Below are 65,974 nucleotides of genomic sequence, written 5' to 3'. Positions count from 1 at the left end.
AGTAACAATTCAAAAAAAGAATATTATAAAAATGGTACTATGCCTCAACCCTCCACATCTCTATTCTACACGTCTGAAGCTTCCTTTTGAAATTTAACATTTTTTACCTTCTTATGCAAGTATTGTATTGTTAACCTTATCCTCCCTTTCTTATCCCCTTTCCCCTTATCACTCTTTGTCCTCCTAAGCAGTCACTTCTGCCTTCATATACATGACTGTATGTATCTACAGCCAGTCTAAGAACCACAAACAAGAGAAAACTTACGTCTTATTTTTAAAATATTTTAATTGATATTATAATATAAGTACATCTTTCTCCTTTCCCTTTCTTCCCCCAATCCCTCCCAAGTACTCTTCCCTTGCTTTCTTTCAATTAAATGGCCTCATTTTTAAAATTGTGATTAAGTATATGTGTATGTGTATATACACACATATCCCTAAATACATAAATATAACCCAATTAGTCATATTTATATCTTTTTGGGAATGACAGTTGGTATGGAATAACAAATCAGTGTGATCTTCCTTGGGCAAGACTATTTCCCCCACTCTCACATTCCTCAGCTGCCTTTAGTTCTTTGTCTAAGTGTAAGGCCTCATAACGTTTCCATCTTTAATGTTAGCATTTCTATTGAGACCTTCCTTGCTCAGATCATGTTTTCAGCAGCCATGTTGTTGAGAGACTTTATAGGTATAGCTTCTCTGACATTTCTAGGAGACACAATTTCACACCAAACTACCTGTTCCTCTAGTTCTTACAATCATTCTGGTTCCTCTTCTGCAATGACCCTTGAGCCTTAGGTGGAGGAGCTGTGTTAAAGGTGTGCTGGAGAGGGAGAGAGAGGGAGAGGGAGGACAGGGAGAGAGGGAAACTGGGAGACAGGGGAAGAGGGAGGAGAAGGAGATGGAGGAGAGGGAGAGGGAGGGAGAAGGAGAGGGAGAGAGAAGGAGAAGAAGAGAGATGGAGAGGGAGAGGGAGGACGAAGGAGGATTAGATTTCACATCTCTGCATTTTGATCAGTTGTGATTTTCTGTAATGATCTTTTTCTCTGTTACAAGAAGTTTCCTTGGGGAGGGGTGGGAACTACACTTGTCTGTGAGTATAAGTACCAGAAGGCACAATGCAAACTTCAAAAGGAGAGAAAGAACCAATAGTACTACACAGCCATGATGTCTATGAACACAACATGTTCAGTTAACATGATGCATTAGCCCTGAGGGTGCATGAATACTTTGGCAGTAACCAACAGCTCTCTGGGGAAATCATGCCTGGTACTAGAAACCTAACCAACTATCAGGGTCTACTGGAGTTATGGATCTTGGAGGAGAAGCTACAACTACAACTTTACTAAGCCAGCATTATCCCTAACTGCCTACTTTAAAAAAACAAAGACATTAGCCACACACTACCCATCAATGCCCTACATTATCTCTTTGATCTTTCCTTTTACATTATACATATTACTGACATTTACATTCTGTTCTGAAGTATTTACGAGGTCTTCCTCTCTTTGTCTTTCCAAGGTAGCTCTTAAACCTAAAAACCAATAAATAGTATTTACATTGTCTTGACTATGTAAATATTTTTTCCAAAATCCAGCTAAGTAATGTGCCAAGAATATACTTCCTTCTTTACCAGTCCAATGTCACAAACCTTAGTCCTCTTAAAGAAGATTTAAAAAGAAAAAAACAAAGGTCTTGTATTGTTTTATGTTTGAGCCACAAATTGCTTACATATATAAAGACTTTATAACAGGCTTTATTTTTCCATAAGTTATATGCCTTTATTATATTCACCCTTTCAATAAATATTTATTGAGAGTCTGCTAGGTACTGGATGCTGTTCTGGGAGCTGAAGACACAACAGTGGAGAAGACAGAGATCAATGCCTGTTTCTCATGGAACTTATTCTAGTAAGGGGAAGAGAGGAAACAATCTGAATCAAGAAGTAAAGTCTGTAACAACTTAAATCAAGTGCTATGGAGAAAACAAATGCCAGGTGGAATGGTGCACTCCTTAATTCCAGCATTCAGGGGCCTAGGGAAGGAAGATCTGGAGTTGGAGGCTAGTCTGAGTTACATAGTAAAACTGTTGCATAGAAACGAGGGGCAGGGGAATGGGGAGGAATTAAAAACAAACAAAACAAACAAACAAACAGGGTAAAAGAATTAGAGAATGCCCATGAAGGAAGGAGATTATTTCCGTTTTAAATAGGTTGGTCAAGAAGTAACTCACTGAAATGGCCAAATTTGAATGAATACTTGCAAAGGCAAGGGAGTTAGGTAGATATCTGGGAACAATCTTCCAAGCAAAAAAGGTCAATACAAAGACCTACCCATGGCATCTTTTTCCATCCCTGGCATTTTGGAAGAGCATAAAGACCAGGGTTGCTAGAGTAGTAGCAGGAGAAGAGGAGAGAATGAACGGGCTGTGTGGTAAGAATGGTAATGAGGGCTTGCCTCACTAGCTCCTCTCTGAAGTGGACCATGGAGGGCTCCATTTTTAGCAGAGAATAGGAAGAATGTGGCTTGAATTTTAAAGGGACCTGGTAGTATACTGATGGAGGACAGATGGGAGGATGATAACATGGAAGAGAGCTAGTGACTAAGTGTAGTCAGTTGTCTGCATTCACCATTCTGGCGCCTGCTCTAGAGATCTTTAGCTGTAAGAAACTGACTTCTGATACATTTTTAGCTTGGTTTTGGGAGACAAGGTCTCACTATGTAACTCTAGCTAGCTTGATCCTCACTGTGTAGACCAGGCTGGCTTCTGAGTTGCAGCAATCCTCCTGGCCAAGCCTTTCCAGGACTGGGATGACAGGTATGCACCATTATGCCCGGCTCCTGATACACTGAAAAGTTTTTTCATACAATATATTCTGATCATATGCCTTCCCTTCCTCAAACTCCTCCCAGATGCCCCACCCCACTACCCACCCAACTTCATGCTCACTCTCTTGTGCTATCTCTCTTCCCTCTCTCCTCACAAAACTAGTAAAAACAACAAAAATTTTAAAAATCAAAGCAAACTAATTTTAAAAAGGAAAAATCAATAATGACAAATATGCCAAAGCAAAACACAAAACCGCTTCATTATCTTTATTTTAGTAACTCTTTTTTCTAAGTATTAAGTCTGCTGCATTGGTGTATAGCTTTTACATTTTTCTTTTCTATTGCCTATTTGTCTTGTTTCCCCTCACATTCTGAGAGATTTTTCTCTATGTCCTGATCTGTGTTGATATGTTTATTTCCAGCAACTTCTTTTCCATTTCTGAGTGTCTTCCTTTCCCTTGGTTGTCCCCACTGTGTCGCATCTCAGTTTGTCTCACACATGTCTTTTTCTTGAAGTGCTGACAAGCACCATTTTTCTCCTAAAGTGAAATTATCTTTTGTTACTCAAATCCCCAACTTGCTCTGGGTTCATTTGTTCTATTTGTGTGTTTAGACTTCTTGTTTTCATGATACTGGCTTTCTTAATTTGCCTGAGGCTCCTTGGTTATCTATTTGTCCTAAAGAGAGAGTGTGGGTACTGGATGGAGTTTTCTCTGGTGTTGTATAACCAAAGCTTCTCTAGAGAAAGGACTGTACCCTGTGAGGAAATCCCTTCTTCTTCTTCTTCTTCTTCTTCTTCTTCTTCTTCTTCTTCTTCTTCTTCTTCTTCTTCTTCTTCTTCTTCTTCTTCTTCTTCTTCTTCCTCTTCCTCTTCCCCTTCCCCTTCTCCTTCTTCTTCCTCTTCTCCTCCTACTCCTCCTCCTCCCCCTCTTCCCCCTCCTCCTCTTCTTCCCCTCTCCTCTCCTCTCCCCTCCCCCTCCCCTCCCTCTCCTCCTTCTCCTTCTCCTCCTCCTCCTTCTCTTGAGTGCCAAGAGTACACACAAGCTACACCATGTCTCATTTACACAGTGCTTGCTGAAGACCCAACCCAAGACTTTGTGAATGTTAAACTGGCATTCTACCAACTGAGTTACATCCCTATCCCCTGTACTTCTACTGTGGATGCTTCAATGGGAAGCTTTGAGTGGACTTGGGGTAGCTGGCAACTAATAGGATTTGAGACACCACCACCCCCAATAGCCAGAATGAGACTTTGTTGTGCAGTAATGAATACCAGAGGGCAAATTCAGGTATCTTTGTTTTCTTTATGCCAATTTATAAAAAGTCCTCAGAGGAGTTGAGATAAAGGTTCTGATAAGCACTAATGGCCTCTGTGCAGGCATACTCTTCAATCCACCCTCCACAGATCCTTCAGACACTGGGATCAGAGCACCTCAATTCTGCATCTTTCTGTCCCTTTCATGTCTACAGTGGAAAAGAGGACTCCCCATGCTCTTTTGCTGTTGTTTTTGAGGCAGGATCTCTCTGCAAAGGCCAACTTGGCATGGAGCTCACCATGCAACATAGGGTGGCATCAGATTCATAGTCCTTCTGCACCAGTCTCCCAAGAACAGGATTATAAATACTGGCATGTATTTATTGAATATTTACCAGATGTCAAGAATTCCAAAAGTACAAGTTTAGTGTTACTATTTTTATGAAATTCTAGTTCTCTTCATTTCACATGAAGAACTGAGGCTGCAGAGTTGTTAGTCTCCTCGCTGAATATCATGCATTCAGTAAGCTACAGAACTACAATTCAAACCCAGATGTTCTCAGTCCCGAGACTATATTTTAAATGACTAAATTGTACTCTTTTTCATCCCTACCACAGCCCACCTTGACCTCTGATTATTCTTTAGGTTGGAAATCTCATGTCTGTGGGATCTCTGCGTCATTATAGTCCCCCTGTGTCAAGACTGAAGTCAGCAACAGAAAAGATCAACAATGAGTACTTGCCTCTCTAACCCTCTTTCAAAGTCTGCTACCTTTTTAAGATGATCAGTGCTGAGTGACCTTTCCCTGGCTCCAGTTATTGAGCTTCAGTGGATGTTTATAGGAAAGAAAAACCCCACCCTGAGCCAACATAGCAAACAGACAGACCCAGCACTCTGCTATGTTTAGTTTCCATTCATCTTACAGCTGGATGAAAGGGAAAAAGGAGGCACAGAACTGGCCCGTCTCCAGGCAAGATGCCAGCCTTAGCTCTTGGACAATCCTGGTTTGTGTGGGCCTCAATGCCACATTCAGAGACTTCCACACCCTTCAGCATGGTCCCTCCCTCCCAGGAGAAGGAATACCTGGAAGTTTAAAAGAGGGAAGACTTGCAGATCAGGTTCAGACATTCTGGATGAGAGCAGCAGGCCCAGCCAGAAGTGGTACCATGTCTGAATGGAGGTTCCTCAGCTGGGTCAGCATTCTGCTGACCATCCTCCTAGATCTAACACACCAGGGACCTCATGGCTCTGCCTCATCAAGCAGCAAGGTCAGTTCTAGCATAAGAGGACAAATTTCTGGAGTTTGTGAGAAAAGTAGCTCCTTGGGGTGGGAGGAGTAGAAGTTTCTCAGTGTCTTTCTGCAGGGCTGAGAAGCTGGAGCTAGAAAAACCAAGTTACTGTTTGCTGAGTGCATGGTAAGTGCTATCCCAGTGGTTTTCATTATTGTTTCAGTTGGTTCTTTCAGCATCCCTGTAAGCCATGCTCTCTCATTCCCATTAATGAGAGAAGGAAACAAAGGCTCATAGGTTAAGACAGCAGAGACAGAACTTGAACCCATGCCCATTTGACTCTAGATTTGCTGTGTCCCACTTCCCTACACTGAGCAAACATGATGTGTGTGATGTGTGAGTAGATGGAAGGATAATAAATTCAGGGAAGATAGGGAAGAAGATAGTTATCTTCCTGCTGGCTGACCTTCGTGTCTAAGCCTCATTTAACACATCTGTAAGATATGGGGAATACTGGAATTTAATACATTAGACACTTTCAATAATTGCAGTACATTACTATACATATGAGGCTCAATCCTTATAGCTGAAATCATAAAGAGGAAAAAAATCTAAATATCACATTACCTTGTAAGAATGTAGAACCCAATGAATGCATCCATTCTATTATATTCTAAAATGTTACATTTGTTCTGAAGTGATGCATGGACCACCACTACCACCACCAGCAGCAGCAGCTTTAGGGAACTTGGGAGCAAGGAGAACATCAGCCTCTCCCTGCCCCAAGGTTGCTAAATCAGAACACACATTTAGCAAGATCTGAGTTCCACTTGCTGCACTCTCAGGCAGGTCCACAGATGACAAAGGTCACTTTTCCTAGAGTCACCTCAGTTTCTTCTCCTGTGGCCTGAAACCAGTTCCAGAACCTTGAGATCCCAAGTACCTGTCCATCTGGGCCCAAAATGGACTCTCTCCAACTCACCTCTCTTGTATTCTCTCTCAGTTGTTGATGATGAGCTACTCCATACGTTCCACCGTGGTGTCTCGTTATGCACACACTTTGGTCACCTCTGTCCTCTTCAATCCACATGATGAAGCTCATGAAGCCACTTTTGACCTGAATCTACCCCGCATTGCCTTTATCTCTAATTTCACAATGTAAGTCTGCTTTAAAACTTACTATTTCATTCATTTGTGCATACATTCATTCAATCTTGTTCTTTCACTAGTGCAGAGCAGTTAAGAGGATGAATTATAAAAGCAGGCATCTTGACTTTGAATCCTGCCTTTGCCAGCTGTGCAACTCTGGATAAGCTACCTAACTTCTGAGCCTTATTTTACACATCTGTAAAATACAGATAAAATTAGAAACTACTTGCAAGAATTAAATGAATTAAAATGTATGGAAATCTATGCTAACACTTGTGTGTGGCATATGATAAATACTTGATAAAAATTGGGTGTTTGGGGGGGGGGGAAGCAAACCTTTCCCTGATACTAAAGGCATGATTCATACAGTGCTGGCTAGATGTGGTGGAAAGATGGACTACACACAGTCCCTGCTCCCAGTCTACTGTCTAATGGGGAACACACACACACAAAAAAAAAAAAACCACACACACACAAAGGAACAAGTTGATTTAAATAGAATACTCCAGCAGGAAAGAGAAAACTGATTGCAAAAAGGGAGGAATCATGAGGCCCAGCCAGAGATGGTGATCAGTTCTGAACTCCCATCAGTGGACAGAAGCCTTGGAAAAATGACACACAAGCTAAAGCTTCAATTATGAAATGTTCACTAGCCAAGCACTATGGAGGCAGGCCTGGAAAATTAAGGCAAAAGAACTAAGACACACATGTTCCTTCATGAGGAAAAAGTTTATGCACTTCTATGTCTTGGAAGTATAACAGGCAGAAGAAAGATCTGAATGAGACTTGGGATGTAGGAAACGACTAGGCTTTTAGGGCATTCCAGTGTGAAAGTGAGCACATGGAACACACACATACACACACATGCATGCATGTGTGCGCCCACCCTCCACACACTATACTATACTATACTATAGAACAGATATATATTATGAGAAATATACATGTAAAGTCATCAAAGAATAATGGAAAACTCTAAATAGAACACTAATAGTCTTTCATCCCCCTTTGATTTGTCCCCAGCATCCCCAGGGACACTTTAGAGAGAGCTGGGCTCCTTAGTAGAGAGACATGGTGATGTGGTAAGCAAAGAGTGACAATCATGAATCAGGGGTAGGCTGGAAGAGTCAGCCAAGAAGCTGGGAAGCAGAGTAGGGTCCTGTACTAGAACAAGGAACACGAACATGATGGTGGAATTTGAGAGTCCATTGGTGGCAGAAACAACCTGTTTATGGTGAAAGTATGAATGAGCATCGTCTTTTTTTTTATTTCAGTTTTGTTTGGTTAAATGACAGGCGATGGATGAGATGGTGAATGAGGGAAGAGACACAGATGAAAGAACTCTTAGTCTGAGTTATGAAAAGGCTTCTGGGGTTGGGGATGTTGCTCAGTCAAATGTTTTCCTAGTATACCAAAACATCTTGGATTCCATTCCCAGTAACACTTAAATGGTCACTGTGGCACACACCTGTCATACCAGCACTTGGGAGATGGAAGCAAGAAGATTAGAAATTCATGGTTATCATCCACAGTTATATATAGTGTGTTCAGGTTCAGTGCCAGCCTTGGCTACATGAAATCCTGCGTCAAGGGGGCAAAAGGAAAGGGGACTTCTGTCTTGGAGTGGAGACACTCTCAGAGTTAGATTAAGGAGTCCAAGCCAAACAGAATCCCTACCCTTGTTCAGTCATTGTCACTGTGTGATAGAGGAGAAAGCTCCTATGCTATAAGCAATCTTTACAGTCCTAAGCCCATGCCATTCCATCAAGAGGCTCCTGGCCTTGCCTTGAGAGTGGGTAGGTTGTGAAGAGGTGATTAAGGTGAAGTCAGTATAGGGGAGAAGACCTGACCATAATGAAGGGGTGATACTCTAAAACAGGATTTCCAAGTTAGTAAGACTTGGAGGAATCGAGATTCTTTCAAGTAGGGGACCAAAAGAACCAAATACAAGAATAAAAGTAGTCTCCAAACAAGTCGCAGGTATGATATGAATGAAGTGTGGGGGCGACCTGAGAGGTTGTCAGTCAGGTAATGTAAAAACCAAGCAATAGGCAGAATGTGAGTTCATTTCAGTAGAAAAAAAAATACGAAAAGGATTTATAAAAAATTAAGCAAAGCAGACTGGAGAAATGTCCCTGGGCAGACTCTGTGGAAAGTATGCTGGCTGGAGGCAGCACACACACAGAGGCCCCAGTGTGCTACTGCCAGAGTCGCTCCACCCTACCACCCCAGCCCCCAAGAGACCTTGAGGCCCAGCCAGCACTGTCCACCCCCACACTAACCAAGCCTCAGCAATACTGTTTCAGCTGCCTTGAAATGCTCCTGTCAGCTGTATATCTTCCCCTAGCGTTCCAGGAAGCTGCTAGTATCTGTGTCCTAGCCACTCCATTTCTGAAATGGAGACAGCTGTTCTTGCCTCCCGCAGAGGTATATTAATGTTCTCTAGGACACCACATTCTCACATCTCAAAGGTAGCTCTGACCTATCCGTTCCTTCCCAGTGTGAGCTTTAGCCAACACTTAACATTCCTTGCTGCCATGCAAGCTCATTGGGTCTTGAGTTCAAAGCCCTAGATTCTCTCACCATCTTTCTCTACCCCCCTTTTCTTTGATCCACTATTTGATGATACGAGCTCTGACTTTTCTTACTGTCCTTCTTGGTTGCCCATTATGAAATGATCAAGTGAGTGCTGCATTCCAGGCATGAGCAGCAAAGCAGGCAGGCATTTCTTTATCCTCAAAGAGCTCACAGGCTCCTAGAGAAAATAAGACATGGGGAACATAAGCACACATGTATCCGTTTGTCTATGAGAAGTGTTAGCAAGGAAAGCAAGAGAAACAGAGATTGAGTAGAGGTACTAGTCTAGAGCTATCAAAGATCAAGTGACATTAAACAGAGACTCAAAGAGAGTGCTGTAAAGACTGAACAATCTGAAGAGGAATATTCTAGGCAAAAAGGAAGCATAATACCAAGGCTCTGGGGCAAGAGTGTGCTGAACAAGTTAAAAAAGAAGAAAAGTGAGGAACACTATAAAAAGCAGCTAAAACTACAGACAAGCTGAGGATCTAATTGCTGAATGGATACCTGAATGCACCATAAAAAGAAAGGAAATTCTGTTTCTTGTGACAGCATAAATGGGCCAGCATAGAAAAGGCTGTGACTAGAATATTAGAAGCTCAAGCTAGCTTGGACCACAGACCAAAACCATATCACAAAAAATATAAATAAATAAAACAGTTTTTGTTTAATTCTGGTTTTAAGCTGGGTGCAATTCCTCATGCCTATAATACCAGTTTTGGAATGGGGAGGCAAACAGCTGGGGAGTTCAAAGACAGCTTGAAGTAGAACAAAACTTGGTCTTCAAAACAAACCAACCAACAAACTCAACTCCTTCAAAATGTGATTAGAGAGCTAACTTGCAGCTAAGAGTACTGTCTGCTCTTCCAGAGGACCTGGGTCAAATTCCCAGCATCCACATGGCAGCTCACTGTCTGTAACTCTAGTTCCAGGGGAACTGGAACCCTCCCTGGCATCTGTAGGTACCAAGCATGTATATAACATATAGTCATATACATAAGCAAAGCATCCATAGACAAAATAAAATAATAACTTTAAAGATGTTTCAAACTCTCAAACACTACCAAATGGATCGAGGGAGAAGTCACTAATGCTAAGTGAAGTATACCAGACACAGAAAGGCAAATACTACATGATATCACTCACACGATATATACACATAAATTTTACACAACGTATATATGTGTCACATGGATAGCATTAGTACATACAACTTTTATGGGTTTTTTGGTACGTTGGCATGTTTCCATGGGTTGTGGAATCTAGATTGTTAGTTTTGTGAATTTGAGGGTGAAATGATGATTATCCAAGGGTAGGGAATACATAGGGAATTCTGATCACAATTAGATAGGAATGACAAGCTCTATGGAACCCACCAAAAAGCTAGACTGCCTGACCAGTGAGCCCCAGAAATCCACTTCTTTCCACATCCCCAATTTTGGCAGTCCAAGAATGCCTCACTATCCATGCTCTGTCTTTTTTTTTCTTAATTTAACTTTTATTGACTATTTGTGGATTTCACATCATGTACCCCAATCCCACTCATCTCCCGTCCCTTCGGACCTGCCCTCTGCACCCAAAAGAAAAAAAATCCACATCAAGGAAGCTGTAGTGTGTGACAGTGTGTCCCATACTATATACCCTTTTGTCCACACTTTGCTTTAAAATGTTTCCTACAATGAGTCACTGGTCTGGTTCAAGACCTCTGGCTTCTGCTACATTATCAATACTGGATCCTCACTGGGACTCCTCTAGATATCCTGTTGCTGCCCTGTGTCATAGAGATCCTGCAGTGTTGGATATGTGGTACCACCAGACCCTTCACATGCTCCATCAGTTCATAGATGGAGTAGATGTTGGGGTGATAACAACTCAAACCCATGGATCGGGACTATGTGGTAGCTGAGTTGGTCAGATGGCCAGCTCTCTCGTACCCACACCACCTGACAAACTCTCCAGCACTGCCCCGGGCTAGCTCATCCAATGCCTGCAGGAGCCAGTAAGAGACAGAGCCAGCACTCCCATTCTCATGCCCTCAGGGCTAGCTCACATCAGGGCCAACTCTATTGTGCTGTCTAGGCAAGGTACAGGGCCCAGTCTCCTGAATGTTGCAGCCAGTGAAGGGCAGTGTCCTGTATATTTAAACATAGGTATGGGGGATTAAACTCAGGTCTTTGTACTTGCAAAATAAGCATTTTACTTCATTTACTTTTATGTGTAAGTTAAAATAATTTTAATTTTTAAAATTATAGAGAGATAGAGGCAAGACTATTAAGTTCAAGGCCCTTTGAGCTTCAGAGTAAGCCCTGCTCAAACAAAAAGAAAAAAGTGAAGGATTTTTTTTTAAAAAAAAGGCAGGAAGAACATGCTACATAGTGTGTTCAGGGCTAGCCTAAGCTACATAGCAAAGCCCTGTCTCAAAAAGCTGTTGCTGTAAGCCAGCCTTGTCTACATAGTAAGTTCAGGCCTGCCAATGGTATGTCATATGACCCTGTCTCAAATAAACAAAGATTAATGGATATTTCTACTGCTATGTGATCTATCTATAAAGAGTGAGTGCTTAAAAATGGAGCCCAGTTAGTAGGTGTAATAAATAGTTCTTTCATTAATTTGACATAAACTAGACTCATCTGGGAAGATGGAACCTCAACCGAGAAAATACCTCCATCTGGTTGGTCTATAAGCAGGGATATGGGTCATTTTCTTGATTCAAGATTGATATGGATGAGCCCAGACCTTTGTTGGTGGTTCCATCCCTGGGCTGGTAGTCCTGGGTTCTAGTAAAAAAAAAAAAAAAAAAAAAAGAAGACGGCTGAGCAAGTTGTGTGGAGCAGGCCAATAAGCAGCACTCCATGGCCTCTGCATCAGCCTCTGCCTCCAGGTTCCAGCCCTGTATGAGTTCCTTTCCTGACCTCCCTTCATGATTGGAAGCTTTAAGCTGAAATAAACTCTTACCCTTCCCAAGTTGCATTTGGTCATGGTGTTTATCCCAAAACAGAAGGCAAACTAGAACAGAAATTGCTACCAGGTTCGTGGGGTATTGCTGCGACAGAGCTAGCCATGTTGTTTCAGGGAGGAAATAGCAAAAGATTTTGGAAGTTTGAAATGGAAAAGCTGTTGAGTGCTTAAAGTCTAATGGGCTGTTCTGTGGGGGCATGGAAAATAAGAGTGCTGAGAGCAGTGTGATAATAGGGACCTGGATTGTCAAGTTTTCTAGGGAAGCAAAGACTTTATCGGGCTATTCTTATATTTGGAATTGAGAAGCTTGCTTTCTTATCACTGAAACTGGGCCTGAAAAATCAGCTGGGATTAACAAGAGACCAGTATCCCTAAAGTGAAAATGTTGCTTTCCTGGGACAATCAATGCTGGTTAGCTTGGGCTAAAGAATCAACAGTGGTTAATAAGAGACTAGCATCATTGAGGTGAAATCTTGTGACAAGTATTTCTTTGGCGTCAGCACACAGAAGCTGTGGTCCAAAACCTCCAAGGCTGCATCTCAAGCTGATAGCCAGGGTTGGTAATGCACAAGAGTTCGCTATGTGGCACTGTTTTTGGCATTGTGATGGGGACATGGAGAGCAGCTGAGGTTGGCATTGTGAGAAGCCGGGAGAGGACATTGAAAAAGATGAAACATCAGTTGTAGTGCAGACCCAGCATATTGGAGGTGCCAGGACTATAGGATGAAAAAACAGTGACAAGTGTGGTGTGGGGCTGGCCTGAGCCTAAGAGACCACCCAGATTTGTGTACTACAGACGGCAGAGCTGCAAAAGTGGAGCTGCCCACTTCTCAGCACTTTGAAGGCCAGGAGTTTGTGAGTGAAACCCAGATGTTGGACTTTTTACACTGTCAGAGTTTACTTTTGCTTTGATTGTAATTGTGTCCTACTTAGTTCTTCCCTCTTAGGACAAAAAGTATACAACTTATTTTTTCATTTTACAAGAGCTCACACTTAGGGACTTTGGATTCTTAGAGAGACTTTGGATATCTTAAAGAAGCTGAATATTTTTTTTTAAGTCTGAAGAATGTGAGACTTTTAAAATTGTCCTGTTTTATATTGTGAAATTAGCATGAGATCTTGGGAATAAACACGAAAGGAAAGGTTATGATTTAATAGTGATGTGTTTATGTGTCATGTTGAATCGGGTCACTTGTGGTAGTTAAGTTTTTTGTTTGTTTTGTTGTTGTTGTTGTTGTTGTTGTTTTGTTTGTTTTTTTTTTGTCAACCTGATGCAAGCTACAGTCACCTTGGAAGAAGGAACCTCAATTAAGAAAATGCCCCCAACAAACTGGCCTGTAGGCAAGCAGCAAGCATGTAAGAGCATTTTCTTAATTAGTGATTGATGAGGGAGGACCCAGCTCATTGTGGGTGGTGTCATCTCTGGGATGGTAGTGCTGGCTTTATTAAGAAAGCAGGCTGAGGATCCCGCAATACCTCTCCTGGGCATATATCCAGAAGATGTTCCAACCGGTAAGAAGGACACATGCTCCCCTATGTTCATAGCAGCCTTATTTATAATAGCCAGAAGCTGGAAAGAACCCAGATGCCCCTCAACAGAGGAATGGATACAGAAAATGTGGTACATTTACACAATGGAGTACTACTCAGCTATTAAAAAGAATGAATTTATGAAATTCCTAGGCAAATGGATTGACCTGGAGGGCATCATCCTGAGTGAGGTAACCCAATCACAAAAGAACTCACATGATATGTACTCACTGATAAGTGGATATTAGCCCAGAAACTTAGAATACCCAAGATACGAGATACAGAGCGCATGAAACTCAAGAAGAACGAAGACCAAAGTGTGGACACTTTGTCCCTTCTTAGAATTAGGAACAAAACACCCATGGAAGGAGTTACAGAGACAAAGTTTGGAGCTGAGACAAAAGGATGGACCATCTAGAAACTACCATATCCGGGGATCCATCGCATAATCAGCCACCAAATGCAGAAACCATTGCATACACTAGCAAGATTTTGCTGAAAGGACCCTGATATAGCTGTCTCTTGTGAGACTATGCCGGGGTCTAGCAAACACAGAAGTGGATGCTCACAGTCAGCTATTGGATGGGTCCCAGGGCCCCCAATGGAGGAGCTAGAGAAAGTATCCAAGGAGCTAAAGGGATCTGCAACCCTATAGGTGAAACAACAATATGAACTAACCAGTACCCCCTGGAGCTCGTGTCTCTAGCTGCATATGTATCAGAAGATGGCCTAGCCGGCCATCAGTGGAAAGAGAGGCCCATTGGTCGTGCAAAGTTTATATGCCTCAGTACAGGAGAACACCAGGGCCAAGAAGTGGGAGTGGGTGGGGGTATGGGGTGGGGGTATGGGGGACTTTTGGGATAGCATTGGAAATGTAAATGAGGAAAATGCCTAATTAAAAAAAAATAAAGCAGGCTGAGCAAGCCATGGGGAGCAAGCCAGTCAGCAGCACCCTTCCATGGCTCTGCATCAGCTCCTGCCTGCAGGCTCTTGCCCTTCTTGAATTCCTGCCCTGATTGCACTCATTGACCTGAGCTTTGTAAGCTGAAATTAAACCCTGTTTCTTCCACTGTCGTCATTTCTTAGTTATCTGCAGCTCTTTGAATAAGGTTGAGGCCTCACAGCCTTTCTTCCTTCCATGTTAAAATATCTGCTGGTTTCTTCCTTGTTCAAGTCATGTTTAGCCATATTGTTGAGACTTCATGGGTGTAACTTCTCTGACATCCTAGGAGACACAATCTCACAACAAACTTGTGTTCCTCTGGCTTTTACAATTTTTCCACCTCCTCTTCTGCAATGATCCCTGAACCTTAGGTGTGAAAGTTGTGTTGTAAACATACCAGTTGATAATGGACTGCACAACTCGGCATTTTGATTGGTTCTGGTTTTCTATAATGGTTATTTGTTGCAAAGAGAAGTTTCCTTGATGAGGGGTTAGAAGTACACTTATATGTTAGTATAAGAATAAATGTTTAGATTGTTTTGGGGAGTTATGCTGGCTTAGTAAAGTGGCAATCATATGTTCTCCTCCAAGATCCATGATTTCATTAGCCCTGGTAGTTTTCTAGTGGTCATTGTTGTGGTTCATAGGAATCCTAGCTGGGTAGAACTACTGGTTGCTTCCCTCCTTTAGAAACTTGTAGGGCACAATCTGGTATATTCAGGGACAGGCCATTCAGGTCAGATCTAGTTCATGTCCTTCGGGACCTGTGACACTGACTGACCCTGGGGACCCCAATTAAAGAGTCACTGACAATTTTTAACCATTTTTATCATTCACAATATTATTTACCTAGTGTGTTTTCTTTAAAAAGACACACTTTTTAGATTGTTATTCATATCTCAAGCAGCAGTGCCTGTGAGTTAATTAAATTCTCTCTCTCTCTCTCTCTCTCTCTCTCTCTCTCTCTCTCTCTCTCTCTCTCTCTCTCAGTCTCTCTCTCTCTCTCTCTCTGTGTGTGTGTGTGTGTGTGTGTGTGTGTATCTCACTAAATTGTCTATCCTGGCCTGGAACTCACTATATAGCCCAGAGGAATCTTGAATTTGTCATCCTAAGTGCTGAGATTCTATGTCTACACCATCATGCTTAGCCTGAAGTGTTTTATTTAAAAATAAATGTTATAGCAACTATACAACAATTACAGTAAAAACATTCAACTATGTAACACCTAAAAATATTTTTGCGTGTTAAAAGGCAAACATTGGTCAACGCTTTAAGAAACACAAAACTGCAATCTTGGTATCCCACATGCTGTACAGTCTCTCTTTTCTCCAGTTGACAAGCAGACTTCAGAAGAACATTGTCACCTCTTTTATCTTACTCTCACTGCCATTAATTGTTCACACTCTATTTTGAATTTAATGACCCTGTTTTATTCTTTCTTTTCCCATCCCCCTTCTCCTCCCTTTTATTTTTCTCTGTTTTTGACCATCCTTTTTCTTTGTCTAACTTCGCTATCCCTTCTTTTTCTCTTCTGCATAAGGACCATCGACGATAAAATCTATGTTGCAGAAATCAAGGAAAAACAACAGGCAAAGAAAATGTATGAGAAAGCCTATCACCAAGGAAAGACAGCTGCTCATGTGGGCATCAGGTAAGGCTCCATCTCATCTGAAATGTGATTAAGTCATCTTAGCCAGATGAAATATAGACTTTCTCTCTGGACCTCATTCTCTACTTCTGCAAGATGAAGAAAATGATTTCTACTGCATAGGATTTACATCAAGATTATGTGAGTCAGTACAAAGCAAAGACTACAACAATAGATGTTTAACGCATGAGGGTTTATTTCCCTAATTCTAGCTTTCTATTTCCCTAACTCTGCTAGCAAGATGGAGCTTACTGGTGCTTTGGGGGAAGATTTTATACAAGTGAGTTTTTCTCTCCTCTTTTGATTTTTTATTTTGAATATGATATTTTATTTATTCTCTGAGAATTCCATACATGTATGCAATGTAATTTGATCATATCAAACTCTCATCCTCCATCCAACCCCTCATATACCCCTTTAATTCATCCCCCCCAACTGCATATCATTTCCTTTTTTCCTCTATAATTGTCTGTATTCAGTTAGCAAGTGGGTGTGGGGCCACTCACTGGAGCACGGCAATCTACCAGGCAAGACTACATCTTCCAAATAAAGATGACCTCCCACCCAAAGAAACCATCAACTACCTCTTCCATAAAGAATAAGATCTCATAGGCCCTTCCCCCCCCCCATTCATGCTAGGATTTTGGCTGGCTTCATCTTGTGTAGGTCAAGTAATTATAGCTGCTGTGAGTTCATGAGTACAAAAGCCATGTGTTGTAGACAGAAGATATTATCTCTTCCCATTCTTTAGGTTTTGCATTCTTTCTGACCCCTATTTCATGACGTTACCTGAGCAACAGAGTGGGTGGCATAGATGTCTTATTTAGAGCTGATTCATTTATTCTCATCATTTTGATCACTTTTGAGTCTCTTAACTAACCAAAAGGAAGATTTTTGTTCAAAGTTGAGTCCATTTTGACATGATCATTTTAGTAAAACAATAATAATGGGTTCTTTCTTAGGGCCTTGACCTCCTTAGCCATAGACTTTTGACTAGGGTTTTTGGTACCAGGCATGAAGTTCTTCCAATGAAGCATGCCTCAAATCAGAGAGTAGTTAGTTACCCCTAAAACACTCATACCACTATTATACATCTTGCTGGGTAAGTATTGTGCTAGGTTCAGCTCTGGGAAAGACAATTAATTTATCTTCTCCCTAAGCAGCTTAGATAATACCTCCCAGCACTAGGAAAGCTAGTTAGCAGGAAGGAAGTTTCCTGGTCAGTTCAAGATTGATTTTTCTATTACCTGCAACCCAAGTGTGACATCTTCAGCAATAGGGATTGCCTGTCTTTCTAGAGTGGGCAATGTAGAGAAATGGTAATGGCCTATGTTATTTGGGGGCTTCTGAGGCCTCCTTGAACAACAACTCCCAAGGAGATAAGTCACAGGACACATTAGGATTTTAGTTTTATAACACATGGCTTCTGGGGGTAGCCTCCATTAGAACTCCTTGAAAAATGATATTTTAAATTGGCTAACAAAGTCATAGCTTCCCATAAGGCTTTTTCATACATCATTAATTTTGGCTGATCCATACCCCATAGTCTCATCTGCCCAATAGTCCAACTCTCATCAGCATTTAAAACTTTAGACACCAGTATTCCCCCTCCAATTCCTTCATACTATGCATGTTCTACTTATCCCATTAAGGTCTCTTGCTCCTTCTCCACACTCACAGGCTCTTTCTGGCTTCCTGACTTCTACAGACACTTTATTTTTTTAATATTTTTTATTACATATTTTCCTCAATTACATTTCCAATGCTATCCCAAAAGTCCCCCATACCCTACCCCCCCCCACTTCCCTACCCACCCATTCCCATTTTTTTGGCCCTGGTGTTCCCCTGTACTGGGGCATATAAAGTTTGCGTGTCCAATGGGCCTCTCTTTCCAGTGATGGCCAACTAGGCCATCTTTTGATACATATGCAGCTAGAGTCAAGATCTCCGGGGTACTGTTTAGTTCATAATGTTGTTCCACCTATAGGGTTGCAGATCCCTTTAGCTCCTTGGTTACTTAAACATGGATATCTACAGATTTAAAGTTAGGATCCACATCTGAGAGATAATTGATAGTATTTGTCATTCTGGCCTGAGTTAACAAGTGAGATTTGTCTAGATTGACTTATTTTTTTAAGTGAGTTCTGTTCATTTGGTATAAGTATTATAATTTGTATGGATTCCTCTAAGCTTCTAAGAGAGTTTCATCTTACAGAAATGAATACTTTAGGTTTGGGCCATATAAACAAGCTAAGTTTAATACAGAAATCAAGCAGGTTTAGGGGACTATTTAAAGGTAGAAAGGCATCATTTGCATACATTGAAAATGCCTTTTGTTAATTCTGGATTCAGGTTTTTATCGACCACATTTACATAAGGGAGAAGGCTATCTTTGAGATCATTTTCCAGGTAGAAAGTTCAGGAGAGGGGATGAGGGAGGAAGAGAGGTTGCTGAGTAGTACATGCCTGCATGACTGACTGTGGCCCAAAGACTTATTTGAGACCTGATCAGGTCCAGTTGGTTAAGTGTGAGGGTTAGCAGAAGCATGCCATCCAATTGTTCCCTATACCACAGGAAATCCAACACCCTTCCTATCAATTTTTACTTCTTGCCCAGGGACCGGGAATCAGAAAACTTTCGAATCTCCACTATGCTGGCAGCAGGCACAAAGGCAACTTTTGCCCTGGCCTATGAAGAACTGCTACAGCGACACCAGGGCCGGTACCAGTTGGTGGTAAGCCTGAGGCCTGGACAGTTGGTGAGGAAGCTGAATGTAGAAATCACTGTGTCCGAAAGGACAGGCATCACCTATGTGCACATACCTCCTCTGAGAACCAGCCAAGTGTGCACCAACAACCAAACAAGTATGTGAGCAGTGCTATGAGATGACAAAGACATTGCCATTCTTTAAATGGAGACCTTGGACACTGTGGGACAGTAATATTCCTCTACCAATTTCCTTCCCAAATCAAAGACAAGGGGGCTTGCTTAGAGTTTGAGATATTTGGAGTTGGATATCTGCCCAATTCTTCAAGTTAGTATGAATTTGGCATGGAATAGAAGCTTCTGAAAGTACATATTCAATTATTAAAATGATTAACAGACATGGCATGGTGGCACATGCCTTTAGTCCCAGTTATCAGGAGACAGAACAGGTACCTCTGTGAGTTCAAGGCCAGTTTAGTCTATATAGTGACTTCCAGATGAGCCAGGGCTAAACAGTGAAACTTTATTTTTTAAGAAAGAAAGAAAGAGAGAGAGAGAGAGAGAGAGAGAGAGAGAGAGAGAGAGAGAGAGAGAGAGAGGAAGGAAGGAAGGAAGGAAGGAAGGAAGGAAGGAAGGAAGGAAGGAAGAAAGAAAGAAAGAAAGAAAGAAAGAAAGAAAGAAAGAAAGAAAGAAAGAAAGAAAGAAAGAAAGAAAGAAAGAAAGAAAGAAAGAAAGAAAGAAAGAAAGGGAGAGGGGAGAGAGACAGAAAGACAGACAGATAGAAAGTAAGAAGTTTGACAAGTAGATGTGGATGGATCATGAAGTACTGTATTAACAATGTTGAAGGATGCAGAAACCATGGGGTAGGGGCCCTACTTTTCCCTAAATGACCAGAAAGAGAAGAAAAGCAGAAAGGAAGGGCAGGTAATTCTGGGATGCCATGCAGAACAGAAAAGCATCTTGACTAATAGGCTTGTTACCGAGTCCATCTGTAGGGTTAGGACAGGAGAACTGAGTGCGGTGCAATCTGGATATGAAATTAAGGAAACACAGAATTCAGTACCACACCCTACGGGAGCCTAGTGCAACAGGCTTGGGTTAGGACCAAAAATCTCCAAATTTAATGAGGCTCAAGTGAATGTTATATCCATCCAAGCTGGGGGAACCAGTAAACCAATGTAAACAATTTCCTGAGAGTTGAGTGGATAGAAATAGGGAAACTGCATAGCTCAAGAGGCTATCCATGCAGAGATTTTCAGCACTAGAGAGAGGGTCTGGTTGATGGGAACCTGCCCAGCCAGAAAGACAGCATGGTAGAAGCTGGGTTTGAAGTCCATATTTACTCTGCCATAAGACAGGGCTATAGGCTTCCCTTTTTTGAAATGACAAATGAAATAGAGTATATCTATGATCCAGGACCACAAGGACAGCTTGGGGTTTTCCAGAGCTGAGGAAGGAACTTAGGCCCTTGTTCATGAGAGGTGATGACTCTCTCACAAAGTTATACCCTGGCTTAGTTAGGGTTTCTATTGCTATAAAGAGATTCCATGGCTACAGCAATGATTATAAAGGGAAAAAATTAACTACGGCTGGCTTACAGTTTCAGAGGTTTACTCCATTATCACCATGGAAGGAAGCATGGTGGGATGCAGGCAGACATAGTGATGAAGCAGGAGCAGAGAGTTGTACATCTGGAAGGGAGGCAGCAAAGACCTTCCCTCCAGTGATACTCATCCCCAAAGAAGGCCACACCTATTCCAACTAGGCCTTAACTCCTAATAGTGTCACCTTCTATGGGCCAAGCATGGAAAAATATGAGTCTATGAGAGTCATTCTTAAGTCAAACCACCTCACACGCTAAGATCCACTGCAAGACACCAGAGCATTCTCCCTTTCATGTGACTTACAGCACCCAATTGGATACTGGTGGTGGTGGTGGTGGTGGTGGTGGTGGTGGTGGTGGTGGTGGTAAGCGTTCTCTTCAGCTGACACTCACGAAGTTCCAGGTGTGCTTCCAAATGCCTTTTTCCTTAAGCCCACATCAAATCCCTAAGACAGACGACAGTGACCCAGGAGCCACGGGCACCCCTGTGCTGTGGCTATGGAGACCAAAGCACACTGATCAACAACTGACCCAGGCACACAGGGCACTATCAGGGACCTGGGTCCACAGGACAGCTGAAGCTAGCAGCCTGCATGCTTGAGCCCCAAGCTAAAAATGGCAGCACCCTCCCCCTTCTCCTTAAAGGTTAAAACAGAGGATAGAAGTAGTCCTGTGGGGATAAAACAAAACAAAGAGGCCTGGAAGGAAGGAAGCCCAGGGAATGTATGTGACCAGGCCCTCAGAGCAAGGGGCTCAGTTTGCCCCTAAGCTTCCTGACAGCTGGAGCAGGAAGGAGGAGGGAGCTGAATTCCCAAGTCTCCATTTTCTGCAGAAAGGGAGGCTCTGGGACATTTCTAAGTGGACACTTGTCTTGGACTAAAATTCAGGAGTTGATCTTCACACCAGTTGAGCAAATGTCCGGAACCAAAAGTTGCCCGTGATTTCAGGAGAGCCGAAGAGGCTCATTCAGAGGCACCATTCTGAGTGGCAGGGGGAAGAGAGGGAAGGAGGGCCAGAAGTTGTGTCTCAGAGGAGAGCCCTGCTAGCCTGCCCTGTCTCACAGCAGAAAGGAGAGGAGAGCAGAGGAGCCCAGCTCTGCCACTGTGTCTGTCTCTGTCCTCCCCACCCACCTCACTGGTCTCAAGAGAAGGAGACTATGGCTCCCTGTGAAGCTGGGCCATCAGAGTCCTGCAGACACAGGCCTTGGGTGGGGTGGGAAGTGAGGCAGGGAGAGGTGGTGAGTGGAGAACAGACCCTCTACCTCATGATGCTGGGGGCTGAGGGAGGGCTGGGTCTGGCAGGCAGGGTGTGATGGATGGGGGCAGGGCAGGAGCTGCCCAAGGGGCTTGGGACAGAGTGACAGTGAGCAGCAGGAAGGGCAAGCTAGGCAACTGGGGCAGCCCAGAGTGCCAGGGGCTCCAGGTCTCACCCTCCCTACACATTGCCCGGGAGCTCTTACTGTCCCCACCCATGGCTTTTCTCTCTGCTGAGCTCTCCGTACCACCTGCATGCCCACACAGGTGAGGGTGACTTGCCCCCATCCACCAGGATACAGAGGGGAGAGACCTGTGTCCACATCACCTTCTCACCAACACTGGGAGACCAGTCTGCCTTCTCCAGCTCAGGCATCATGGCCGACTTCACCATCCACTATGATGTGGGCATGGAGGACATCATTGGAGATGTGCAGGTACCTGGACCCCAGAGCTGCAGAGTTCTTGGGCACACAGTCAACAGAGCCAGAGCCATGCTCTAGGTAAAAGAAGATGAGTCCCTAGAGTTAGGTGAGAGCTACCGTCAGGGGTCAAGGCATGTGGCTTCCCCCTTTGGGAACCCTGTACACACCACACAGTTAGAGACACAGAACTGCAGGACTTGGAACAGGGCCTGAACAGAGCCACCGAGTTGTGTCAGTAAGCAGTCCCTTTGCAGAGCAAGGTATTGCTGAGTCATTGGATCACATAGTTTGTGTATGTCTCACACTGTTCACTTGTCCTTGGCTTTCTTGTTGGGTTGGTTTCTGAACATTTGTTCCCCACCATGAGGCCCTTTCCTGCACAGGAAGTGTGTCACCTATGAGTCTGAACACCCCTGGAGGAGAGGGGAGCTCCTGTGTTGTAGCAGAGCATGGCAGCTCTGACCCAAGACCCCAGGCTTGCTCATAAGTTTAGCCAAAGACTGAGAAGTCAGCTCCCAGAAGGTCTCTCCTGCCTCTCTGCAATGTTCAGCACACGAACCACCCTGCTGAGAGTCCCCAGGCCACCAATCACTTTCTCCACAACTACCTGAGCCTGCCCCACAGGGCACAGGAGCACTGATTTGCTCAGGCTCCCTGGTGCCCTGGGTGTGTCTCCCTCCACCTCCTCCACTGTTCAGCTTCTGCTTCCCCACTCTAGTCCCTGGTAACTCCCTTTCTATCTTCATCCCTCCACAGCTGACCCACTGTCTTCTCTCTACCCCATCCCATACAGTGCTGGGGGCAAGCCTGCTCCTTCCTCCCTATCTTGACATGTCCACTAGCAAACTACTCAGGCCCAGGGCCCAACCCATTGCCCCTCGAAACGCAGAAAGGATCGGCCTCAGCTCCCAATCTCTCTCCCACCTGGCTCCTGGTTGTGAAGCAGACAGATCCTTGTTGCCATGAGAGTGAAATAAACCATAGGAACTATGCTAAGCAGTATGTGAGTGGTACCAGACAAGGAGGTGTCAGGATGGTCCTCCTGAAAGAGTTACAATGGAAAGTGTAGTGGCATAGTGAGCAGATCTTGCCTGGAGTGAAGGGAAAGGCATGGGGTGTTGTGGGGAGGCGACAGACTATGCAGACTGAAGGCAAGGATCCATATGGAGACCCATGGCAGTTATGGCTGTTGCAAAGATGCAGCGTCGAAGGCCTGCACTAAGACACGGAAACTGAGAGTGAGCAGTCCACACTATAAATAAGGCTGGTTTGAGGTGAAGAGGCCAGGGAGCCCTGGACTGTATGCAGCAGATCAAAGTTATGAGAATGGGTGGCCACGTGGCAAAAAGGGCCAGGCTGACTCTCAGATCTGATGGGAAGGGAGCCTGGTGATGGTCGTGGTCTCCATGAGGAAAGCATAGCAAGGCTGCTGGTGGAGAGAGCAAGGGTGTTGCTGGGCTGGGCCCTCCAAGTTAGAGACACTGGAGCTTTCCAAGTCTTCATGTGGCCAGTGAGTGGGACACATTGGGAAAATGGCCCTGGAGTGCTATGGCCTGGGCTTTGTCGTGTGGGGTCTGGAGTAGCGACTTAGCATTGTGATGGAAGGGAGGAAACCAAGTCACCCAAAGGCTATGTTCCCACCTTGCACTCAGAGTCACCTCTGAATTCAGCAGGCCTAATCCTAAGCTTGGGGCACTCGCCTCCAAATTCCTCAAGAGGGACCTGTTCTTGAGCATATGAATCCCTCTGGAAATCAAAGCGGGTTGAACAAGCATGTGTGACTTTGTGCCCTTCGATGGAACGGTTCCTGGGCTGACAGCAGAGATTGAGTGGGCTTGGGAGGCTGCCTGACAGTCTTGTACCCACGATACAGGCTAGTCAGAGAACTGTTTAGAATGGGGTCAGGCACTGGTGGACACACTTCCCTTGCCCACATATACCAGGTACATGGTGCCCTCAAGGTTTCTGCTCTTGGCTTGGCAGTGACAGGATGGGTGAGTGATAGAAACCTTGGGGAAAGGGGACAGGGAGGGAGCCAGGATTGTGGGGACAGGCCTCCCACTCCACATGAATTAACTCAGAGGCAGCGATGGAGGGGAAAACATTTTCTCTTCCCAGTCCAATCTCTCTCTCTCTCTCTCTCTCTCTCTCTCTCTCTTCTGGAAAAGAAGGGGGCTCCCTGAATGGCTGAGAGCACACAGCAGCAGACACTGCTGTTCCTGGGCAGCCCTGACACCTTCCTTAGGCCTCAAGCTGAAAGCTGCAGAACAGCCTAGACCCTTAGGCAGCCTAGGCCTCCTTGGCTGGAGAGGACACTGGTCTGAGGGGGCCTCCTGGCCCATCTCCTTCCCTTCCCTCCACTGACCCAGCCCTCAGGCTCTGCAGAAGGAAAGATGGGAGTGGGGCAGGGGACCAACAGCCAATCACATCAGGACAGCCCAAGGCATCTGCACCTGGTGCTAACCAATCCCCTCTGAACACATAGCTCTGTTGGCCTCTGCTTCCTCCTCCCCTCCCTGCTCTGCCCAGCAACAGCAGAAAGGAGAGTTTAGGAGGAGAAGGAGGCCCTGCAAGCTCCCAGCCCTTGGCAGCAATGAGCTGGGCCCCCGGCTCACTCTGTCGAGGGAGGTTAAAACAATACTTTCCATTCCTGGAGCCCAGACAAACGTCCCCGGGGACCCTCAAGCCTGTGCGAGTCAGGCTGCCTCGTGGACAGGAACTCACATATTCCAAAGATGCTGACCCTTGTAGGCCTGGACCCCAAGCTTGTCTTCTCCACTCTGCTGCTCTGAGCAAGGCCTGGGATGAAGGTCTGCAGAACAGACGTTCTGTTCTGGTGTGCAGATAAACACTAGTCCAACACACACAAGTTGGGAGAGGGAGTTGGCCTGGGAAGGAGAGAACAGGGCGTCATGTAGGAGAGGGAGAGGGGCCTGATTAGGACTGGCTCTCACCATGCTTCTTGGCTCCCCTTCTTTTAATCCAGGTCTATGGTGGCTATTTTATTCATTACTTTGCCCCCAGAGGCCTCCAGCCACTAGAGAAGAATGTGGTGTTTGTTATTGACGTGAGCGGCTCTATGTTTGGAACTAAGTTGCAACAGGTAACAAGGACTTTGCTTGCTGCCTATGATATCCATATCTATCTCCCCTTTAGATTCTGTAAAATGTAAGTGCTTTTTTTTTTTTAATGCCTGCTGCTCTTTTTATCAAAGAAGTTTTCTTTTTCTCAAAGAAGTAACTCAGGTTGGCCTCAATCTCACTATAAGCCTTAAGATGACCTTGAACTTTTGATCCTCTTGCCTCTACCTTCTGACTGTTGAAATTCCAGATATGCATAAGGATGCCGAGTTTATGTGGTGGTGGAGATTGAATATAGGGCTTCATGGATGCTAAAGTCTGTAGTAACTGAGCTATATTGCCAGAGCCATGACTCTTTCTTAGTGAGACTGTGCCATTAGAAATAGGGATAATATTAGTGCCTTTCCCAGTATGTTTCTGTAACACCTGTGTGAGCTAATACAGCTTAAATATTCAACAATGTCTGGAACATTGAAATGCCGTATGCTGAAATGTACCTAATACTGGACTCTACTTGCTATGGAGCTTCATATATGCCTAGCTCTATGTTAAATATTGTCATGGTGAAAAGAGAGGAAGAGGAAGCATTTTGAGTCATGTTCTCAGAGTATTTGCTATGTGGCTGGAGAGTGAATATATTGTATATCAGAGTGTTAATGAAGAGTCTGGAGTAAAGACTGTTTGGGTATGATGAATGAATGCGGATAACCCAAGAAAGTGCTTTCTAGAGAATGGGCACGTGAAAGAACATTGAAGATATGAATAAATAAAGGAGAAATGGTGTGCTTTCTCAAGGGCACAAGAGCCAAGTTATGAAGTTAAAATGGAATCTGGATTATCCATGAGCTGTTGAGAAAGTAACCCTGAGGGAAACAGAGGGGGTGAGAATCAGCAAGAGATCTAAGTGGAATTTAAGCAGGTAGAAGCCGGGCATCTAATCATAGGGTTATCTAGCTTGACGGGATTAAAAGCATTCAACCCAGGACCACACAGTCAGAGACCACTGACTATACAGACCAAGGAACCCTGGGAAGAACAGAACCAGAAACCTCAAGAGTGAAGCTGTCTCCGTGGATTGTTTATTTGGTTTGTTTTCTTGGACAGTCTACGTATCACAGGCTGTCTTAGAACTCACAGCCCTTCAGCTTCAGCCTCCTGAGTGCTGTTTACAGGCATGCATCACCATAAGTGGCTCCATGGGAAATTTCTTGATGATAATCTCAAATTCTGTACTATCTAATACAATAGCCACTGACCACATGTGGTCATCGAACATTTGAAATGTGACTTTTGCAAGGTAAGAAATGATTTTTTTCTCTATTGAACAGTGGACTTCTAGGCCTACCATAAAACCCAACAAACATTTAGCCCTGACACCCTCAACTCACAGAAAGGTGAGGTCAAAAGGGCTAAAAGAGCTTAAGCCTCTTGTAGAAAGAGCCTTACAAGTTCATGCGGCTCCATTTTTGTCTCATCTCCTTCACCCTTTTCCCACAGACTAAAAAGGCCATGGATACGATCCTCAGTGATCTTCAAGCCAGTGACTCCTTCAACATCATTACCTTTTCTGACACAGTTAACATCTGGAAAAATGAAGGCTCAATCCAGGCCACTGTCCAGAATATCCATAGTGCCAAAAACTACGTGAGTCGCATGGAAGCAGATGGCTGTGAGTGTTAGATTTTATTTCCAAGCATTTCTCCTGGTTCTGATTTTTGTCCAATCCTGTCTCAAATAATCACCCAACTCTCCCAGATCTACTGCTTCTGTCATCTAAGCCATCTTTTCCCCTTTAGCAAGAAAGGCTCTGGTTCTGTCTTTGGGTGGCTGTCATCTGACTAGAGAATGAAACAATCCCGCCTCTCTTCCACCACCACCCCCCACCCGCTCCCCACACCCTGGGAAAGAATAGTCTGAAACAGGGAGTGATAAAAAACAAGGACATATGGGCCCCACTATCAGGTCACGTGAACCAGGGCGAGAGTGAAGGAGTTAGGATGGATAAGCAGTGGGAACATTACAGCGTGAGAAAAGATAACGTGGGAAGGATGAGCCTGGGAGTGTGTCTCTAGTGGGGGTAAGAAATGGCCTGAGAATGTGGTCTCACAGTCTACTCCCCGATTAGGGACGGACATCAATGCAGCTCTGCTGGCAGCTGCTTCAGTGCTGAACCATAGCAACCAGGAGCCTGGAAAGGGCCGTGGTGTGGGGCAGATTCCTCTTATCATGTTCCTGACAGATGGGGAGCCCACAGCCGGTGAGACAACTCCCAGTGTGATTCTTTCAAACATCCGTCAGGCACTGGCCCACAGGGTATCTCTTTTCAGCTTGGCCTTTGGAGATGATGCTGACTTCTCACTGCTGCGTCGTTTGTCCCTGGAGAACCAGGGAGAAGCAAGACGCATATATGAGGATGCTGATGCAGCCCTGCAACTAGAGGGTCTCTATGCAGAGATTTCCAGGCCTCTCCTGGCAGACGTGCACTTAGACTACCTGGGTGGCTGGGTTGGGGCTTCCTCTAGGGCCCATTTCCCTAACTATTTTCATGGCTCAGAGCTGGTGGTGGCTGGCAACGTGCAGCCAGGTGAGCAGGAACTGGGCATCCACTTGGCAGCCCGTGGTCCAAATGGTCATCTCCTTGTGGCCCACCATAGTGAAAAAGCCAGCAACAGTAGCCAGAAAGCCTTTGGTTGCCCCGGGAAACCTGCCCTCAATGTGACCCACTTTATCCGCCGCCTGTGGGCCTATGTCACTATTGGTGAGCTGCTGAAGGCACGCTTCCAAGCCAGGGACACCACAACTCGCCGTCTGTTGGCTGCCAAAGCCCTCAACCTATCCCTTGAATACAACTTTGTCACAGCTCTGACTTCACTGGTTGTGGTGCACCTCGAGAAGACCAATGAGGAAGCCATGACCCAGCCATCCACTACAGCCAAGACAAGCACAGTCACACCCTCATCCAGCAACAGGCTTGGACTAGGAACAGGCACAGCTCAGCCAGCCTCAGTGTTCAAGGTCTTTTCCAAATCAAGACCCACAAAACCAACCTCAACTATTATTGCTCCTACAATGAAGGTGACCAGTTCCAAGGAGCTAGGGGCACTGGGTTGGTGGTCTAATAGCCTAACAACTTCAGTACAACCAAAACCCCAAATTCCAGGCCAAGATTCCAGCACCTTGGCACTGCCAACTTTGAAGATGAAACCTCTTGCCCATGTGCCTTCAAATTCTTTTCCTCGGAAGCCCAGTACTTCAACACACCAGAATCCTGGCATCACATCACTGGTTAATTCTGGGACATATATCCTGCCATTGAATCCTGTGAGCCCTTCCCAGCCCAAAGGTGGCACCATGAAACATTTTATTTCATTTACTCCTTTCAAACTCCCTGCTTCATCAGATGCCCACCCTACACCAGATACCCCATCATACTCTCAACCTGTATCACAGGAACCTATATCACAGTCATCCCAAAGTGTGCCACAGCTCAAATCTATCTCCACATTTCAGATACCCAAACACCCATTACACCTCAGCTCCAAAGATCTTGCTCCCAAGACTTCCCCAAATTTACCACACTCTAAACCAGGGAATGTCTTACCCAAGTCTCCTAAAATCCCTTCATCTCATGAACCTAGTGTCTCATCTCACCAAACTTCTCCTAGCCTACTTTCCAAGTCCAGAACATCAACTCCCTATAGCACCCAAATCCCACTGCCTGCTAGACCCAGGCCACTAGTTCCTCAGAGCCTCAGCACATTCTCAAATACACTCTCAAGTTCCACAAGTCCCAGCAGCACTGTGGCTACCTCTATTCCTGGGGAGCCTCTCCCTTCTCCCTTTACCCCTACTCTGACCTCTCTGCTGCCCACTGCAAGACGCTGGCATCAGCAAGACCTGCTGCTAGAACCCAAGAGCACCAGGCAAGTTCTGGGACCATCTCTGCCAGGGATTCCAATAATGGCCCAACCCAACAGCTTTACTCCTATGCCATAAGTGGCTCCCCTACACCTCCCAATCTTGCTGCCTTCCAGCACTCTCCCAGAAGCCATCAGTCTTCACCTTCTCCCAGAGAAACTCCACCTGCTGTCAGAGTCAGTGGAAGAGTCCAAATTCGTGGAGTCCTTGAACCCACCAGTCTTCTATACCTTCCTCACTCCTGACAAAGATGGTGAGTGTTGCTGGCAAGAGGCCAGGCCAGAGTGGGGGAGGTGCACATGGAGATAGCAGGAGCTGAGAGTAGATGAAAGATATAAGGCTTCTAGCAATGCTCCAGAAGCTTCCTTGGTTGCTTTGGGACTTTGGACTAGTTAACATTTCAGACCTCTGTACCTAGGCCCAGAATTAGAGGTCTTGGCAAATATTACTGGAAAGGCTAAACAAAAGCAAAGTGGCCCAACTAGAGTTGACATTTGTCTCATTGAAAAAGAGAATAGTTGCTGACTCCCAAGCACAGAAGGAATGTGCTAGTATAAATTGGAGCATCACTAGTAAGTCAGGTCTTCTTCTTGTTCTGTGCTCTGTGAACAGCTCCACTTAATAAATTTTATGGAAAATAATGGTAATTCCCAGTACATTTTCCAAAGGCTATTAAGTACTATTTTCCAGCTTTCCCTATGTACAGGTACTTCTCTTCATTTCATATATCTAATCCAGCGTTTAATGTCCCATGAGAAACTATTGTTATATGCATTTTATACACAGGGAAACAGAAGCACAGAGAAGTGAAACAACTTGTTTAATGTCGCACAGCTAGTCAGAGACTAAAACCCAGATATTCTGGTTCCCCAAAGAAATGGGTTTCTGTCACCCCACTAGACTGCTATCTTGAAAGAAGGGGACTCTCTTGGGTTACTTTATAGCACAGAGTTAAAAAGGGTTACAGGCAGCAATAATTCACAGGGACATGATTTTAGGCAATATCTTTGACATACCTTGTCCCTCACTTCCCCCAAGATCCAATCCAGCTCTGCATCCTGGTGCTTGTATTTCTAATCTATTTCTCAAATCTACTGAGTGCCCACAATCTCAACTGCCACCATTACAAATCAGACAAACACTACCACCTTATCTAAAGACTCTGCATGGTGAGCTCTGTATGCCCACACCATGGGTGACTTCACCTTCTCCCATGTTCCTATTCATCCTCTGATCTCTAGACTTGGATTCTTCCTCACTCCTCCCACTGGGTCCTCCCCAGTCAACACTCAAGTACTTCTGTCTACTGTTTCTCCTTGATGCTCACCTAGCCTGCCCTTTCCTATAGTCCTCGTTCCCTCCATATTCCTTTCTCTTCAGCCTGTGCCTTGGCTCTCAGAACAGCATCCTTGCCCACCCTCCTCCACAGGACACTTCAGTCATATATGACACCCTTGATCAGTCCAAGTTTTATTTTGGATAGCATCCACCACCTTTGATAACCATGACTATGCTATTTCTCCGGGTGAGAAACCCCATCTGTCTTTCTCACCATCATATCCCGATGCCTAAGCAGTGCCTGGATGAATGAATGAATGAGCAGATATGAATGTATAGGTGCTGTGAAAAAGAAATTTGAATCTGAACTTGAAAAAGGCTGTGATGAAGATAGACATAAACAGATCAGTTTGGGTAGCCACTGGGAACTGTCCCAGTTGGAATGAAAGAAGGAGCAGACATGGAGGTCACATAGAATCCTGGCACATGGGAGACTGCAGCATTAGAGTCAGTAGTTGGAGGCAAGCCTGGGCTGCACAGTGATATCACCCGTCTTCTCTTTGACCCAGGCGTGGGAAGGATTCATTTGATTTCTTTGTGTTTGGCAGGAAGTCCACACTGGAATGGCAATTCTGAGAGAACTCTGGGATTTGCTGAACATGACATGAACTCTGAGGAAAGTTCTAAGGAGCTGGTAAAAGGTGAACAAGGGGGCTCTTCTGACCAAGACTCCTCTAAGCCCTTGTTTCTACTCAGTGGCATCTGGAACTCTCATCGACAGTGTGGGAGCAGTTTAAAACAACAACTCAATGAAGTCTCAGGGAGTATATCAGCCAAGCATTAGGGCAGGTCTGATGCTTATGTTAGCCAACACACGATGAATTCGATGGTGTCTTTGTAGACCTTTGGTCTCATATCACTTTGTCTGGACAGGTTTTTATCTTATTGGTCTCGTTTGTTTGTTTTTTTTTTTTAATTTTCATTTTTGCAATTTTCTGTTTCTTGTGTTTTTGTGTTTTTTCTTTCTTTACTTTTGAGCAAGCGAGAGAGAACGTGAAGTCAAGTGCATAGGGAGATGAAAAGGTTCTTGGAGGAATTGGAAGGGGGAAACATGATCAAAACATATGATTTTTTTAATTAAAAAAAATACAGCACCCATGCCCCTTCTTTCACATTCTCCTGCTGTTACAGACTGCTGCAACATGGGTAATTTATAAAGGAGAGGTGTTTATTCATCTCAAAATTCTGGATTCTGGTCTGCTTAAGTGACTGCATTTCCTGAGACTCTCCTTGATGCCGCAGAATCTCAAAGTAGTGAGAGGCATCACTCAGCAAAACAGAGCAGGAAGAAGCAAACAATTAGCCGGCACTCAGAGCAACCACCAACCAGTTCAGGGTCAAGTGTGATGGTCATGTGTGATCGCAACACTCTGGAGGTTGAGGGAAGGAGGATTGGGAGTTCAAGTCTAACCTGGGCTATATATTGAAACCCTGGCTCAAAGAATAGACAATAGCAAACAAATCAGTTCACTGGGATAGGATAAAGCATAAAGAAAAAAATGGAAAAATAAATTTCAGAAAAGATTTAAATACTGAGCTCAGTAATTTGGTTCCTACCTAAGACCTAGAAGCTGGAGGGTTCCAGGGTTGTTGGAGATGTGTTAGATCAGTTCTTTACCAATTCATGTCCTCAATCCTTTGCAGGCACATGGCCAGGCATCTTCATCTTCTCATCCTCTGGTAATCCATTCTCCCCTACCGCTTGTGCACTGGGACCAAGACTGGGTACTCTCTCTCCCTCCTTACCTCCCTCTCTTCCCCCCCCTTCTCCCTTTCCTTCTTCTCCTCCCTCATCCTCACTCTTGGAAAGTAGACATGGCCTTTTTCATCCCCCTTTTCTCCTTTCTCCCATTTCTTCAAGACTCATAACATCAGAGTTTCATCTCCTGCCTTACAGTGGATGGAGACCCCCACTTTGTGATTCACATTCCTCACTCAGACGAGAAGATCTGCTTCACATTGGATGGTCGCCCAGGGGACCTCTTGAAGCTCATAGATGACCCTAAGGCAGGTGAGAACCCCAAGGACTCCTTTTCAACACAAGACCACAGCTGAGTGTTCTCATGTCAACAACCCTAGATAGACATTTAGCACTTTATTGTATGTATCTTATAGTAGAGTGTATAAAATAATAACATATCTGAGAGGTACTTACAGTAATATATGTTTGTATTATAATATACATATAATATATATCACATAAGTATATTACAGTATATTCTTCATGTATTTATATACTTTATAACATATAAAATATATAATTACATATAGTACCTTGTAATATATAGTAATATATAAGAATGCATATGAAAACAAACACACATGACTCACAGACATCTGTAACTCCAGTTCCAGGAGATCTAATACCCTCTTCTGACCTCCATGGGCACCAAGCATGCACATGATGCACATAATATATACCGTAAAAACATACATAAATAAGATAAAAATAGATACACATAAATAACAAAATAAATCTAAACCCAGGCATAGTGATGCACACCTTTAGCCCAAGCACTCAGGAGGCAGAAGCAGGAGGATTCTCTATGAGTTAAAGGCCAGCTTGGTCTACATAGTGAGTACCAGAACATCCAGAGCTACATAGTAAGATGTTGTCTCAAAAATTAATTAGTTAATTAATTGATTAATTTTAAAAGTGAAAACAAGCATACTCATAAAACCACCAAGCTAGTCAGAGATACATACCAGGACATGTGGTAAATTATGTTGACATTCTCTATACTCATAAATATGCAAATGTGTGCCACACAGTAACCTACACACATCAACAATTCAGACATAGAAGCTCTGATGCTTCCAGATTCATCCCAGTCCCCAGGAATCAAATACAGAAAGACAGCTCATATTCTCTGCCCCATCAGACACATGAAATACACTAGTGCACAGAAATAGTCACCTGACACACAACTGACAGGTATCTAGATGCTTGCATACTGACATTTTATACATGTTGGCATATCCCACAAACAACCAGACATACATAATCATACAATCAAAAATGCACATTGAAATATGCCATCTTCTCCAAACATGTAAATGCACTGATATTCTGAGAGATACTCATCAGAATATATCCAAATACACAGATTTGTACAGCAGTGGCAAACATTCACATATACATGCAAATAACCACATTAGGGTAAGCACGTGCACACATACTACATGCCCCCTTACACAAAACTCAGGGTGAACCATGATAAAAGCATTTCCACATAAGAGCTAACATTCTAACCACAAGTCTGAATGATGTCATCTGGACCTGAGACCTCACGCCTGCCTGTGCTTTAGGTTATCATGGACGCACTGTAGTGAAATCTTGTGCTCTAGGCCTGCATTTCCCCCTTACAGGGCTGCATGTAAGTGGGCAGTTGCTTGGAGCACCATCAAGACCAAGTCATAAGGACCAGACCCGGACATACTTTCATATCATCACAATCACTTCAGATAAACCCCGGGCCTACAACATTACAATAAGTCGAAGTTCTATATCTGTGCAAGGTGAGAGCACCTTGAGCTTATCCTGGAACCAACCTGCCCTGGTGAAGAAGCCCCAGCTTGAGCTCCGTGTGGCTTCTGCAGCCCTTCTCACCCTCCGCCTTGGGCCCCATCTCAACTTCTTCATCCTTCGTCACCAGTACAGACACCCCAGCACACTACAGCTACCCCATTTGGGGTTCTATGTGGCCAATGGCTCAGGCCTCAGCCCCTCAGCCCGTGGCCTGATGGGTAAGTGCTTCTGAGGCAGAAAGGAATGAGGGGGGTACCAGTCCTAACAGAAACCTCTTTTCTTTTTCCTTTCTTTTTTATTTTTGTGTACTTATGAAGGTTTTGTCTACATGTATGTTTATGCACCACATGTATTCTGGGTAACCCTGGAGGCCAAAAGAGGACCTCAGGTTTCTTGAAACTAGAGTTTAAGAACTTCATAAGCTCATATGGGTACTGCCAAGCAAACTCCAGACCTCAGCAAGGAGAGCAAGTGATCATAACCTCTGAGCCTTCTCTCCAGCCCAGAAACCTTCTTTAGGATGAAGGTCTAGTGGGCTCCTCACATTCGGTAATCCCAACTTGACAGGGAAAAAGACAGAGCCAGGCAGGGAGGGGTGACAGCAAGGCAGAGAACTGCACAGAAAGCTAAGTGCCCAGGGTGCGAATATTTTCCCAGCCTCCGTGGGAAAGGATGTGCCTAGTCCTGCAGTGACTTGATGTAGGGGGGGTGGGGTAGGGGGCGGGGAGAGTAGTGGTCCTGATACTTAGAGGGGAGCTCCCCCTTCTCAAGAGAGAATGGGAGGGAGGAATGGGGGAGGATCTGCATGAGGGGGGATTGGAAGGAGAGAGGGGGCTGATATTGGGATGTAAAGTGAACAAATAAATTTAATAAAAAAATTTAAAAACATCAACAAGAAAGACCTCTGAGAAGAGGGAGGGCATTGCATCTGGCAGGCTAAGCAAGAGTGTACAGAAACGGAATTGGCGATAGCAGGAGCTAGAGCTGGCGTGATCAAACTGAATGTCAAGGTGAGGAATTTGACCTTCTCTCAAAGGCACCAGAGGAGTTGTGAAAGGTTCTAAACAGAGGAAAGACACAGCAAGCTCTTAGTGTTTTAAAGCACCATCTGAATTGTTAGGCTCCTGTGAACATGGACTGTAAGTGCCTAGACTATAAGTCAGAAGACCCCAGCAGTAGTGATAGTAGGTTAGATAGATATCATCACCTCTCTATGGCTCCTTGAACCATTTCTTCCCCTGTATCTTCCTCTTTTCTCCAAGCCCAGTTGTTCTCTTTATCTCTGCTATCTTGACTCTCCACTCCACACCACACTCCTGTATCATCTGGCTTGTTCATGCTTTCCCCAATGTCTAGCCTCTCCCCTCCTGTAGGCCTGACACTCTAACCCTGCCACTTTCCTTCTAGATTTCCTGCTCACAGGTCTCCCTAGAGCTCTAATTGGTGCTACATCTTCTCTCCCTCAGGACAGTTTCAATACACAGACATCCGGCTGGTAACAGGACCTGCTGGATCTTATTTACAGAAGCACCATGGCCTGGACGTGCCAGTGGTACTAGGCAAGAGGCTGCTGAAAGAATCACCAAGGGTGCTTCCCCGCTGGACTTCATGCTGGCTCGTGAAGCGCTCTCATGTGGAAAGGCTGCTGGGTCAGCCCTACCTTGCCTATGTTCTGTGATGGCTCCTGAACCCAGAGATCCAGAGGCTACGGCATGGAGTCAACCATGGCACAGGCCTGGGTCCGCGGGGGTGTACATAATGGATGTATACACATATGCTAGGGAACAAATATATCAGGATGCACAAAGAAACACAAAACTGAGCAGAACTTTGGCCCTAAAAGTGTTAGTATTCTGTTTGCCTTGTTTATAGTCTCTATTTCTTCCAAATTTTCATGATCCCTGGAAGTGACTTTCTTTTTATATTGAGAATTTCACGCATGTATCCAGTGTATTTTGATCATATCAAATCCCCTATATCTCCTTCTATTCCTCTCAGAATCCCCCACCCCCACTCAGCACCCCCTTCCCAACTTCATCTTCTCTTTTCGTAATTCACTGTCATTTTTAAAACCCAAACCTCACTGAGTGACTGATTCTGCCTTGGAATTTCCCTAATAATCTACCATCTTAGCCATCACTGGACTTCTGTGTGTATTCATCCTTCTGTGTGGGGCATGCCTCCTTTGGTTTATCTAGGTGAACTCTCTTAATCTTTCAAGTCTTACTTATCACTTCCCCTAGAGGGCACTCCCTTGCCCCTCCATAAGGTTGAATTTGGTGCCTGCTTAAAGTCCCCTCCAAGCTCACAGCATTTTTATACTGTGTGATAATCATGTTTGCTCATCTGGATCCCAGCTTGAACTGTGAGCTCCTGGAGAGCAAGAATCTGTTCTGATTCCTCTGCATAGCCAAAGTTCATGGCCCATGGTATATGCTTAATCAATATTTGTAGAATAAATGAATGAACAAGAATAACTATGAAATAACAGTAGGTGACATACACACATGCAACCAAAGACAAACCTCACATGCAGAAAAAGATGCACAAAAGACACAAGAATGGGAAATACAGTGACAGAGGAGACATGGACACCTGTGTGTGAGGCCACATGGCTTTGAACTCATCATCTGGAAGACTGAGGCAGGAAGGCAGCTGCAATTTCAAGGTGAGTCTGAGCTATGTAGTGAGTTTGAGGCTAACATGAGCTCTAAGGCAAGGCCCTGTCTCAAACAACAATGGCAACAACAAAAAGGGAAACATAGACATATGGACACAAAGACATGAAAAGGACAGGTGTCAGAGTGACTTTATCAGAGACCAAAACATGCTTTCTTGCTGGGGTTCTATGTTCCCATGTCTTTGAGTTACTGTCCCTTCACAAACATACAAAGAGAAAGATCACTTTGGACCAAACATGTGATGGCAGATGTAAAGAACTGAGGCACAAAACATACAAAATAATATACACAGAGATTCAGACTGGAGGGGAGAGACTAAGATCACAGAGACACAAGGGCACACAGACAAACAGAAGGACACTGGTCAGGATCACAGTCCTAAAATACCAAGGGCAGAAAAGTAGAATCATGGAAATACACTAGCACTCTGATGGTCAGTCACAGGTGGAGATGAAATGATAGTGCAGAGGTGCAAAGCCACAGACATGCAAGCTGCAGAAGAAGACATTGCAGACTCATGGATGCCATGGCAGAGATTCAGTGATATCAGCACATGCAGAAGACTGAGTCAGTGTCACAGAGCCACATACGCCAAGATCCAAAGACAAAGAAGGAAACCCCCCCAACAATGAAAACAACAAAAAGATAGAAATCAGGCTGGTCAGCACAGACAGAAGGAAAGATGGGGTACCACTTGAGCTTCAGTGGGGCCCAGTGATGCAGTGACAGCAAGAGAGTGGCATAAAATTCAGAGACAGAAGTAGTAGACATGGGAATGTGAACCTACAAATTCAGTCATATGGACCTAGGGTAGATTTATAAACAAAAATAGATGTGCCTAGAAAGGTAGAGATAGAAAGAAAGAAAACTAGGCACAGAATGTACACTAGTGGGCAAAAGCATAATGATGAGAAAGGGGGTATGCAAAGACACTGAATCACGATATACCCAAGAGTATCTATATGTCACAGACAGCAAGAAATAATGGTTACAAATGAAAGGATGAGAATAGTGATTTCAACCTAAAGACATAAAGGTAGTGGTTCAATGACTTAAAAGAATGGCTCGGGACTAATGAAGCTGAGGACAATGAGGCAGAACAAAACAGATGCAGAGAAATACTCAAGGAAACTCACAGAACAGGAATGCTGTGTGGAACCGAAGAAAAAGACTCAGGAACTATGAGAGTACAGTTTCAATATTATAAATAATCACACAAATACATTGGCAAAGATGTGGGAGCAACAGATGGAAGAGAGGAAAAACAGCAGAACAGAGGTTTAGACACGAGAAAGGAAGTTCTGGAGATGTACAGGCTCTGGGACACTTCCATATCAGGCACATGGATGGCAGCCTATGCAAACTGTGAGCATACACACTGTCTGAAACAAAGGAACCCAGGGAGACAATGACACAAGAATACAGGGACACACATGCTGGATCACAGAGTATCCAATATACACAAAGACTTAGGGTCACACAGAAATAAGAACAAATTGAGAGTGGAATACAGAGTCTGGTGGGTACTGAGTCACCTTGTCTAACCACTAAGTAGCATGCAAACACACTCAAGGCCATGTAAAGATTCTAGGTATACAGACTCAGGGATGCACAAAGATTTTAATACATATGAAGATCTATGAATATACAAATATTGACAGACATGTAAAGAAGCACTGGTCAATAATTAGGAATACCCAAAAACTAAGTGATGTACATCAAAGGGGACACACCGACACATGAGGACTCAAAACATAGCAACTCACTAGATACACAGCAAGTAGTGAGACACAGAGCTTCATGAGTACACTGAGACAGGAAGACACAGACACTAGGAAAGAAGCTTGGGGCATGCTGAATCTCAGGTACATTCGAGAGTAAGAATACATGGGCATTTAAATATACAGCTACGGCACATGGAGACAAGGTCAGAAGTAAGGAATACAGTGTCAAATGGGAATACCCAGAGATATGGCTAGGTTGGTACTGAAACACAGAGACTGGTAGAATTTATGGCATACAGAAGTATTACAGAGTTGGAAATACTCTCATAGACTTACTGAAAATCAAGGACATACAATTACTGGATCATAGCATACCATAGAAACCACACACGCCAGGACACAGAAACATTGGTATACATAAATCTTGGGAAACTGAATTATGTAGACATAACTCAAGTGTTTGTCATATAGATATTATGATTCATGCAGCCAAAGGAAAACACACATAGTTACTAAAACACAGGCACACTGGCATGAACAAATATTTAACACACACACAAGCTCTATGGCAGCTGTCAGATACACAGAGGCAATTGTAACCAAGAACTGGTACACAGAGATGTTGGTATACATAGACAAAGGAACACACAGAACCTAAGATACTGGAACACAAAGAATGAGCACAAAAACTGGAAAACTAATCTCAGAGACAAAACAAAGTACCAACACTAGAAGAAATAAACACTGAGATATATAGACAGGACATTATAAGATACCACCAAGATACAGGGATACAGAGACTGACAAACATTGGGAAAAGTAAATACTGGGATACACATTTGGCAAGGTAAACTGGCACTGGGGCACAGGAAAACTGGCCCATATGCTCTAGGGAGTAGAGTCAATGACGAGGCATGCACATACAGACATAGAACTGTATAGGACTGGTCTTTACAAATACTGTGCTACAGACACAGTTAGGAAGGTTAAAAACTAAGAGACTTTGTGGCTAGGGAAACAGGTAACCTGATTGTAGATTTTTTACCTCTTCCTCTGCTTCTCCAAGTGCAATTCCCCAGTCTCATCCCTAGCTTTGTAGCAGAAAACCTGCTGCAGCCTCCCTTACCTGCCTGTACTCATCTCTAGAGGATCACACAGATCATCTTCAAATTCATTATTTGTCCCAGCCTACAATTCTAGCAGGCACTCCCTGGGAAACAACAGAGCACTCCAAAAAAGAGAAACAAGCAGTCTAATTGCAGATCTTCACCTCTTTCTCCATTCCTCTAAGTCTAATCCCTCACCTCCCCCAGTCTCATCCCCAGGTCTGTAGCAGGACTTCTGCTGAGCCCTCTCCCCACTCTCTGCCCTCATTCTCAAGGGACCAAATAAACAGATACTGTGGAACACCCTGCTTTCCTTCCTATGAAGCCTCCCATACCCACCCCCAGCCCATTCATGTTACTAAGTGTCAGGTTCTAATACCCAGAAACACATCTGTCCCAGAACCCCCAGTGCCCACATACATCAAGACCCCAGAAATTTTCCCTACAACACTCTTCTAAGAACCTCAGAGAAAACAGAAAACAAGGAACAAAACACCTATCCAACAAAGATAAGACTGGATATCAGCAACTAGGAATACAGTGTTCCCAATCCCAAATGCCTAGATGCCAGAATAAAAACACAATGAATAACAACCAGGACAAAGTGTCTCTACTAGACGCTGGTAGCCCTACCACAGCAGGCCCTGAATATTCCAACATGGCTAAAGCACAAGAAAATGACCTTAAAACAGACTTTATGCATGAGAGAGAACCTTAAAGAGGAAATGAATACATTCATTTTTAAAAATCCAGGACAACACAAATAGTAGATGATCAAGAACTGGAATTAGAAATAGAATCAATAACAAAAACTCAAACTGAAAGAATTTTGAAAATGAAAAATTTAGGAACTCAAACAGGAACTACACTAGTTCACCAGCAGAATACAAGAGATGAAAGAGAAAATCTCATGTAATCTTGATTACAGTTTCCCCTCCCTCTACTCCTCCCAGTTCCTCCCCACATCTCCTTCCATCTGAATCCACTCTATTTCTGCCTTCCATCAGAAAAGAACATGTTTCTATGAGATAACAACAAAACATAACAAAATAAACTATAATAAGACAAAACCATCACATTGAAATTAGGCCAGGCAGCCCAACAGAAGGGAAATAACCCTAAATAAGGCAAAAGAATCAGAGACCCATTCATTCACACACTCAGGAGTCTCATTAAACACATTAAACTGGAAACTATAATATATAAGCAGAGGACCTGGTACAGACCCATTCAGGCCCTGTACTTTCTGCTTCAGTCTCTGTGAGTTCATGTGAGCTTTGTTCATGTTTATTCAGATGACCTTGTTCTCCTGGAGTCCTCCACCCTCTCTGGCTCTTACACTCTTTCCACCTTCTCTACCCTGGGGTTCCCTGAGCTCTGAGCAGAGAGATTTGATGGAGACATCCCATTTAGAACAGGATATTCCAAGATTGTCTTCTCTGTCTCTGTCTGTCTATCTCTCTGTCTCTGTCTCTCTCTCTGTCTCTCTCTTTCTCTGTCTCTCTGTCTCTGTCTCTCTCTCTGTCTCTCTGTCTCTGTCTCTGTCTCTGTCTCTCTCTCTCTCTCTCTCTCTCTCTCTCTCTGTGTGTGTGTGTGTGTGTGTGTGTGTGTGTGTGTGTGTGTGTGTGTGTGTATACATGTACACACTGTCTGGCTGTGGGGCTCTTTTTCTCTTCCCATCTGATGCAAGAGGAAGCTTTTCTGTTGATGGCTGAATAAAGCACTAATCTATGAGTATAGCAGAATATCATTAGGAGTCATTTTAACACTACGTTTTTATAAGTCTGGTAGTATTTGTTTTTACCCTAGGTCATTGGGCTATGTAGTTTCTGGCTCTTGGCGATGCAAGCAGTGTCAGGCATAGGTTCCATCTCAGGCAGTAGGCCTTAAACGGAAGAACCTTGCAATTGTTAACATCTATGTCCCCAAAACAAGCATACCCTGAGTTTGTAAAAGAAACACTACTACAGATTAAATCACATATTGGCCCTCACACTTCAATACCCAACTCTCACCAAAACAGGTCACCAAAACAAAAACTAAATAGAGAAATTCTGGTGCTAACTGATATCATAGACCAAATAGAACTAACAGATGTTTATAGAGCATTTTACCAAAACACACAAAAATATACCATCTCAGCACCTCATGGAACTTTCTCTAAAACTGACCACATACTTGCACACAAAGCTAGTCTCAACAAATACAAGAAAGTTGAAATAGCTCCCTTCATCCTATCTGACAACCATGTATTAAAGCTAAATATCAACAAGAAAAAGCTTACAAATTCATGGAAACTGAACAACTCACTGCTAAATGAAAAAGAGGTCAAGACATAAATTTAAAAAGAAATTAAAGACTTTCTAAAAGTATAGGAAAATAAATGCATACATCAACCTTATGGGACACAATGAAAGCAGTGCTAAGAGGAAAGTTCATGAGCACTAAGTGCCTACATTGAGTCTGAACCACCAACCAAAGAATGCAGGCTGGACCTAGGCCTCCCCACTCAGATGTAGCAGTTGTGCAGCTTGGCCTTCATGTGGGTCCTGATCAACTGGAATCTGGCTATTCCAAAAGCTGTTGCCTGACTATGGGATATGTTCTTCTAGCTGGGCTGCCTTTTGGGGCCTCAGTGGGAGAGGATACGCCTAACCTCACAGAGACTTGATTTGCCAGGGAGAAATACCCTGGGGGCCCCCACCTGCTCAGAGAAGAAGGGGAGAGGAATGGGGGAAGACTATGGGAGGAGGTGACTAGGAAGGGGCAATAAACAGAATGTAAAGCAGATAAATAAAAGTAATTAATTGATTAATTAATTAAAAAAGAAACAACAGTGTGGTTCTTAGCCAATAGTATACTCAGTTGGTGAGACATACAGAATCTAAGGAAGACAAACACCTTAATATAAATACACCAAGAAATACAGGTATGGGGATATGTATCCATTAAAACACACACATACTGTGGGATATAAATACGCTGCCACATTCATACATGTATCAATAAGCTATTGAACATAGGTATGCTAGGACTCACAGAAACTAGGCTAAATAGGCAATGGGTTATAATGGGTTATACTGAGCACTAAAACTGAAACAGACACACATGTAGACACGTACTTGAATCCATAGAGAAGTCAAAACACAGAGACACTGCGAAATACACAGCTCTGGGAAGATAGACCATACAGTGACATAAAGACTCTATGAAACAGACATTAGGCTATATAGACAATGCGACACATTGACAAAGACAAAAAAAATCGAGCATTTGTGGTCAATAGACACATAGAGACACCTGCAACACACAAACACTGGGACATACAAACACTGAAACACATAAATTGATGCAAATAAATATTGGAGTATGCACAGAAACCAGAGAGCACCGCAGTCTGACCTATAGCCTTGAAATATAAACTCCATCAACCTCTCTACATCTACCCCATGTGCACTGAATGCAAATCTTGTTCTTTGGTATGAATAACTTGTTTCATAATCTTATGTAAAGTGTGACAATATTTTTCAGAGATTTCCTGCTAAAATTGACTGAAGAAATCACCAACTCTTCCCACCAACAGTTCCTAAAAGCTTACCATATTGATTTTTGTTAAAATGGGTTTTCCCTTTCTTTTCTATTTTAATTAGATAACTATTAATTTAGTTACTTTACAATCCAACTACAGATTCCCCTCCATCCTCTCTTCCCAGTCCTTCCATTCTACCTCCTCTTCCCAGTCACCTGCCTCCCTTTCTCTTTAGAGAAGAAGTGGCCTCCCATGGATATCAACCCACTTGGCCTATCAAGTTGCAGAAGGACTAAACACATCTCTTATTGAGGCTGGATGAGGCATCCCAGTAAGGGGAAAGGGTCCCAAAGGCAGGCAACAGAAACAGCCCCAGATCCTGCTGTTAGAAGTTCCTAATGAAGCAAGCTGTACATCTGTTACATATGTGTAGAGGGCCTAGATCAGTCCTATGCATGCTCTCTAGTTGGCAGTTCAGTTTCTGTGAGCCCCCATGGGCCCAGGTTAGTTTACTCTGTAGGTTTTCTTGTGATGTCCTTGACCACTCTGGCTCCTACAATCCTTCCTCCCTCTCTTCTTCAGGATTCTCGAAGCTCCACCTAATGTTTGTTTGTGGGTCTCTGCATCAGTTTCCTTCAGTTGCTGGGTGAAGCCTCTCAGATGATAGTTATGCTAGGCTCTTGTCTGCACGTGAGCAAAATATCATTAATAGTGTCAGAGGTGAGGTGAGGTCCCTCTCATGGCATGGGTCTCAAGCTGAACCAGTCATTGGTTGGCCATTCCCTCCATTTCTGCTCAATCTTGGAGACAGGACAAATTGTAGGTCAAAGGTTCTGTATCTGGGTTGGTATCCCAATCCTCCCATTGGAAGTCTTGCCAGGTTATAGGAGATGGCCAGTTCAAGCTCCATAGCCCTTGTATGATATGATCCTCCATATCATAGCTAGGGTCACCCTCATAGATTCCTAGGACTCTCCATTGTCCTAGCTTTCTAGCCTAACCCAGAGATGCCCCCCATTCCAATTTTCGCTCCCATTAATCTCTCCTCCCATTCAGAGTTTTTCAAAACCTAAAGTCATCAGTTATATTAAAAGCCTAAAGTCTTTCTTTCTTTTTTATTTTTAATTAGTTAACTAATTAATTTAGACCTTTTAATTTTTAAAATTTGTGAACTGAAATTAAATTAAAACAGAGGAAATCTATGGCATGGCATTCAGGCCTTAGGTTGATTCCTTACTGCTCAGATAGGCAAATGAAGTTCTGTACAGTTTTGAGTACAAGCAGGTCCTCTACCATTGTCAAATGGAATTCACATGATGTGCAACAGTAGGGATTGCCCATAATCAGTTACACTGTGCCTGGAAGTAGGTGTTTGACACTGGCCAAGTGAATGAGACATATCAGGTTAGAGTCTATTATTCTGAGGTTACAGTCATAATTGTGATAAACCTATTTCTGGGTGGACCTTGAGAGGGCATAAGCTTCTTGTCCAGGCCTTAGGTTGTGTTCAGCATCTAGGAGAACTATAGGAGAATCAAAAATCTGGAGCAGACTTTAATAGCATCTAAACTTTGAATTCACTTCCTAACACACACATGGGTCTATTAGCAGAAAAAAGAAGACATCATAGCTCAGGAAGATAGACTCATCGATGGGTGACATAGAAACAAAGCTGCTAGGAAGACAGTAATTTCTTTAAAAACAAATGTTTTAAAGAGACAACGCAGACAGGCATGGCAGCACATGCTTTAATCCCAGGATTTAGGAGGGAGAGGCAAACAAATCTCTGAGTTCGAGACCAGACTACTCTACAGAGTGAGTTCCAGGAGAGCCAGGGCTATAGAGACAAACCTTGTATGGGGGAGTGGGGAAGAGATTTGGGGGGCAGGTATGGGCATATGAATGGAGGTTCCTGAAGAGACCAGATTCGTGGGATCCTCCTGGATCCCGTCAGAGGAAGTTGTGTGCTGGGAACTGAACTCGAGTACTCTGCAAGAGCTGTAACTTTAACCACTAGACAATCCCTTTCAGCTTGTAAAGACAAGAGTTTCTTTGTAGCTGAAGAAGTCTTCAAGGACTGAAGGTATAGTTCAGTTGGTAATTATTATCTGGCATGTATAAAACCCTGAGTCCAGGAATGATTCCTGCATAACCAGGTGTGGTGGAGCATGTCAGTAATCCCAGAACTTTGGAGGTGGGAGTAGAATGATTAGGGTCACCACCCTTGGCTACATAAGGACTTAAGATTAGCCTGGATTATGTAAGAGCTTGTCTCAAAAAGTGATTTTAAAAAAAGCTATTAAATGTCTGGGAAGCCAAGAATCTGCAACTATGTAAGTCATAGGTCCAGAGAAGAACCAAATACTTTGTTCTGCTAAAGGAATGTAGCAGTAAAAATGACTCCTAATGATATTCTGCTCTACCCATAGATGGTCTCATGCAACCATCATTGGAGAAGCTTCCTCCTGTAGGAGATAGGAACTAATACAGAGGTCCATGACTAGGCAATGTGTAGAGAATGAGAGACTAAATCAGATGTCTACATCAAACCCTTCCCCTCAGGGTTCAGGGAGCTATGCAGAAGAGGAGGTGAAAAGATTGTAAGAGCCAGAGGGGATGGATGACTCCAAGGAAATGGTCTTCCAGACACAGCAGGATTGACGCACATATGAACTCATAGTCTGTGACAGCATGCACAAGGCCTGCACAGGCTCAAGCCAGACAGAATTCCAGCGCTGAGAAGGGGAAGTGGACACAGGTTCTTATCTCTACCAAGAAGCTACCTCCAATTGATATCTGCTGGCAAGGAAACACTTAAGTTTTTTCCAATAGTCTCACTGGGTTTATAAATCACAGTTAAGGGTAGGCCCCCTGTCCAACAGTATATGGTCGACACAAAACAAAAGCAATGGGATTTTTGTAGATTTCTTTTTTGTCTCATGTTGTTTTGATTGGACACTTTTTTTTTACCTTATTGATCTTTTGTTAATATATCAGTTTCTGATTTTGTGTTTGTATGGTGTGTGTGGATGTGTACACACATGCGTGTATGGTGTGTGTGTGTGCGTCTGTGTCTCTATTTCTGTTTTGATTTTGTTTTATTTTTTAATTTGCCTGTTTTTTATTAAATTTATTTATTCATTTTACATCCCAATATCAGATCTACACTTCTCAGAACCCCCTCTCGCAGATCCTCCCCCCATTCCACCCTCCCCTTCTCCTTTGAGAAGAGGGAGTCCCATTTTGTTGTTAGCCCCCACACTAATTGCACACACACACACACACCCCAAGCTTCTGAAGGACTAGGTACCCCACTGGGGACAGACAAGACATTTAAAGGAATGGAATACACTGGCAGGCAGGAACAGATTCAGGGACAGCCCCTGATCCAATTGTTGGGGTACCCACATGAAGACCAAGCTGCACATGTGCTCCATATGTACAAGGGGGCCTAGGTCCAGCCCATATGTGCTCTTTGGTTGGTGATCCAGGCTCTGGGAAATCCCAAGGGTTCAGATTAATTGACTTTGTTGGTCTTCCTGTGGAGTCCCTGTCCTCTTCAGATCTCTCAGTCCTTATTCAAACTCTGCCATAAGAATCCCTGGGCTCCATCTAATGTTTGGTTGTGGGAGTCTGCATCTCTTTCCATTGGCTGCTATGTGGATCCTATCAGAGGACACCTATGCTAGGTTCCTGTCTGCAAGCATAACAGAGTATCATTAATAGTGTCAGAGATTGGTGCTTGCCCATGGAATGGGTCTCTGGTTGGGCCAGTAATTGGTTGGCCATAGCCTCTATCTCTGCTCTATATTTGCCCCTGCAATTCTTGTAGGCAAAACACATTTTGGGTGAAATATTTTGCAGGTGGATTGCTGTTATCCTTCCACTTGGAGTCCTGATTGCCTAGAGGAAGTAGCTGGATTCATATCCCCTTCTGCTAGGAGTCTCAGCTAGAGTCACCTCCATATACTCCCTGGAGCCACCACCCATCTAGGTCTCTGGCACATCCTAGAGATTGCTTCCTCCCCTTCCAACACTGCTTCCCTCCCCATCCCCTCTCCCACACAGTTCCCTCCTTCCATTCACCTTGGATATCTATTTTGTTTCCCATTCTGAGAAAGATTTAACCATCCTCCTTTGGGCCCTCCTTGTCATTTGGCTTCTTCTGTTTTATTAATTATAGCATGGTTACCCTGTGCTTTTATGCTAATGTTCACTTATCAGTGAGTACACAACATTCATGTCCTTTTGGGTCTGGAATACCTTACTCAGGATGATATTTTCTAGTTCCATCCATTTGCATGAGAAAATCATGCTGTCCTTGTTTTTAATGTCTAAGTAGTACTCCATTGTGTAAATGAATTACATTTTCTTCATCCATTCTTTAGTTGAGGTACATCTGGGTTGTTTCCAGTTTCTGGCTATTACAAATAAGGCTGCTATGAACATAGTTAATGAACTGTCCTTGCAGCATGTTAGAGCACCTTTGGTATATGCCCAGGAGTAGTATAGCCAGGTTGAGTCAGTACTATCCCCACTTTTCTGAGAATCCACATAGTTGATTTCCAAAGTAGGTGTAAAAGTTTGCACTCCCACCAGCAGTGGAGGAGTGTTTCCCTTGTTACACATCCTCACCAGCATGTGCTGTCTCCTGAGTTGTGATCTTAGCCATTCTGATGGATAAGGTGGAATCTCAGAGTCGTTTTGATTTGCATTTCTATAATGACTGAGGTCAGTGAATATTTCTTTAAGTGCTACTTGGACATTTGAGATTCCTATTTTGAGAATTCTGTTTAGTTCTGTTTTTATAGTTTAAATTTTTATGCTAAATGTTATTTTAAAATTTTTATGGCATGATCAAATTAAATTGCAAACCTTATGATTTCTTTTTTTTTCCAAATAAAAGGAAGCTTTTATTAGATATTTTCTTTATATACATTTCAAATGCTATCCCGAAAGTTCCCTATACCCTCCCTCCACCCTGCTCCCCTACCCACCGACTCCTGCTTCTTGGCCCTGGCGTTCCCCTGTATTGGGGCATGTAAAGTTTGCAATACCAAGGGGCCTCTCTTCCCAGTGATGACTGACTAGGCCATCTTCTGCTACATATGCAGCTAGAGACATGAGCTCTGAGAGTACTGGTTAGTTAATATTGTTGTTCCTCCTATAGGGTTACAGACCCCTTCAGCTCCTTGGGTGCTTTCTCTAGCTTCTCCTTTGGGGGCCCTGTGTTCCATCTTATAGATGACTGTGAGCATCCACTTATGTATTTGCCAGGCACTGGCATAGCCTCATACGAGACAGCTATAACAGGGTCCCTTCAGCAAAATCTTTCTGGCATTGTGCAATAGTGTCTGGGTTTGGTGGCTGATTATGGAATGGATCCCCGGGTGGGGTAGTCTCTGGATAGTCCATCCTTTCGTCTTAGCTCCAAACTTTGTCTCTGTAACTCCTTATATGGGTATTTTGTTCTCTATTCTAAGGAGGAATGATGTATCCACCCATTGGTCTTCCCTCTTCTTGATTTTCTTGTGTTTTGCAAATTCTATCTTGGGTGTTCTATGTTTCTGGGCTAATATCCACTTATCAGTGAGTGCATATCTAATGACTTCTTTTGTGATTGGGTTACCTCACTAAGGATGATATCCTCCAGGTACCTCCATTTGTCCAAGAATTTCATAAATCCATTGTTTTTAATTGCTGAGTAGTACTCCATTGTGTAAATATACCACATTTTCTGTATCCATTCTTCTTTTGAGGGACATCTGAGTTCTTTCCAGCTTCTGGCTATTATAAATAAGGCTGCTATGAACATAGTGGAGCATGTGTCCTTCTTACCGGTTGGAACTCCTTCTGGATATATGCCCAGGAGAGGTATTGCTGGATCTTCCAGGAGTATTATGTCCAATTTTCTGAGGAACCTCCAGACTGACTTCCAGAGTGGTTGTACAAGCTTGCAATCCCACCAGCAGTGGAAGAGTGTTCCTCTTTCTCCACATCCTCACCAGCATCTGCTGTCACCTGAATTTTTGATCTTAGCCATTCTGACTGGTGTGAGGTGGAATCTCAGGGTTGTTTTGATTTGAATTTCCCTGATGATTAAGGATGTTGAACATTTTTTCAGGTGCTTCTCAGCCATTCGATATTCCTCAGTTGAGAATTCTTTGTTTAGCTCTGAGCCCCATTATTTAATGGGGTTATTTGAATTTCTGGAGTCCAGCTTCTTGAGCTCTTTGTGTATATTGGATATTAGTCCCCTATCAGATTTAGGATTGGTAAAAATCCTTTCCCAATCTATTGGTGGCCTTTTTGTCTTATTGATGGTGTCTTTTGCCTTGTAGAAGCTTTGCAATTTTATGAAGTCCCATTTTTCAATTCTTGATCTTACAGCAAAAGCCATTGCTGTTCTGTTTAGGAATTTTTCCCCTGTGCCCATATCTTCGAGGCTTTTCCCCACTTTCTCCTCTATTAATTTCAGTGTCTCTGGTCTTATGTGGAGGTCACAAAGTTATTCCTAAAGGAGAGGGGGAATCCCTGGGACTGGCCTACATTCCCACCAATGAGGGTGTGTTTAATTATAATATCTTTGGATTTAATAATGCAACTCCACTAAATAGTGGGTTTTTATGGAAAGACCTCCATTATTTATTGGCATATGGCCAATATGTTTAGTTCTGTACCCCAATTTTAATGGGGTTATTTGTTGGCATCTAACTTCTTGAATTCTTTATAAATTTTGGATATTAGCCCTCTGTCAGATGTAGGGTTAGTGAAGATCTTTTCCCAATCGTAGGATGTCATTTGTATTATTGGCAGTGTCCTTTGACTTACAGAAGCTTTTCAGATTCATGAGGTCCCATTTATTAATTGTTACCCTTAGTGTCTGAGCCATTGGTGTTCTGTTCAGGAAGTTGTCTCCTGTATCAATGTGTTCAAAGCCATTCCCCACTTTCTCTACTATATTTAGTGTCTTTGGTTTTATGTTGAGGTCTTTGGTCCACATGGACTTTAGTTCTGTGCAGGGTGATAGATATGGATCTATTTGCATTCTTCTACATGCAGACATCCAATTAGACCTTGTTGAAGATGCTGTCTCTTTCCCATTATATCGTTTTGGCTTCTATGCCAAAAATCAAGTGTCCGTATGTTCATAGCAGCCTTATTTATAATAGCCAGAAGCTGGAAAGAACCCAGATGTCCCTCAACAGAGGAATGGATACAGAAAATGTGGTACATTTACACAATGGAGTACTACTCAGCTATTAAAAAGAATGAATTTATGAAATTCCTAGCCAAATGATGGACCTGGAGGGCATCATCCTGAATGAGGTAACACAATCACAAAGGAACTCACACAATATGTACTCACTGATAAGTGGATATTAGCCCAAAACTTAGGATACCCAAGATATAAGATACAATTTGCTAAACACATGAAACTCAAGAAGAATGAAGACTGAAGTGTGGACACTATGCCTTCCTTAGAATTGGGAACAGAACACCCATGGATGGAGTTACAGAGACAAAGTTTGGAGCTGTGACGAAAGGATGGACCATCTAGAGACTGCCATATCCAGGGATCCACCCCATAATCAGCTTCCAAACGCTGACACCATTGCATACACTAGCAAGATTTTGCTGAAAGGACCCAGATATAGCTGTCTCTTGTGAGACTATGCCGGGGCCTGACAAACACAGAAGTGGATGTTCACAGTCAGCTAGTGGATAGATCACAGGGCCCCCAATGGAGGAGCTGGAGAAAGTACCGAAGGAGCTGAAGGGATCCGCAACCCTATGGGTGGAACAACATTATGAACTAATCAGTACCCCGGAGCTCTTGACTCTAGCTGCTTATGTATCAAAAGATGGCCTAGTTGGCCATCACTGGAAAGACAGGCCCATTGGACATGCCAACTTTATATGCCCCAGTACAGGGGAATGCCAGGGCCAAAAAAATGGGAATGGGTGGGTAGGGCAGTGAGGGGGAGGGTATAGGGGACTTTTGGGATAGCATTGGAAATGTAATTGAGGAAAAGATGTAATAAAAAATATTTTAAAAAATCAAGTGTCCATAGGTGTGTGGGTTTATTTATGTGTCTTTGATTCTTTTCCATTGATCAGCCTGCCTGTTTCTGTACCAATACCATGCAGTTTTATCACTATTGCTCTGTAGTAACAGCTTGAAGTCAGGGATGGTGATTCCTCCAGAAGTTCTTTTATTGTTCAGGATTGGTTTAGCTATCCTGAGTGTTTTGTTTTGTTTTGTTTTGTTTTTCTATATGAAGTTGAGAATTTTTCTTTCAAGATCTGTAAAGAATTGTGTTGGAATTTTGACGGGAATTGCATTGAATCTATAGGTTTGGTTTTTTGTTTGTTTGTTTTTGTTTTTGTTTTGGTTACCTATTTGTTTTCTAAATACAGAGAGAAAGAAAGCGTGGAGCTGAATAAGTGGGGAAGTGGAGAGGACCTGGGAGGAAATGAGGGAGAGAAACCTGTGATCAGAATATATTGTATGAAAAAAGGGTTATTTTTCCATTGAAAATTCGAAAAAATAACATAGGGTAAATAAAGAGTAGCTTGAATAGCTTCCTTGGATAGATAGATCTAGGAAAACCTCACTGAGGCTTTCAACTGAGATAAACTATAATCAAGAGCCCAACCATGGGCATATCTAGAGTAAGAATGTCCTAAGAAAGAGAGAAAACCTAAAACGTAGCTCTAAGCTGGGAATATCTTGGAGCATGACAAGTTGGATGTGTTATAACAGCCTCTGTTCCAATGTGATAAAATGTGATCTAGGGCAAGGGCTATGGGTGTATAGGAAAAAAATGAATCTAATGATTTTTAAGAATGAGCATCTCCAAAACAACATACTTGATACTACTCGAGATGTAACTAAAGAACAGATGAAGACTGTCCATCAGCTGCCTGGAAGAGAAAGTGTATTGAAAGTGACCCTAACAGGAAGTAATTCCTGGCCTTTGAGTTAAAGCATAAAATAAAATAACTTCTAGCATTCTAGAAGCAAACCATATGAATACCATGCAAAGTAAGTATTGATTACTGTCCTGAGTGTTGGAAGCAACAGCAATAACAACAACAACAACAAAAAGAATGTCACCCCTAACCAAGAAGGTATTTGTAATTGGTATCTTCTGGGGAAGGAAATGTCAGTTTTATCCAGTGGTATATCACTGGTTATGGACCATCTTCCATGGCTAAAAATAGCTCATCAACACAAAATGAACCTGATAGCATTTTGCTGAGTTTTTGTTTTGTTTTGGCATTTTGGCTGTATTAGTCTTTTTCCTGTTCATTTGATTTTCATTTTTGTGGGGAATTGGTTTGGAGGGGGTTCCTAATCTTAATTTTAATTGTTGTTTCTTATTCTTCTAGAGAAAGAGAGAACATAAAGTTCAATTGCTAACAAGTACAATTAATTGAGGAAGGGAAAATATGATCAAAATATATTGTATGAAAAGATCATTTTAGTTGTAAAAAAAAAAAACTAAAAAACTGCTGGGCATGGTGGCAAATGCCTTTAATCCCAGCACTCAAGAGGCAGAAGCAGGCGGATTTCTGAGTTCGAGGCCAGCCTGGTCTACAGAGTGAGTTCCAGGACAGCCAGGGCTATACAGAGAAACCCTGTCTCGAAAAACAAAACAAAACTAAACTAAAAACATAGAAAGTGGAGATATAAAGGAAGATAAATCAACAGAAACTGCGAGGAAGGGGATACGAATTGATCATTGATCAAGTCAGGTGACCAACAGAGTAATAGACAGTTGAACAACTAAAGTCATGGACTATATGATTTTCCTGACATTGTCCTGGTTTTAGTCCTGAAAGATTCCATATCCTAGGTAATCTTTCAGTACTAGGCAGATCAGGACAGTTAGTCAACCTAGGGACAGAAGGAGGTGAGGAAGGAGAACCATGCAATCATCAGGAAGAAATGTGGATCCAATCAGAACAGTAGCCTCCCCTCACCTGTCACAGTTCTTGCCTTTCACCGCAACGGGATAGGGGAGGCAACACTCCACACCAGGTAGAGGAGAGAAAACTGGAGGGAAAGGTGTGTCTGGAATGACTGGCAAGGGCAAATGCTGGGGGGCCCAAAGGTAATCTGTTTGTGCTCCTTCTGCTTACACACAGGATGGACTTCCTCAGAACTGAGTAGACACATAGAAGAGCTCAGGTGTATGTGTTCACATATTTGATGGTTCAACAAATGTGTACTTCTGTATTTTTTTGGACAGATTCTCATGTAGCTAAGACTATCCTCAAACTACCTGTGTATCTGTGGATGACCTTGAACTCCTGATTTTCCTGCCTCAGTATCCCAAGATCTAAGATTACAGGAATATACCCATCATGAGAAACTTGATGAAAACTAAAGATAGACGATGGGGTATGAAGATGAACTTTTGCTTAGCATCTCTATGTCAGTTTCTTTGTGTCCAAAGATCTCCATCTTCTCTTTGCTGACTCTTACCTGAATGCCAGGCTTACACTGCCAGCAATGGATCATTGCCAAACAGTTCTGAACAGGGGCAGACTGTGATATCAGAGGGGGTTTTTTGAAGAAAACAGGTAGTATTATAAAGGACAGGAAAGAAGGGGTTAAGGCTCAGAGAGGACACAGCAACTACAAAGACCTATGGGAAGGAGCTCTCTGATCACAGTTTGGATTCTGAAAACTACGTTTTTGTCAGCTTAGGGCTTTGCATTCTGGAATGATGGATCTTGAGAAGATACTCACCAGACAAAGGAAACCTATCAAATTTAACTTCAATGGATGCCATCTATCCATAAGTTGACCTAATGCCCTCTTACTCCTTCCTCCTATAAAAAAAATCATCTGAGAAGCTCAGTTCATGATGCTGTATCTCCTAGAGATTAGTCTCTTAACCATGGAAGTGACTCTCACAAATGGTGATGCATTAGGACACCAGGAAAGGACAGAAAGAGAAGTTTTCGTTTTAGGTTGATTGTTTGGTTGTCATCCCACTAAATTAGAATGCGTTTTCCAAATATGGAACTGTCCAAGGTATAGGTTCTTCCATGATAAGCATTTTGACAGAATGGGAAGTAGTGTTTCTTGGAGTGAACAGTTGATTTCAGATGAATTCCAATGTCTTTTCCAACCCTGACATTCTAGGCTAAGGATGGAAGTAATGAGTCTTCCCTCCTGGATTCCTACAAAACTCATTGGAATCTCTACTTTTTCTCTTGGTGGCATCCATGAATCTGCAGAACTGACACGGGCTTGTTACTTCCACTGGGCAATACCATACCTAGGGCCCCAACTTATCTTACTACACTATCTACTAATGTTTTAGCTTCTGCTGCTGCTCATCTGCCTTGAGCAGAGCCTAGAGATAGAGTGGAAAATGCAACTATATGGTCGTTAGATGCCCAGAAAAGCTCCTATGATGCACCATTGGAGCACTGAAGCTGGGGAAGGTTAGACCAGGAATGAAGAACCGATCTACTTGGAGCTTGCTTTACCTGCTGCCTAATCTAAAATAAAACCACAATGTTGTCATCTTCTCCAGTCAAGACATGGAATCAACGAAAGATTAGAAGAAGTTACATAATAGATCGGTATGCTAAAAACTGGAGATGATTGTCAGCTATACAAAGAATAAACGCTTCTAAACAAGAGTCAGAGGGAGAGATGTATAATATACTGGATCTATCTACATCACTACTAACTACAATAACCTACTTACACTATTCACAAAATCTGCAGTTAGCCAACTGTCATACCTCACTCAGACCTCATATATCCTAAGGTGTCATCCACACTCCTTCAGCTGTCATCCACACTCCTTCAGCTCTCTCTCTCTCTCTCTCTCTCTCTCTCTCTCTCTCTCTCTCTCTCTCTCTCTCTCTCACACACACACACACACACACACACACACACACACACACACACACGCCCTTATATACTACCCACACTTATTGAAATGTCACACACATTCATTCAGTCTTAGTCACCAAATTTCATGTCTCCCTTATCCAGCTGTCAGCTCTGATCACCTAAATGTCATACATTCATACTTACTCAGAGGCCACACAAGCCTCAGACAATGCTATTGTTACATGTGCTACCTAGACTCCTGAGACATTATACACTCTCATGCAGTCAAATATCTTGCTATTCAAAGTGTGGTCTCTAAACCAGCACCATTAAAATTACTTGGGAGACTGAAACAATGCAGAATCTCCTGTCCCACTCTGCTGTGATGAACTAAAATCTACATTTCAACAAGACCCCTAGGTGATTCATATGCACATTAGCAGGAAAAAGCACTAACATCAGGACTAAATCTCATTAACCATCATATTTCAAGTGCCTAGCAGATATTCAGTAAATGGCTTTTAGATAAATTAGTGACACATTCTTATGACAACCATGCTCTTCCAAATGTTCCTTCTTGCAATTATGCTCTAAAGCATATTTCTGAACGAAATTCTTGCTCGTGTGTATAGGGAGAAGTGCAAAGGAATGCTCACTCAGAAAAATAAGAATCCAGAGCAGTGACAAATAAAGCATTTATTATCTGTTCTGTGGTAGTAATGAAAGAAAGAAAGTGGATGAGTGATGAACGTCTAATCTTGAGTGAAAAGAAATCAAGACCAACAAATTTATGATACTATTTGTACTTAATTGGAGAACAATACACAGTATTACTTATGGATACATTAATATGAGGTGAAAATATATAAATTTACAAGAGAATGAAAAACAAGTTCAAGATACTGAATTGCATACACTTGAAAGAAAAGAATTAGGAGTGCCAGGGATTTTAGCTACATCTGTAACATGTTATTTCCTTAAAAGGAAAATGTCTGAAGAAACTTAGGCACACTATTAAATTTTGGCAAACCTGAGTGTAGGAGTGGGAGCAGTACTATTCCTTGCTTTGTGAATACTTGAAATTCTTAAACAAGGCAAAACCGTGAATGAAAAGACAAAAAGACACTCTGCTAAGCTTTGATGGTTCATCTCCTCCAAAATTAGGCATTTCTTCTCCCACTGTGTTTCCCAGGAATCTTTCCTTTTTCTCAAGCCAATTGGTTGGTCTCTCTTCATTCTCAGGCCAACACCTGCTCCCACAAATGCTTAATTCATGTGGCTTTGAGCTTAACCCCTGGAGGGGCTCCTAATGAGCTCTTTTGCTTCCTACTGGCCCCTTGTGGACTAGCATCAACCAGGACACTTTGAAATAATGACTACATGAAGCAGACTCCGAGGAAGCTCATTTCCAGATCACTCATTCATCACTAAGAGCTCATCTTCTCACTCCTGCTTCGTGGTCATTCAGAAGGCAACACACAAATGCTTTGATTGAGCTCCTCTCTAATTAACCTTCATCTAGTCAGAGGCCAGTGAACACTACTTTCCCTTTGCTAATTGTCTTTCAGCGTCACAAAGCTTCTTCCATGGTAGCATAGCACACGCCTTTAGTCAAACACCTTTACCTCTCACATACGTTTACTTGCTTTTCAGAGAGCAAGCAACGTATACTTGTCCTTAAATATTGTTGGGGGAGATGCACATATGTAGCAGATGTACAGCTTGGTCTTCTTGTGGGCCCCAAACAACTGCAGTGGGGGCAATCCCAAAAGCCGTTGACTGCATGTGGGATATGTTCATCTAGCTGGGTTGCCTTGTCTGACCTCAATGGGAGAGAATGCACCTAGCCTCACAGACTTGATGCCCCAGGGTGGAGAGGGATACCCATGGGCATCACCATACACACAGAGGAGAAGGGGAGAGGGGATGAGTGAAGGATTATGGGAAGGGGTGACCTGAAGTGGGGGGGCAGTAAGTGGGATGTAAAGTGAATAAGTAAAGAAAAATATTAATAAATAAAATATTGTTGGGGAGAAGTGAGATGGTTCGTTGGTTGAGCACTGACTGTTCTTTCAGAGAAACTGTTCAATTCCCAGCAGCTATATGGTAGTTCACAACTCTCTGTAATTCTAGACCCAGGGGATCTGAATGGTATCCTCAGACTTTGCAAACATGTGGCACAGGCATCCATGCAAGCAAGATATCCATACCCATAATGTAAAAATGAAAATAAATAATTTCTTTGTATCAGATACCCATAGATGTTAATATATCTTTAAGCTCATGCATCTTATCTTCAATACTCCTGAATTTAACCTCTCTGTACGAATACTATCTAGTATTTGTAGAATAGTAGAAAATAAAGTGAAAATTTCTATCCAGTGTGTTGGTTTTCATTTGATAGGTTTAGATTTTGATGCAAAGGCTCATATATAGCGAACTCTGTGTCAGAAAAATATACACTTTTATATAATGACCAAGATATTAAATCAACCTTGGTACTCATCATCCAGTGTGTGGATAAAGAAAATGTAGTGTATATTCACAATGGAGCATTGTTTAGCCATAAAGAAAAGGTGAAGCCCTGTCATTTGTAGAAAAATGTATAGGGCTAGAGAGCATCATGTAAAGTGAAGTAAGTCAGATGTCGAAAGACATGTACGCATGTTTCACCTCATATGTGGAAAATAAAAGCTGAAAAATGACCAGAAACAAGAAGAGAGACAATTAGCGGCAGGGCAGAGATTTAACAGTTAGGAGAGGTGGAAGAAAGGGTGGACATTCAGTGTATAAAAATGTCACAGTGGAATCATTAAGTTCTAAAATGAACATGAGTCAAATAACAAAACGGAAGTAAACGTGCATATTTTTAGATTAACATTCTTTTTCTATACTGTTTCCCACAACTGAAACAATATATCAACATAATTATAGAAACTAGGCTTTGGATTATCTCCAAAGATAAATTGTACTGGGAGTTATTGTCATACAATTGTTGATTCTTGGCAGAGCAATGTATATAGGATGTATCAAGGATGAGTGTCAACATTGTTATCTCTAGATCATCACTGAAGCTTTGACTGCTTTAACCACAAGTTTTCATCTTGAATTTGTACTTGTGTATCTTTGATGTTCCATATTTGTTGCATCCTATCTTCATACCTGAGGTGTTCTCTTCTACTTGGGTCAATTGCTACACTGAAAATTCATTAGGACACAATCACTGTGAACAGAGATACTAAACAGGGGGGGGGGTGTCTTCTGAGGCTGCTGGATCAAGCCTGAGCTACGGTTACTGCTGCTTTTCTCCCCTTTCCTGTCATCTGCTCACTAATTAATATATAATAGCTTGGGGTGTGTGTGTGTGTGTGTGTGTGTGTGTGTGTGTGTGTGTGTGTGTGTGTGTGTGTTTAATGCTGGATGTATCCACAAAGGGAATCCTCAAAGCAAAGGCTCAAATATATCTTAATTTGAACAACAACAATAAAAAAAAAATCATCTCTTCCAGATTTCTTAGAGAAAGGTCATGTATGCCTCAAATATTCAATTGTGCACCATAACATTAGAACCATATTGTGGATTTTACATCTTGGTGAATAAGCTAGGAGTCTCCCATGAAATATAGAAATGAAGTATCATCACAAGGATAAAACTGCAGCCTAGCATATGGGAAAAGATCACCAACCATGTGATCACTGAAGATCACATCTGACAGAGGAATAATACCCAAAATATATAACGAACTCAAGAAATTAGACACCAACAAACCAAATAACCCAATTTTTTAAAATGGGGTACAGAGCTAAACAGAGAATTCTCAACAGAGGAATCTGTAATGGCCAAAATGTCCTTAGTCATCAGGGAAATGTAAATCAGAATGACTCTGAGATTCTACCTATGTCCTTCAGAAAGGCTAAGATAAAACTCAAGTGGCAGCACATACTGGTAAGGATGTGGGTCAAGGGGAACACTCCTCCATTGCTGGTGGGAGTGCAAACTTGTACAACCACTTTGGAAATGAATTTTGCATATTCTCAGAAAATAGAGAATCAATCTACCTCAAGACCCAGCTATACCACTTCTGGGCATATACCCAAAGGATACGTCATCCTACCACAAGGACAAGGATACCTGTTCAACTATGTTCATAGTAGCTTTATTCTTAATGGCCAGAAACTGGAAAGAACCCAGATGTCCCTCAAGTGAAGAATACATAAAGAAAATAAAGTACATTTATACAATGGAATACTGCTCAGCTATTAAAAGCAAAGACATCATAAAATTTGCAGGCAAATGGATGGAACTAGAAAATATCATCCTGAGTGACGTAACCCAGACCCAGAAAGACATTTATGTTATGTACTCATTGATAAGTGGATGTTAGCCATAAAGTGCAGGGTTACCATGCTATACTACACAGACCCAAAGAAGCGAAGTAACAGGGGGGGCCTAAGGAAGGATGCTTGAATCTCACTCAGAAGGGGAAATAAAATAGATATTGGAGGTCGATGTGGGGAGGGAAATGGGTGGGAGAGGGAATGGAAAGGGCAATGGGGCTGGGGATCTAGAATGGGGAGAGCAGAGGTTGGGGAGAGGCCAGGAAGAGAGAACAGAAATCTATGGGGGGGGGCATCTGGGACTAGCTAGAGACCTGGGACTGGGGAGGCTCCCAGGAGTCTATTAGTGGTGACCCTAGCTGAGACTTCTAGCAGCTGGAGACATGGAGATTGAAGTGGCCACCTCCTGTATCCATGCAGGACTTCTAGTGGAGGGAAGGGGATACCAACACACCCACAAAACCTTCAACCCAAGATTTTTCCTGCCCTCAAGATGTGCAGGAAGAAAGAGGAAGCAGAAATTGAGGGGATAGCCAACCAATGACTAGCCCAACATGAGTCCCACCTCATGGAAGAGAGCCAATCTCTGACACTATTAATGATACTCTGCTGGGCTTGCAGACAGGAGCCTAGCATAACTGTCTCCTGAGAGGCTTCACCAGTAGAGACCCACGACCAAACAAGACTCTTGGAGTCTTGCAGAAGAGTTGGGGGAAGGATTGAGAGAGCCAGAGGGCTCAAGGACACAACTGAGTCAACTAACCTAGGCCCATGGGGGTTCACAGAGACTGAACCACCAATCAAAGAGCATGCAGCAGCTGGACCTAGGCCCCCTACACATTAGTAGCAGATGTGCAGCATGGTCTTCATGTGGGTCCCCTAACAAGTGGACTGTTGGCTGACTACTGACTCTGTTGACTGCCATTGGATCCCCTTCCCCTAGCTGGGCTGCCTGGCTGGGCCTCAGTGAGAGAGGATGCACTTAGTCCTCCTGCAACTTGATGTGCCAGGGCAGATTGGTACCCATGGGGGGCCTCCCCTTCTTTGAGGAGAAGGGGAGGGGGTAACAGGAGGAGGGGTATGTGAAGTTGAGACCGAGAGGAGAGCAAGGAGAGGGGCTGGAATCCGGATATAAAGAGAATAAATACATTTTAAAAAGGAATGAAAGTGATTTTTAAAACTTTCTTAAAGTTTTCATGCTAAAGATAAAAAACATTTTTGTGGGTAACTTACTTTGAGCTACATCAAGTTTCTGCTCATTTTAAACTGTTACATCACTGGGTACAAGAGAAACAACTAACAATCATTTAGTTGACTGAATGCTAAGAACAGCAGCAATGATGAGTTTAACTGTTAATTATGCACTTAAGCTACTATTTGATTATGCCAAAAGATAATATAAGCATGGCTCCCCATAGAAATAGGATTCCTGTTCTGGGTACCTAGCTGACAGATTTGAGTTTGCAAAGAAAATCAGGCTTTCAAGTTAAATCATTTGTAAGCAGAACTTGAATCTCAAAGAAACTCTCAAACATTACAAATAACAGCATGTAAGGGGTGGGGGGAAACTTGGATACAATCTAACAAAATCAGCTCAGCGATGACTTTCACACTGGTGTTTGAATGAGGTCTCCTATGGGTTCCTGCATTTGGACTCTATTTGGTGGTGCTGTTGGGGGAGATTTTTGGAGGTGTGGCCTTGCTGGGTGAAGTATGTAGTCCCTTGGGGCAGACTTTCAAAGCTAAAATCCTTCTGCTACTTCCAGTTTGCTCTCTCTCTCTCTCTCTCTCTCTCTCTCTCTCTCTCTCTCTCTCTCTCTCTCTCTCTCTCTCTCTCTCTCTCTCTCTCTCATGCTTGGCTTTCTACCTGTGAGCTCTCAGCTTCCTACTCCAGCTGTCATGTTTGCCAGCAGCTGCTTCCCTGCATGCTGGACTATTATCCTTATGGGGCTGCGTCTCATTCAGTGTTCTATTGCTGTGAACAGACACCATGACCATAGCAAGTCTAATAAAAGAAAGCATTTAATTGGGGCTTGCTTATAGTTTCAGAGGTTCAGTCCATTATCATCACAGCAGGAAGCTTGGCTGCTTGCAGGCAGGCACTGGAGCAGGACTGAGAGCTACATCCTAATTCAAAGGCAGAAAGACTCTGAGCTTGGCTTGTGCTTTTGAAACCTCAAAGCTCACCCCCAGTGACACATTTCCTCCAACAAGCCTACACCTCCTAATCTTTTCAGATAGTAATACTCCCTGGTGACCAAGCATTTAAATCTATGAGCCTATGGGGGCCATTCTCATTGAAACCACCCCAAACCATAAGCCATAATGAATTCTCTCTTCTCTAAATTGCATAATCATTGTAGTTTATCACAATAAAGAAAAGTAAGTAAGCAATGAGTCTTCTGAAGTCTCCAATTGTCAAATAAAGAATATTGTAAGCAGTTTTGTATTCATCTCTAGCAATCATGGAAGAAACAAAGGTAAAATGCCTTGAAATGTGTCACATTGTAAACAAAGCAGGCAACACCTGCCTAGGGAAGACTACTGAGTCTTCTTTTCTTTACCTTTTGTTTGTGCTCACAGCAGCTATTAAAGAGTCCTTATTCATCCACAACTGCATACTGTAGCATGGCTAAGAGAAAAAAAGAAATTTTGGTTCAATGCCAGCAAGTTTTCCTTCTATAGCTTTAGCACACCACGCACAAGGAAAAATGATACCATTAGGCATGTTCCAAGAAACAAATTTGAACAAATAAAACATCTTCCTTCCTTCCTTCCTTCCTTCCTTCCTTCCTTCCTTCCTTCCTTCCTTCCTTCCTTCCTCCCTCCCTCCCTCCCTCCCTCCCTCCCTCTCTTCCTTCCTTCCTTCCTTCCTTCCTTCCTTCCTTCCTTCCTTCCTTCTTCCTTCCTTCCCTTTTATCTATTTCTTTTTCTTTCTACTTTTCTGCTATAGTATTAATTTTTAATGGTGCTGGGTTAAAGATGTCACTACTGTGAAAGTATACAATGTATTTTGAGCATATCACCCCGTCTACTTCACTACCCTCAACTTTTCACCCCACATCACTCTGGCTGATCTAAAGGGAACTCCCTTTGTCTCCCCAAGCCTCTCTTCTGCTTTCATGTTTTGTGCATATATGTAGTTTTGTGCACATATGTAACTTTGTCTATGTGTATGAAATCCAAGTTGCACACGTGACAGAATATTCCATATTTGTCTTTCCCACACAATTTGTTTAACAAGAATGACTCCAGTTGCTTCCACCTTTCTGCAAATGATGTAACTATATTCTTCATGGTTGAACATCTCAAATATATAATCTCACATTTTCCTTATCAATTTCCCTATGGACAGACACCTATGTTAGCTCCATGATTTAGGTATCATAAGTACTGCTAAGAGAAGCATTGATGTGCAAGTAAGTATCTCTAGAATGTATTAATTTGGAGGTCTTGGGGTAAACACCCAGGAGTGGTCTAGGTGGGTCAGATGATACTTCTACTTTTAGAATGATTTTAAATAATTTTCTTTGTAAAAATGCTTTTTAAATGTGTGTGTGTGTGTGTATGCTCATGCATGCACACATGTAAGAGTGCATGTGTGTGGGTCTGTCTGTCTGAGTGTGTGTGTGTCAATTTTGTGTGCATTCATGTAGGAGCCCATAGAGGTCAGAAGAGGGTATCAGATTGTCTATAAGTGGAGCTACAGATGATTGGGAACTGCCATTCAGGTGTTAAGAATCAAATCCCAGTCTTCTGCAAAAGCAGCAAGTACTCTTAAGTGCTGAGCCATCTCTTCGGCCCCTACATTTAGTTTTGTTCAGAATTTCCATAGTGTTGTCTATAGCAATGTACCGGTTTACATGCACACAGTGGTTCCTTTGTCTGCATCCTTACAGTCATTTATTGTTGTCTTGATGACTGTCATTCTGAATGGGATAAGATAGAATTTCAGCCTACTTTTTTGTTTGTTTTGTTTGTTTGTTTGTTTTCTTTTGAAACAGAGTCTTATTATGTAAGCCTGGGTAGCCTAGAACTCTGTATGTAGACCAAGCTAGCCTCAAACTCACAGACTGCCCCCTGCCCCTGCCCCTGCCCCTGCCTCTCTGCCTCTCTGCCTCTCTGCCTCTCTGCCTCTCTGCCTCTACCTCCTTTGCAAGTTCTGGGATTAAAGCTGTGTGCCATCATGCCCAGCTCTCAATGTAATTTTAATTTTCCTGATGATGCATGAGGTTGAACTTGCTATGTTTATTAGTAATATTAATATGTTTATTAGCCATTTGCACTTTATCTTTTGAAAATTATCATTCATTGCCCCATTTATTGATTGGATTATTTGATTTCTTGTCATGTACTTTATAGATTCTATACGTATTCTAAATATTATTCCTCCTTCGGATGTGTAATGAGCAGAGGTTTTCTCCTGTTCTCTTGGCTGTCTCACTTGATTAACTGTTTCATTTGAGGTGTGAATGCTTTCTGATTTCATGAAAGCCTATTCATGACTTGTTGGCATTATTTCCTAGACAACTGGAGTCCTTGACTATTCTTATATATTTTTAAGATTTAGTTTATATTTTGTATTTTATTTTATTTGTGTGAGTGTTTTGCTTGCACCACAGGAGTGCCTAGTGCTCAGGGAGGTCAGAAGAGAGTATTGAATTCTTTGAAACTGAAGTTATGGACAGTTCTGAGCTACCCTGTATGTGCTGGGAATTGAACCTGGGTCCCCAACAAGAATAAGTGCTCTTAACCACTGAGCCATCTCTCCACACCACCTGTATCTTTGGTCAGAACAATTTTTGAGAGTCAGATCTCTCCTTTCCACTTAAGGCTCAATCTCAGGTTTTCTCAGACTTGACAGCAAATGCCCTTGCCTGTTTGACTGTCTTACCAGTCCTGTATATTTAAATCATCCACTATTATATGTCTTAGCTAGGGTTTCCATTGCTGTGAAGAGACACCACAATCAGGGCAACTCTTAACAAGAACAACATTTAGTAGATGCTGGATTCCAAGTTCAAAGGTTCAGTCCATTATCATCATGGCAAGAAGCATAGCAGAGTGCAGGCAGGCATGGCACTAGAAGAGCTGAGATTACTATATCTTGTTCCAAAGGCAAGCAGAAGACTGACTCCTCCACACTGGACGGAGCTTCTAAGCCCACCCCCACAGTGATGTACTTCCTCTAACAAGGCCACACCTCCTAATGATGCCACTTCCCATGGGCCAAGCATATTCAAACCACCACAGTACACATATGAACCACAGCATATGTGTGGAGTTCAGAGAACTTTCAGGAGTCAATCTCTCCTTCCACCATGGGCTACAAGGATAGAATTCAACTCAGTCTTGCCCAGCTAGCACTTTTACTCACTGAGTCATCTCTCTGACTTTCTATACCTATAGCTTGCATTGTTTGCCTTACTTTTTCCTGTACCACCCTCAGAGTTTCTGGTATCATTAAGGTCTTTGATCCATCTGGAATTGAGTTTTTTATAGGGTAAGAGAAAGGGATCTAGTTTCATTCTTCCACACTCTGGTTTCTCGACATTATTTTTGAAAAGTCTGTCTTTTCTTCTATGTATATTTTTCATATTCCTAAAATAAATATCAGTTGGCTGTATCTACAACGGGTTATGTCTGGGTCCTCTATTCTACTCCATTGAGCTGGTTTTATGCCAGTGTCATACCGTTTTCCTGACTATGACTCTGTGGTTTAACTAAACGTCAGTTATGGTAAAAAAAATAGGATTCTACTTTGTACTTTTTGCTCCAGATTATGAGAATTCCATAATACCTCCCCAAGTTTCTCTGAAGAATGAGACTGAAACTTTAATGGGATGACATTGAATATGCAGATTGTTTATGGTAAGGTATCCATTTTCACATTATTATTTTTTCCAATTCATAAGAATATGAGGTCTTTCTATCTTCTACTGTCTTTATCCATTTCTTTCTTCAGTGTTTTAAATTTTTCACTGTAGAAGTCTTTCACTTTCATGATAAGTTTTATGCCAAGGTGATTTTTGAGGCAACTGTGGATTTTTTCCATTTATTTATTCACTTTACATCCCAAACACAACCCCCATCTCCTCCCAGTCTCCCCACCTCACACAGCCCCTCCTGCTCTCCAATTTCCCTTCTCCTCTGAGAATGGGGAAGTGCTCCACCCTGGGTATCAACCAACGCTGGCACATCAAGTCACTGAAGAACTAGGCACATTCTCTCCCACTGAGACCAGACAAGGCAGCCCTGTTAGGGGAATGGGATCCACAGACAGGCAACAGATTTAGGGACAACTCCCACTCTAGTTTTTGGGGGACCTGCCAAAGACCAAGCTGCACATCTGCTACATATGTGCAGGGGAATTTTTTTCCTAATTTCTATATCAGTATATTCCTTATTGATATGTCTTAGTCAATATTCTATTGGTGTGAAGTCTATTGCATGACCATGGCAACTCATAAAAGAAAACATTTAATTGGGTTAGCTTATAATTCATAAGTTTAGTCCATTAGAGTCATGGCAGGAAGCATGGCAACACACAGACAAATATGGTGCTATAGAGGTAGCTGAGGGGTCTACACTTGGATCGATAGGCAACAGAAAGAGAAAGACCCTGGGCCTGGCTTGGGCTTTTGAAACCTGAAGCCCCTACACACACCTATTCCAACAATCGCAAACCTACCATAACAAGGACATGCCTCCTAATAGTGCCAATCCCTAATGACCAGGGCCCCTATGGGGGCCATTC

The 65,974-nt window shown here is 42.9% G+C and overlaps 1 protein-coding gene across 1 annotated transcript; it reads left to right on the top strand.

Moving 5' to 3' along the window:
- Window positions 1-5,253: 5,253 nt before the first annotated feature.
- On the top strand, window positions 5,254-35,652 carry Itih6 (inter-alpha-trypsin inhibitor heavy chain family member 6). Its single transcript, XM_085837557.1, has 14 exons — window positions 5,254-5,355; window positions 6,320-6,474; window positions 16,014-16,124; window positions 18,739-18,986; window positions 21,952-22,121; window positions 25,096-25,212; window positions 26,687-26,858; window positions 27,315-29,112; window positions 29,224-29,360; window positions 30,994-31,086; window positions 32,090-32,125; window positions 32,343-32,456; window positions 33,815-34,192; window positions 35,441-35,652. The coding sequence occupies exons 1-14, from the start codon at window positions 5,254-5,256 to the stop codon at window positions 35,650-35,652; spliced, it is 3,843 nt and encodes a 1,280-aa protein (XP_085693683.1).
- The last annotated feature ends 30,322 nt before the right edge of the window (window positions 35,653-65,974 follow it).

The sequence above is a fragment of the Mus caroli genome, unplaced genomic scaffold (assembly GCF_978045245.1).
Source record: "Mus caroli unplaced genomic scaffold, Mus_caroli_1 scaffold_5, whole genome shotgun sequence".
In the NCBI taxonomy this organism is placed as follows: Eukaryota; Metazoa; Chordata; class Mammalia; order Rodentia; family Muridae; genus Mus; species Mus caroli.
This window is presented reverse-complemented; position numbering and strand designations above follow the sequence as displayed.

Bases quoted from the DNA above. Each gene is read 5' to 3' on its own strand.
- Itih6 (XM_085837557.1), top strand. From the start codon at position 5,254: ATGTCTGAATGGAGGTTCCTCAGCTGGGTCAGCATTCTGCTGACCATC. The intron at 29,113-29,223 runs GCAAGTTCTGGG...GCTGCCTTCCAG, and splicing joins CTAGAACCCAAGAGCACCAG to CACTCTCCCAGAAGCCATCA. The intron at 29,361-30,993 runs GTGAGTGTTGCT...TGTGTTTGGCAG, and splicing joins CCTCACTCCTGACAAAGATG to GAAGTCCACACTGGAATGGC.